Source organism: Eretmochelys imbricata, chromosome 3 (genome assembly GCF_965152235.1).
Source record: "Eretmochelys imbricata isolate rEreImb1 chromosome 3, rEreImb1.hap1, whole genome shotgun sequence".
Classification (NCBI taxonomy): Eukaryota; Metazoa; Chordata; order Testudines; family Cheloniidae; genus Eretmochelys; species Eretmochelys imbricata.
The window spans coordinates 201,303,376-201,375,464 of NC_135574.1; the positions used below are offsets into that span (position 1 = coordinate 201,303,376).

A 72,089-nucleotide genomic window follows, 5' to 3' on the forward strand; every position below is an offset into this window, starting at 1 on the left:
TCTCTGATCCCCCAGCCCCTCCTTTCTTCTTAAACTTTTGTCTCCACGATAATGTTTTTGGGAAGGACAGGGCAGAGGCGTCTCAGGTTCACATTTTGCCCCAGGTCCCAAAAACCTCTGTGCAGCCCCGTCCCTCGGCTAGGCCACTAATGTTTGTAGCTTGGAAAATGTGCGTGCTGTGAGGATTAGTTAATGTCTGTACAGCGCTCTGCGTGAGTTGAGTGCAAAGCGCTTCCAAACGTTAGTGGTGCTAGGTTTATCCTGTTATGTTTTCATTCCACTGTAAGTTATTCAAGCCCATTTGGTAACTAGGTATTTACTGATTTTTCCCCCTCTCTCTTTTCTTTCTTTACTTGAATTTCCCATTTTGCGGTGCTGCTCTGCTTTTGCTAGTCTTGAGTATTGCATTGCTTCTTGAACAGTGCTACTGAAATCAAAAGGTTTATTTGATGAGTAAGGTACTATTTGATCTGTATTAGCCAAGAATGTGGCCCATTATGAGTAAAGATGGTAGATGCTGGGTTATATCTGTACTGCAAAGAAATGTTGACTCCAATACGGATATTTTACCGTAGATATTTATGGCTGAAATCACTTTTGATATCTCCAGCTCTCTCATATCTATTTCTCGAGACTCGATCAGCTTTGTTTGTTTTTTAAAGCCCACTAATTTGGAACTCCTTCGGCATGATTGCCATTAAGACAATTTCCCTGTTAAAGGGTACTGGGGCAAAGGCACAAATATATATTAAAAGTGGGTACTTGCAAAACTCTGATTTCCTTTCATTCTTGTTATGCCAATGCAGGTTGCACTGCCCAAAACGTTGCCAAAGTCTTCAGCCCTACTGGTGGAAGAAACCAAAACCATTGCTCTAAATATGTGGGTATGCTTCTACTCAGTCACTTTTAAATATTAATTAACCTTTGCTTAAGACACATGACATGGAAGAGAAACTTTTAGCAGACACTAAGCGTTCTTTAGCCAAACAGAAAAAGGGAAGAGCCCTGTTATGACGGTAATTGTGTAAGTGGGATTATTGGACAATAGAGACCAGAGATGCCTCTTGTGTCATGCAATGTCTATAAACACCGTCTAACATTTTATTGGCAGGGCAGTTGTCCTCACTATTCCCCTTGATTTATTTGCTTTGGTGCTATGAAACCGAGAGTCCTCTAACCTAGATTAAAACTGTTAGTCACTGCATGTATCTTTTGCCATATCCATGTATTGCAAAATGGAAATTCACAGCTGCGATAGTTTGTGCAACTCAAAATAAATCACCATAACAATCCAGTCAACTGGCTGTCTTAATTCTTATGGCCTACCACAACTTTTGAATCTAAAGCAAAGGCCCCAGAGGCGTCTATATGATCTTTCCAAAGTAATTTAGTATCAGATATGACCCCTAAGAATTTGAACTTTTTAACTATATCTCTTTGTTCTCCACACAGATACTGTTCACACACCTTTGTAACTTTCCTTTCTGTAAAGATCAATCCTTTCATTTTAGTAACAGAGAACTTGAAACCCCAGGCACTTTCCTGTCAGAGGTCTCTCGTAACTCTTTGTTGGTTCTCTTTTTTCTGCCACCTCAATATTTCCTACTCCTAATCTACAGGGCACAACCATCTGCAAATAGTGACACCTTACTCACATAAACAATAACACAGAACCACGCAACATATGCAAAGTTCATTAAACAAAATAACCTACAAAAATAAAATTTAAAAAGTCCTAAGGGCTAAAGAGGCCAGAATGCCACCCCGCCCCCGACTCCTGTATTTTTGCTGAAGATCAGAGAATTCTGCAGAACTGTTCCTAAATGGAGAAGAATCTACCTCTTGATTTCTCCAGAGGGATGGTAAGCCGTTCCATCCCGGCCAGTCTCAATTTCTATGAAGGGACATAAGGCAAACAATCCCTTAGGCAGATAAGCCTTCTTATTTAGGGCTCAAACCATGAACTCTAACTGCTGAATAAAAGCCACCCAAGTGCAGATCATGGAGCACAGTTTAGAGGCAAACTTATCTCTTTTCTGTCATGTGATGCAGGTCATTTTCACAATTACATACAAGATTTTGATTTGTCTATACACTTGCAGACGGGTTTCTGTTCACTATCTTCAGAAAATCGTGGGTCATATCCTACGCTCCTCTATAGCATGGGTGGCAATGACTTTTGCCATTGAAAGCCCTGGAGGAATCAGGATGTTGCATTCTGCATTAGCTGTAAATTATTTTATTTAATAAATACTGATTTGCTATTAAACATATAAGTAACAAAAGTTTTTCCACACACATCCCTGGGCTTCCTGAACGAGAGCTTGAGCTTTTCAAACATATAACAAGTGGGTAATTTTAAGGCAGAACGTTCCCACATATTTCATAGTTTCATGTTTATATATAGTAAGTCATGTCAGACACAGCCAAAGGCAACATGACCCTGAAAAGCTCTCCTCACTTGAGTAATCTCTATTCACATGAGGAGATGCACTGAAATCATGCACAATCCTTACTCACATAAATAGTTTTGCTGAACAAAGCTCTAAATGATACTCCCTTTTCTCTGCCAAACTGAGAATATGTAACCTTGGCATATGAGTGGCCTTCAAGGATAGCTCCAGATAAATCATTTAATATAGTGCAGTAGCACTCAGTCAGGGATCAAGGCCCCAGCATGTTAGTCAGACTACAGAGTAAAACACAATCCCTGCCCTGAGTTTACAATCTAAGGCCCCAATCCTATAAACACTTATGTATGTGCTGACCGTTACTCACATGAGTAGTTTCATTAACCCCCAATGGACATGGACTGCATTCCACGTGACTCTGCACAATGAGGTCTGTTAGTCTGTGAGGTTATAAGACACCTGAGGTGTGCTTTGAGGTGTGAGGTAAACTCCTGAATGCCTTCAAGTCTGAGTGTAGTAATCCCAAGAAAGGCAGCACGTGGAGTGACTTACTGCAGCTGCTGCATCAAATGGAAAAGAAGTCTCCACGTTAAAAAAAACTATGTTGGTGGTTGTGCAGATTGTTGATTTGCTAAAAGTCCCTGGTACAGATGGAACAAAAAAAGGTAACAGGAGAAAACTGTGCCACCAAAGGACTTGATTCTGCAGGCTCACACTGTACCCATTACTCATGTGAGCGTGGATGTGTAGGGTCAGGTCCAAAATTAACCAAACCAGGTCTTTACAAACTAGTGTTGCCTCTGAATTGCCCTTCAGTACTGAAAATTATACTTATATAGGTTATAAATACACCCTCCACACACACACACACACACACACACAAAGGAGTTTTACTTTAGGGCTGTGGTTCTCAACCTATTTACCATTGTGAACCACTTATGCAGCCCACAACGTCTTACGTGGGCCACATCCAATACTACCTGTATGGTTCTGAGGATGTCACATGGGCCGCAGCTCTGTGCTGATTGGCTATACGCAGCACGTGGGCCACTGGTTGAGAAGCCCTGCTTTAGAGGGTGCTTTTTATCCTATCCCCACCTTAGAACACTATGGGCCAAATGGTGCCCTAAATACACTGGCACCTGTTGAGAGGTGGGGCAGAGCCTCCCTGAGCAGCCTGCCGTGCAGACGGACTTCCCAGGCTACCAGAACACAAACTGCCCCTCCCATTGCACCCAGCATGTTGTTCTGGGTTGAGCTGTGGCTTCACCTCCTTCTTAACCCCCTTCCCTTCCCTTCCCACTTTTGGGCAATGTGTAAGAAAAGGGTGGGACCCTACACGGTCCCTTCCCCCCTTTTTTTGCCAGTGGGCACAGAGGGGTCAGTCACAAGTGCCCAGGGGTTGCAACTATGCACTGGAGCAGCTTTCTGCATGCCTTTCAAAGGCCAGTCACAATCAAGCCTCACACTGCACAACACAAAACGATGGGAGAAACAGCACTGTACACTGGTTAGGTTAAATTCTTCTACTGCATCCAAACAAAATCCTTCTCCCGTCCAGTGGAGCCACTCATCTGTGTAAGCCAAACAGGACATTGCCCTTAGTTAATCATAGCAGTGATTACCTAAGGGTAGGCTATTTATTACGGTATTAATGAGTAGCTGACATTAATGTTGAGAAAACTCTCCCAGCTAATTCCCATGATACGCCCGTGTCGTGAACATTGTTATTTACCTTCTGAAATAATTGACTTATGAATTTCCCCGCTCCCCCCACCCTCATTTCTATCTGTGAAGTCTGCTTTATTTTAGGGTGTATGATTTATCAAACCGATCCTGAAGCTTTTCCCGTATGTACAGATCCAGCTTTATTTTTGATCATTTGTTGTCTGCTACCTCATCCTCCTTTGCATAGTTCTCTCTGAATAGTTTGAATACAATTATTTTATTATTTTGAACTATCTGGGCATAAACTGAGGATCAAAGATACCATGCCCATATACTGAGAATCCCCAAACAACTGATGTCAACCCAGACACCCTATTTCCCTTGAAAGGCCACCATTACTCTGAAATATACAAACTACAATACTAGTAGTATTGGGCCATTCTTCCACGCGAAGCAACTTGCCCTGAGAATTTTCATCAGGGCGAAGATGCCAATTCTATTCTAAATAATTACATGTTAAATAAAGTCATTTTAAATTGCACGTAATATTGCACTGGGTGTGTTCATCTTCAAAAGAAAGGAAGCACAAGGGTTCTGTTGATGTAAAGTCAATGGAGCTATGTGCATTTACACTAGCTGGGAACCTGGCCCCAAAATTTTCAGATGTCAAGCACATAGCTCATTAAGAATTATTTTCATAACAAAGGGTGTCTAAGTCATTTGCTTCAAGTTTCTGTCTCCGTACCAGTGAACAGTACGTCTATTGTTCTGCATGCAACTAGGGTAAAAAGCATCGGGCTCATTTGAGTAACTGGGCTAGTAAGAGGCATGGGTAGAGAAATGTACAGTACCACCACTATTAAGGTCTCAATCCTGCAGTCTTTACTCAGGCAAAGCTCCCACCGAAGTCCATGCTATCCTCAGCAGTGCCTGTGCACACCCATTAAGGGCAATGTGGCTGCACAGATGTCATTGAGGGCAGAATTTGGTCTGCAAAATCTTAATTACTGGAGATGATGCACATGGAGGAAAGAACCCAGCTAGACTCTCAGATTCCATGTAGAGTTGGCAGGACTGACAAAAAAAAACCCGAATATTTTTACCCTTGTAAACTGAAAAAACTGGATCTAGAGCTCATGGAGCCACAAATATAAATACAAACACTGTCACACCAGGTCAGACCAGTGGTTCTTCTAGTCCAGTATCGTGTCTCAGAAACATACTTCTGATGGAGATGCCAGCATCTCTGCAATGGAAAATTATAGAATAATCTAGCCACAAGGAATCTTTCTTCCTAACTCATTCAACTACTAATAGGCTTAGGCTCTGAAGCATGAGGGTTTGTATCCCTTATATTTATATAAAAAAGTCACCTCTGAAGTAACTATGGCTGTTGTCATAATCCATATAAATGTCTACATCTAGTACTAAGTTATTGTCCTCAGGTATATAGTAGTGGGGAGTTCCATATGCACTATGGAAAAAATTATGTACTATTTAAATGATACACATCACCACGTTGGGCGTTTTCATCTTCAAACAAACAAGGTGTCTTATAATTTCTCTTTTTAAGTATGTTTTCAACCAGTTTTCCTGGTGCTAAAGCAAGGCCCCCCAGTCTATAATTCCCAAGATCACTCCTAAAGCCTATTTCTAAGGTAGGGACATTATTCACTGGTCTTCATTCCTTGAGTATAGGACATCCACTGACTTCAAAAGGCCTTGTATCAAGCCCCACAAGAGCAAAACTACACTCCAGTACTGATTATTTTTGAAAGAACATAAGAACGGCCATAGTGGGTCAGACCAATGGTCCATGTAGCCCGGTATCCTGTCTTCCAAAAGTGGCCAGTGCCAGATGTTCCAGAGAGAATGAACAGAAAAGGGCAATTTCAAGGGATCCATCCCCCATCATCCAGTCCCAGCTTCTGGCAAGTTTGTTGAAAATACACCATGGGCCTGAGTCACGAGTGTGGTGCACTGGCTCAGAACTCGAGTAATGCAATACTGAGCGAATCCCTGCATGTGTCCATTTTGCAAGTGTGTGTAATGGGATACGAAAATATCAGTTCAGGAATTAATACCAGAACTACTCATTACTCGTCTATTTTCAAATTTTAACTAATAGGAGTGATGCCATCTATCTCTCTGAAGGATGATGCTTTCCTTCTGAGTGTCCCGTAGCACTGGCTAAGGACATCCCAATAGAGGACTTATCCTGCTTGCAATTTACCCTGTTCTTTTTTAAAAAAATCCTAATAAGATAAATAAAACGCTACTTTCCCTTAGATGAGTCTTGCCCTGTGTCCAAGAATATGGCAGCATAAAGCTGTAGCCAATGGTGCCTATGTTTATAAATTTTAAAGGATGCATTGTTTAATGGAACTAGAGTCTGTATACACTGCTAAATCAGAGCCTGATCCTTTCAGGAGTCTAGAATCTTGGTGTGGCTCAGCCTCTTAGAAGATTAAGCCCTTAACTACAGGGAAACTACACAGTTGTACAAAGGAAAAAATAAAGTTTTGCTCCAATTTTATCATAATTGAGGGGCATTAAATAAGGGTAACATGATTCTGCCTTCAAAAAGGAGCCTCTGCTTTTAAACCCTTTCTGAACTTCGATGCAAAGAAAGGCACGAATTAATTTAAGATGCCATTTCTAACGCACGGGCTTTTCCCATGAAATTCTTCTTAAATGGCATCATGAAGTCTTCAAAGTCCACCTCATAAGTAAAGCGCTCACGATGCAATTCCCGCTTTCTTATTAGACTAGCTGTTGTCGCTTCCGGGGTCCAAGTCTGGAAAACAAAGGTAAATACAATTGTAATAATTAAGCATCAGTATGTTCTAATTAATGAATAATGCTTATGCAATTGTCTCAACATTTTTGATATAGTTTTTTTTTTTAAATTAGAATCAATATCAGACAAACAAACTATTGGCTATCTAGTTGAATATTTGCTTTATCAGCTGGGAGATCTGTGATTTGAATCCTGAAACTCACCCTGATATTACATTACTTCCAGCCAATTGAGGGTGGAATTTTTACAAACACCTAAGGAAGTTAGACACCTAACTTTCATGGACTTCCAGTGGGAATTGGAATTCACTTATAAGCTCTGGAAAATCCTATCCTGTGTCCCTTAGACACTTTTAAAAATCCCACCCTAAAAATAGTCTGTATAGTTACAAAACCTCTTCCTCATTCAGTAAAATATTAGTGCCCATGGGACGGCACATCCAGCATTGCTTCCTGCTTCCATACCTGGCACAACCAAATAGCTTTCCCTGCTAAAAGACGTCATAGCGACAGAGAGTTCCCCAACGTAATTTCCAAACGTCTTTAATAGCTGCAGGGAAGCATATGCCACAGGCTCTTTACCATTGTCACTTGACAACGAATATCTGATATAGAAAAAAATGGATGTCCAGCACTCCTGCTGAATAGCCACTGATGGCATCAGAATCTGCAGCTCTGTGTGACAAAGGAGGCCACAGGCCTTTATTGCACATAGCACATTGTAAATGAGGACAAACGTTTACAAACATGCTTTGAAAAAGGACTGGGGCCTGACTGTTCTTTCAGTTTGCATGTGCAACGCCCACAGCTTTCACCTGCAACTGATGGATTAATAGGGGTCCTGGTGTGTATCTTACCTGTTAATTGTTACAGTAATACAGGGACTGTCATTCTGGATCTGAACAGTGACCCATCAAGTCCAGTATCCTGTCATCAACAGTGGCCAGCACCAGCTACTTCAGAGGAAGGTGCAGTCATGGGGTAACTTGCCCAAAGGGAAAGTTTCCTCCTAAGCCCCATCAGTTAGAAGTCAACTTATGCCTGAAGCATAAGAGTTTACACCTTTAAAGGTGTTATTTATTTTTAACATACATTTAATATAGTTACAGTTGTAACTATGGATCCACATTAAATGTCTAATCCCTTTTTGAATCCTGTTATGATTTTGACCTCAGTGGCATCATGTGGCAATGAGTTCCACAGGCTAATTGTAATTTCTTTAATTTCAACAGTACATATCTTGAAGGAGAGAATGACTCAGAAAAAAAAATCAGTTGTCTTCAGCAAGGTCTTTTCCGCAATGATTATTGTTTATAACAGGAAAGGCAAATAAATTAATAACATAACTGACAAGTAAGTAGAAAGACTCCTTAGAATGGATTTAAGCCAGACAAATGACAGCCCTGCTCTTCTAAAGGTACTCGCCCCTCTGTCTCCAAAGCAGCCGTTCTTATAGCTCTTCCCCTTAATAGCTGTAGAAGAGGTGAGGAAAGCTGATCTGGAGTTAACCCCTGGTACACTAGGATCATCCTTACACCCTGATACAACTTCATTGTCAACACTGTAAAGCATCTTTCTCAGAGAGAAACCACCTGAATTTTTACAAGGTTGTTGCTCTTTGATCAACTGATTTGTAATAAAAATACTGAAGGCTATTAATTTCTAGAGTCAGAACAAAATGATTTATCTTAAGCGGAGCAAGCAAAGTGAAACTAGTTATGAAAGCCACGTTTCCAAATCATGCAAACAAAAGTTGTATATTTTTGATATTTCTGAATATATTGGGTTAGATTCTCTGCTGGTGTTAATGGGTTCAGCTCTACTGAATTGACTTTGACTTCAATCAAGCTGTAGATATTTACACCAGCAGAGAATACAGGTCTATTGTCATATTCATTTCAGTGTCAAAATGCAGCAGTATCGAGGCTCTGCTAATATACTTACTTTTCTGGGTATGAATGTGATATCAACTTTCTTAGTAGCACCACTGGTTATTAAAGAATTCAGATGAATAACATTGTCCTTAAAGGATTCTTTCTTTTCTTCAAAAATAGATTTTTCTGCGATTGGTGGAGGTGGCTGCAAAAGTTTAAGCACAAGACAAATATGTCACCCTTTCAAACACCGTTCATACTAGTTGTTGTAGGATATTTCTTTTACCAGCCAGCCAGACAGATGTGTGTGTGTATCCATTCTAGAAAGATTCTATTATTGAATCATGTAAAAAAAAAAAAGGTTTAAGCATTTATATTGGAAATAAAAACGAGGGAAGCATTTTAAGAATCAGGCGAGTGGATGCAGTTCTTGGGAATTTACAGATGAAACATTCACATTTGCAAAAGAATTGGTTGACAAGTTTAGAAAGCTTGATGCTTTTTCCATGTATCACAAGTATTAACTAGCAAGCCTGTGAAGAAAAAGCCCGTAGGGCATCTACACCAAAGGGCTAAACCAGAGTTTGACTTCTAGTCTCAGTCACATTCTCCCTAGGTTGTCAAGGGCAGGATTATTGTAAGGAAAGCACTTTTAGTCCCGGAGGGAATAATTGCATTGCGTCTCTAAATAGCATCCCCTGGGGCTGATTAAGAAGCAGCACTGATAAACGCCGAAGAAAGTCACAACTGAAAATGCCATAACTATGATGAAGCTGCTAAGGCCGGTGTTAGAATGTGTATTAGGGGGAAAAGATCAAGTACTCAAGGCTCTGGCTGGGGTGCAGAGAACACACCAGGGAAAAGAACACTCAGAACAGAGGCAGGGTTTGAAAAATATAACTCAAATAGTTCAACATCTGAAGAGGCGGAATACGTGATAATTGCAGACTCACGACTGGGAGAAAAGTCAAGGGGCTTTATCCAAAGCCCACTTAACTCAATAGAAGTCTTCCATTGAGACTTTGAGGGCTTTGGGTCAGGCCTCATATGCCGGATGTAACAAGGTCTCCTTTTAACATATCACAATCATGATGACAGTAAAGATTATATGAGGGAAAAGGACATTTCTCTACCTTGTGTTTAGGTACCACAGAACACACAATCCCTGGAATATCACACACCAAGCAGGTCAGTGGGCAACCCTGCACTAAAATAATTACCCAATCCACAGTTTTAGCTGATGAATGAGTATGACACGAGTTCAAAGCAGCAGGAGAGTGTCATTCAGAAACCACATGTTGCAAAGTATCGACTTTAAACAAAGTAAATACTCTTGGTCAAGTGCTACAATCATACATTTAGATGCCCATGACTAGGATAGCGATTATGTTCCTTGCACGTTCTCAGTGGCCAGATCTGTGGATACAGCCAAGGCCACGAAAGCACCAGAGGGTTCTGGGTACTGACTGTGCAGCTTAGCAGAAAGGAAGGCTGAAGTTGTGGGTAAAGGTCTGACTCTGATGATCTGGGTTCTGTTCGTGGCTCTGACACAGACTTCCTGTGTGACCCTTGGAAAGACACCTAACATTTTAGATTGAAAGCTCTTTGGGACAGGGAACGTCTTTTTGTTCGGTGTCTGTGCAATACCTCACATAATGGGATCCTGCTCCATAACTGGTGCTACTAGGTATACAGTAATACAAATAATAAACTCTGTGTCTGAGTCCCGCTATCTACAATGCTCTCCACTCTCATGGTCCATGCTGCCAGGCTCCTGCTCCCTCCAGAATTCTTTACCCTGGCCCTGAAGCAAACTGTAACTATTCCTGTTCTAGTTTGAAGATCAGGCAGAATGCTTCCCACAGCTCCTGCTAGGCCAAAGGGGTTGAACTAAAGAGCTGCAGCTAAATACTGACAATTGATCTCTTCTTCTGTTACGTTCTCCAGATCTGTGAGGTCCAGACTGCCCCTCAGTCACTATGTCTGGTTGGTATAAACCTCCAGCACACCCTCTCATCATAGGTCAGCTCAGAAGCATGCTGACTTTACGAAGAACTAAATTCCAACCCAATCCAGCCCGCACCACCACCAAAATTGCATTTTGGAAAGTCTGATCTGTAATTCCCTTATCTTGTGCTGAATCTGCCAGGATAGTAAATAAGGGGGTATTGCAAAACTTTTTTTAAAAATGGAGTCACGTTGGCAAAAAGTGACTTTCATGATTCCAGTAGGTAGCGGATGTCACAGGAGTACCTGACGGGGCACTGGTAACCGTGAGAAAAGCGCTGCTAAGCAGGAGTTCAGGGACCAGAGAAACAAAATAGCAAGCTCAAGTTACCATGGAGATGAAATGGTCCTTATACCATTTGGCTGGGGGCATGCCACACGTGCTATTGTTAATATGAAAATAGCACCTAGAGGACTATGTGACGGGCACTGTCCCTGCCCCCAAAGAGTTTACAGCTAAATAGAGAAGGGGAGGGGGGAATGCCCAAGATCATACAAGGAAGCCTGAGTTAGGAGATGGGGGTTCAATCCCAGATACCCAATGCCTTAATCCTTTCTCACAGTCACCGGTTATAGGGCTAGCGTGGTTTGCGTAAGTATTTTGTAGAGCATCTTTATAGCTTTTGTCTGGAAAATAAATGAAGAAAACAAGCACCTTAGTAACTGTTGGCAAATCAAATCACCTCCTTGGCTGTATTTCATTACCCCCTGCTATCTATCATACCTCCTCCTTTGCAGCTTCAGCCTCCCCATGCTTGGGCTTAGCAGCTGATTTAGGCTTGCCAGGTTTCTTCCCTTTATCTGCTTTGGTTTCTGGTGGTTTTGGCAAACGGTCCAGTTTTTGTTGAAGCAGGTCAATTAGTCTAAAGTCAGCGTACGCCTTTGCAATGTCCAAAGTATTTTGGCCTTTTTGAAAAAGAAAAAGCAAAAGCAAAGTTCACAATAAGAATCACTGTCAGTAGCTGTATCAGCCATGAAAATAAACGGTGGCACTGATCACCATAATGACACTGCAATTCACTGAACTCAGTTACAGCTCAAGCCTCCTAACCATGAAACACATGAGTTGTGCTCACTCATGCTATCAGCCTTGCCGACATCAATGGGAATACTTGCAGGAGTAGACACTATTTTTGTGACTAAGGGTTTTCAGGATCAAGCCCCTAAACTGTGTTTCACATGTATTCTTTGGTTGGTCATTTTGCTTGTAATAGTTTTTGACATTTGTTGTTTATATTTGAACTCTTGTAGAAGCGAATTCAGCAAGATGATGACTTTACTTGGAGGCACTCAACACCTCCCAGGAAGCGGTCAGCATATTGCAGAGCCAGGGCTTTAAAACAGGCTAGAGTAGATCTCCACCTCTTTTAGGGCCCTCAGTGGAACACCATCATTTTAAAAGTTATTCCTCTGTGGCAAAACTCAGTGGAGCTGAGCACCTGCAATTCCCAGTGAACTCAGTGGGTATTACAAGGCTCTGGCCTAGAACTGGATGGGGAATGGTTTTGGGGCCACACAAAAATTTCTAGGATTTAAAAAAAAAATTTCCAGTTTAACACAGGGGAAAAAAAACCTGAAATCTTTAGAATTTGTTCCTTTTTTTTTGAAAAATCAGAGAGACACCCCTCCCCACATCCAAGAACAGCTTATAGTCTGGTAGGTAGGACTCTCCACCGGGATGTGAGAAAGACAGTGACTTGAACCCCCATCCCAAGTGAGCACCCTAACCACCAACCTATTTGCGGGAGCCAGAGAAAGAGGGGGAGCACACACACCTTGACCAGATAGTGCCCCATGGACCTGAGAAACCTTCCCATGCAAGCTTCATTGAAACTGACCCTTTCTTGCAAAAAGTTTCACTTTTGACAAAACTATGTTTTTGGATAAGCTATGTTTCCCAAATCAGCTCTACTGAGGGCCCTCTGGATCAAGCACTACATCCCCTCATAGATGCTCCATGTCTTTAAAAAAAGAAACCTACAAGATTAAAATGTTCAGCGACAGAAATAAAAGTTTTCATTTTAAATGATGCCAGCTACATGAATCATATATAATCATTGTTTTAGTTGAACAGCTGCTGTGCGTCTCAACCCCAGGAATAAAGCCACACTTGCCAACAATTTTGACATTTCACGTAATCATACCTTATAGAAAGTATTAAAACGTTTCACAATAGTTTAAAAACAAACAAACCCTAAATGTGCACTATAGCTGATGAAGGGAATGGTTTGTTTAACAATTAGAAAGGGCTAGTATGAGAAGTTTTCCCCCACTACTTACAACTGTTTGCCCACAGAGGTGTGATTAGAACAGAGCAGAAGATACATATAAAGAGTCAGATTTTCAAAAGAGCTCAGCTCCCAGTTGCAGACCTAAATAAGGGCCAGATTTCCAGATTGCTCAGCACCCGGCAATTCAAATGCTCTTTTGAAAATCCAACTACTTATTTAGGCATTGGATGCTGGGCTATTTTGAAAAACTGGCCCACAGTGAAGTTTACAGCTGAAGCAAGTTTTTCCTCTTTTATTCAGAACAAACGTGTCCCCTTACTATTACTTAAACAGCATGGATTAAAGAGGACTTTAAGCCCCCTTCGTGGTGTTGGGATTTTGGTCTGGTTGGCGGGTAATGCAGCCTCCAGCACAATGTAGAGTGGCCTCCAGGGCTGCTCTTAACTACAGCAGCCTGCAACCTGGAGTTGTCCAGAATCCCTTTAGAGGAATGAGCTATGAAGTCTCCCTTCTTGCCCCAGCATATCTTCTATGCCAAGGCTTCTAAGGGGACCTGTGTAGAGCTACTGACCTTCACCAGAAGAATTGTCCTGTATCCCTTTTCTGGCCACTGCATGGTGACATAACAGTACATAGGGGCTGGAGTACAGGTGCAGAATTCCTTCCCTGGAGTTTGCCAACTGAGGTCAATGGGGACAAGACTGCATCAATAAATACCAGCAGCTGGCCAAAACACCCAGCCAATATATTTTTAATTTAATAACATTTATTTTACTGGGAATAGTTTCTGATGCATGACATCTATTGGACACCTCTGCAGACTGAAGTTAATAAGACTCTCCCACTACATCATGTGAAAACCAAGGAAACTAACAGAGCTGCACGAGATCCCTGTCTCTACTGCTACTACAAGGTAATAACTTCTGTATAAATTCAGATAATTTTTGTTGTCATTTTTGCTAACACAGAATAATATTTATCCAACTGCTAAACAGGAAGAAGCACATCAAACAAGTGCCACATACAGAATTAAAAGTAAAAACACAATGGCTATTATAGATGGGTCACAATTAAAACCTTTACAATTTTGCTTTACATAACTAGCATTACCTCACTATAATACTCACTAATAACCATTTGCAAACCAAGGGAGCCATTACAGTCCTAGCAGAGTTGTTTTCAATGACACTATTTCACTGCAAAAAACTTTGTTAACCTAGAGTTAAGCTTGAATTTTTATATAAAGAATAAATCAAAACAAAAAAAACCCCAAAACTCTTGAGACCCACTTTTTTCAAAAGGCACAAAATGATAGAAATCCTGAACAGAATGTAACATAATGCCACTATATAAATCCATGGTATGGCCACACAGCATGCAGTTCTGGTTACCTCATCTCCCAAAAGGTACATTAGAATTAGAAATGGTGCAGAGAAGGACAACGAAAATAATGAGGGGCATGGAACATTTTCCATACAAGGAGAAATTAAAAAAACTGGGATTATTCAGTTTAGAAAAGAGATGACTAAGTGACATGACAGAGGTCTATAAAATCACAAGTAGTATGGAGAAAGTGAATGGGGAAGTGCTATTTACCCCTTCACGTAACGTAAGAATGAAATTCACTCAATGACATTAATAGGCAGCAGGTTTAAAACAAATGCACGCACAAGACACAGTCAACCTATGGTTCTCGTTGCCAGGAGTTGTGAAGGCCAAAAATATAGTGGGGTTCAAAAAGAATGAGAGAAGTTCATGGAGGATAGGTCCAGCAATGGCTGTTAGGCAAGATGGTCAGTGACAGAACCCCATGCTCCAGCATCTGGCATTGGCCATTATCAGAGACAGGATACAGGGCTAGATGGACAACTGGTCTGACCCCGTATGGCCGTTCTTAATGTTCTTAAAATGTGGGTTCCACGTAGTAAAAACTGAACCCCTAAACACTGGAAAATAGGAACACTCCCATTAAATTTACTAAGACAACTTTAACTCTCTCCCCAGAGCACCATGCTGACAACCACCAGAAATATAGTACAGCCAGATCCTCAAAGAACATACCACTTCATTTTACTTCTTTTACAATATGATCCACTGTCTCAACAAAGCTTATGTGTAACTGAGAAAGACTCCAAACCCTCTCCTGCCTTTTTAATCGAAAGTGACCACAAATAATTTGGATATTTACCTTTTCTGTTTTCCATCTGGACTTTCGCACCAGACTCAATTAAATATTGCACTGAGTCCAATCTACAGCTCTCAATAGCTCTCATCAGTGGGGTGGCACTGTTGATTGTAACTGCATCTATCGCTGCTCCATACTTCACAAGCAGTTCAGCAATGTCCTGTTGACCTGCATGGCAGGCATGGTGCAGAGGAGTCCACTTGAAATTGTCAGTTGCATTTACATCAGCCCTGTAAATAAATAAAACATAAGAACATATGAACAGCCATAATGAGTCAGACCAATGGTCCATCTAGCCCAGTGTCCTGCCTTCTGACAGTGGCTGGTACCAGATACTTCAGAGGGAATGAACAGAACAGGGCAATTATCGAGTGACATCCCCTGTCATCTAACCCCAGCTTCAAACTGTTTCACCTCTAGGGACACCCAGAGCATGGGGTTGCGTCCCTGACCACCTTGGCTAATAGCCATTGATGGATCTGTCCTCCATGAACTTCTCTAATAAAGAGGTACTGTGTACATATAAAGATGAATACAACTACTGTATCTAGATTGATTGTTTCATGGTTCCAGGTCCAGTAAACATTAAATGCGTGACGTTACTTTTTAAATGTAAGAAGCCTTTTCATGGGTTTTCATCTCTCTGTCATACAGCTTTGAAATATTTTAAAATACCTGACGTGGCTTATCATGGAACTAAATGAATTTTAGGAGTTCATATGGCTGATGACCACTTAGTTATCTAAGAGCAACAAAAATGATTAAAGGTCTAGAAAACATGACCTATGAGGGAAGATTGAAAGAAATTGGGTTTGTTTAGTCTGGAAAAGAGAAGAATGAGAGGGGACATGATAGCAGTTTTCAAGTACATAAGAGGTTATTACAAGGAGGAGGGAGAAAAATTGTTCTTCTTAACCTCTGAGGATAGAACAAGAAGCAATGGGCTTAAATTGCAGCAAGGGAGGTTTAGGTTGGACATTAGGAAAAACATCCTAACTATTGGGGTGCTTAAGCAGTGGGAATAAATTGCCTAGGGAGTTTGTGGACCCTCCATCACTGGAGATTTTTAAGAGATTAGACAAACACCTGTCACGAATGGTCCAGATAATACTTAGTCCTGCCATAACTGCAGGGGACTGGACTAGATGACCTCTTGAGCTCCCTTCCAATCCTATGAATCCCATCTTGGAACAGCTGTATGGTGCCTACTCACATTACTGCAAGAATGCTTCCGTAAGGAGGGGAACAATAGGGTTGTAAATGATTCATGTCACGAATCAAACATATCGTTTTTATACTGCTGCCACTACTGTGCTTTGGCTTCCACTTGGGCCCCCTGGTGTGATCTTCTAACCCTTATGGCTATGTTTTATGTTCTTTAACAAAAGATCAGCATCCTCAGATTCTTCTTACCAGAACAATTCAGGCTGACTGTCACTTTAAAATCCGCCCTGAGTTAAGGGGCTGCATGCCGCTCTGCTGCTTCAGAAGCAATGATCCAGGGGACAGGAATCTGCCACTGATCTAGACCAGGGATCGGCAACCTTTGGCACGCGACCTGTCAGGGAAATCCGCTGGCGGGCCGGGATGGTTTGTTCACCTGCAGCGTCTGCAGGTTTGGCCGATCGCGGCTCCCACTGGCTGCAGTTCGCCACTCCAGGCCAATGGGGGCTGCAGGAAGCGGCGTGGGCCGAGGGATGTCTAAGCAGCCCAGTTAGCTCAAGTGATAACTCAAATGTTACTCTTTCCTCAACTCCTATCCAACTCTTGATCTTGCGTAAGAAAGAGAAGTGCTCAATCATCTCCATACCATACATTATTTTATACATCACTATCATTTCCTATTCATCTCCTTTCTGGAGTAAAGAATCCTTCAAGTCTCTCTTCATATGCATTATTTTCCATGCCTGCCATTATTCTCTCCATCTGTTCACTGAATCCCCTCCGCTTCTATTTTATCCTTTTAGGGACAAGCTGATCAGATCTGAACAGAGTATTCCAGGGGAGGGCATAACATTGATTTACATAGGACTTGCATGTTAGCACTGTTTCTTGCTGTATTTTTTTTTTTATCAAACTGATTTATAATACTGCTCCAGCAAAACTGTGCAAATAAACCACAGCACACACTGCCGATTTACGGTCAAACTGCACCATTTTTTATAACCTTAGATGAACATATAGAACACTTTGTATTCTACTCGATATGGTTTGTTGAAAGACCATATTGTAAAAGGGAGCCCAGAAAGATTCCCATAGCAATATTTTCACCATGTACTGAAATTCTATCTTGCCAAAAGGTGCAAAGCTAACATTTACTATGGCACTTTACCTCTGAATTTCCTGTTTTTGTCTGTTTAAAATCCCAAAATTAACATTGCTTTACCATGTTACAAGGTCCAAATGTTAAACATAAGGGGCAAAATTTATCCTAGATGTAACTCCATTGAACTCAATGGAGGTTTGATAAAGTCAGTAAAGATTAATTGGCCCAATAAGCATAACCACTAGACTCCAAGAATGCACAGGCTTAAACATGTACGTAACTTTACAAATGTCCCATGAATGTTAGTGGGACTGCTGAAATGCACTAAGTTGCATGAGTTTAAGTCTCTTCAGGCTTGGGGCCTGTAGGCAGTGTAGGCCTTACTGGAGCCCTACACACAACTAACAGTAAGAACCAAAGGAAGCCTGGTCTTGGCAAAATTTCAATGCACCAGGTATTAGCTAACACCAAGTAAGCACATTCCAGGCCTGAGAGGATGATACAGGAACACCCAGAGTTCTCAAGTAATTGCATGAACACATTCCCAGGCGATGGCTGAGAGACAGACAGACCCCTCATAAGATATTGAGGGAATGACAGGATAATGGATGAGGATTTTTTGTTAGAACTAGCAGGTGCAAGGTAGAAGAAAAGAATGAAAAGCATATGGAATGCAACATTTAACGTCTTTATATCAATGTATAAAAGGAGAAGACATAGAAGGGGCATCTTTATGCTGGCCTACGGGACCAGATCCTAATGTCCTGGTTGAGCTGGTACCATTGTCACAGGCATACATATATTAACGTACCTGTAGCTCCTATGGGGCACTGGAACTGTGCTTTGTCGACATCTAACCTGGCTGAGCACCTTCAGCATTGAACCGAGCCCATGGTCTTTGTGAACAACATCGAGGTCTGCTGAATCAGCAAGCTGCTGGTGAAGCTGATGGATACAGGTGCACCTACCAGCTTCAACAAGGCTTCACTAACAACAGAGCCTAAGACTATAAGTAACTGCTCACCCTTGGAAATGGGAATTGCTATATGTAGAGAGTAATGCTAAGGTAAATATCATTGTCTTTCAAATTAAAAAAATAAAGGGTTTTTAAAAACCCATCGCACTTGTGGGTTTTTTGCATATAACACAACATTCTGCTCTTTTGTTCTCCTCGTTGAACAGACACCTTGTCGTGCCCTGGTAGAGCCCGACAGTCATTCAGATAAATGCCTAAGGGAACATCTTCCAAATTACTTGAATGAATCGTTAACTATCATTCAAAATAAAAATCCTACCTTTTATTATTTAGATTTCCCAAGTGTGTCTGCTGACTACAATCTGCCGCAGAACTTTTAAAGTGGTGAATATATTAGATAGCAGTGTCTGACTACAGCCTTAAGCCTAATCTACTCAGCACATGTGTCAGCCTGCTGTGGTTGTAGAAAGGAAGTACAGTAATGCTTTTATGCATCAGTCTCAAGTCACACCTTTGCCTCTAAAGGCAGTGGGAATCAGGAGATCTAGGATGTATTCCCAATTCTGCCACAGACTGCTCGTGTGACCTTGGGCAAGTCACTTAGGCCAACATTTTCAAAAAGCATCCTCTAATTTTGAGTGCCTCCGTTTTTGGAATGCCCAATTTGGGACACGCTGAGGTGGATTTTCAGAGGTGCACTGGCAGATCCCATTGACTTCAACTGGATATTTAGGTATCCGGCACTTCTGAAAGACCAAAAGCTCAGACCCCCACCAAATTAGCAAACACTTTGAAAACACTGGCTTTAACCAACTTTGAAGATCACCTTTAAGTGCTTCTGTTTCCCCATCTTCAAAAACAAGGATCATCATAACAATACCCTACCTCATGGGCGTTATGAAGCTAAATTCATTATTGCTTGCAATGCTTTGATTGTACAGTGATAAACACTAAGCAAATTCTTTAAAATAAAGTTAAATATCTCCAAGTTTTCTTCTTTTGTGTCTAAGTGACTATCAAATATATACACTGCAAAAACAACCCTCCTCACAGAAACTTACCCCTTCTCTAGAAGATATTTCACAGCATCCATGTTTCCACTTCCACATGCCGCCATCAGAGGAGTTTTATAATATACATCTCTAATGTCCACTGGTATCCCCTCTTCAAATGCTTTTTTCAGCGACACAATGTCTCCTTCTTTAGTAAGATAGTTAATCTTGGTGTAAGTCTTCTCTGGCTCATCAATGTACCACGCAGAATCATCCTGCAAAGGATGTTCAGGGGGGTGATCCCGATGAAAGCGGTTACCATCGGTCACATTCTGATAGGTCTCAATCATGTACATAGGGAGCCCGCCATCTGTTCGGCGTGGGCACAAGCTCTCTGGAATGATGCAGATGGGCATGGGGATGGAGAATTTGCCTTTCTTGCCTTTTCCTTTCTTCCCTTTCTTCTTTTTGGGTCCAAAAGACGAAATGAGATAGGCTTTCTGCAAGTATTTGGAACCTTTAAAGAACTCTTCAATGTTAATTCCCCCAGCACGAGACTTATCATGTGCCTGGGCAACGGTTTGTATCAGTTCAGCATCCACAAAATCACACTTCTCCTGAATAATTGATGCAAAATCATCTTTGTTTATTGTTCCGTCACCTCTGTCCACAACCTCAAATGCCTCACGAAGGGCTGTCTGATGTTCTAAGGACCAATCGTGCAACCTCATTGCAAAGCGTGGATTGGCTTCCTTCGCTCCAGGTTTAGTGATTTTAGCATGGAGTCGTTCAATTTTGCGCAGTTCCTTTGATGCTGCTTTAAAGCCACCTTCTTTGGCAGTCATTCTTGGGGTTTTTGTTAGTAGGTTCTTCCATTTAGGATCACAGCCTAAACATACAAACATTGTTTTACTGAAAAAACAAGATGGTGTATAAAACTAGCTGAGTCTTAATTCAGATTTGCAGCCAACTGCTGCAGATAATTATTAACACAGGTCTACAATTTTATACTGTCTGGGATCTAAACAGAACTATTAAATTGCACTTTTTAACTAGGGAATGGGATAGTTATTATACACAAATACACAAAAACTACACTGAAAGTATTAAAAGATTTTACTTAAACCAATAAAAGAAGTCATGAAGAGCAGAGCTAAGCTTGAAATATTATTTCTAACTCACCATTCTGTACCCAAGAACTGCAGTTTGGCTATGTGTGGTGCCATTCCTTAAAATGTTTGTACCTCATGAACACAGCATGAAGAGATTTTGCAGGTTCATGTGATGACAGTGAAATTCCAGGGGTGACACTGAATTTGATTTTAGTCAGCATGACCACAGCTTCTTTGAGGCCAAATCCAATGCCCACAGAGATTAAGGGGAGTCATTCCGTTCACTTCAGTAGGCTCTGGATCAGGCCCTTTAAGTGATACAATGATTATTTTCCTTTGAAATGTAAAGGGTCCAAAGCAGCTGTGGACACTCACTTCTGAAAGAATTAAATCCATCCCAATGCTAATGGAATATTGTTCCCACCTGTGTATGCCTAAATACTTAGCCCAGTGTTGTTTTAAATGACTCAAATCTATTGAGCATCCACTGCCTCCCTTGAGAATTATTCTACAGGCTCACAGCCACACGGTTAGGAAAATTTTCCTGACAATCTATATTTATCAGTGGATTAAATACTCATTACTAGTGCAACTGTGACAGTCCTGGAAAGTTAAATCCTCCATTTATAGAGAAGTGAAATCCTGTATTTAGCACAGAAGACAAGCAAAGATTTGTATGATCTATGTAAATACACATTTTTTGTTTACCTCTTTGCCCTATAAATTTGCAGCAATCCGCAAAGCCCCCAGCAGCAGCGTAATGAAGTGGCGTGTTTCCATTCATAGCAATGAGCCCCACATCTCCATTATAAGCTGAAATAATTCTTAGGATCTAGAAAAGCAAAGTCAATGCCATTAAAAACCCTGCACCAAAATGACTAGAGTTTGTGGGTTTAAAAAAAAAAAAAAATTGAAATTAGGGCTGTCAATTAATCACAGTTAACTCAAGCAATTAACTCAAAATGGATTAATTCGATGAAAAAATTAATTGTGATTAATTGTAGGTTTCATTGCACGGTTACACAATAATAGAATATCAATTTAAATTTATTAATTTTGTTTTTCTACATTTTCAAATATATTGATTTCAGTTACAATGCAGAATACAAAGTGTACAGTGCTCACTTTATATTATTTTTATTACAAATATTTGCACTGTAAAAAAGATAAAAAATAGTATTTTTCAATTCACCTCATTCAAGTACAGTAGTGCGATCTCTTAATCGTGAAAGTGCAACTGACAAATGTAGATTTTTTGTTACATAACTCCACTCAAAAACAAAACAATGTAAAACTTTAGAGCCTACAAGTCCAATCAGTCCTACTTCTTGTTTGTCTTAGTGACTGACTGAACAAGTTTGTTTACATTTACGGGAGATAATGCTGCCCGCTCCTTATTTACAACGTCACCTGAAAGTGAGAACAGGCGTTTGCATGGCACTGTTGTAGCCGGCATTGCAAGGTATTTACGTGCCAGATATGCTAAACATTTGTATGCTCCTTCATGCTTTGACTTGTACACTGCACTATCTTTTGTTTTATCTTTTTCACAGTGCAAATATTTGTAATCAAAAATAATAATATAAAGTGAACACTTCACACTTTGTATTCTGTGTTGTATCTGAAATCAATATATTTGAAAATGTAGGACATCCACAAATATTTATAATACATTTACATTAGTATTCTATTATTGTGTAACAGTGCGATTAAAATGGCGATTAATCACAATTAATTTTTGTAATCGTTTGACAGCCCTAATTGAAATATTGTGTAATCCATACCCACGCTGTGCAGCTCTCTGTCCCTCTCCACTGATTAGTCTACATACAAAAGTTTATGAGGTTGCTACAGTTATGTGGTTCCTTGGCCAGGCAGTAGGAACTTGTGTTTTTAAATCCAGAGTGCCCACTTTCAATCCCTATTACCATCAACCCATCCAAGGCTGTTGTGTTTTAAGAAGCACAGATAGATAGATAGAACAATACTGCTACAGTAAGTGACCTAGATCCAAACAACAGGGTACTAATGGGGTGGGCATTGCCTCCAGGCTTCTCTATAGCAGAAATGTAGGGATCTTTGGGGTAGGAATGGGGGCAGGAGGATAGTTGCTGCTGATCAGTTCCCCCACCTCTGTTGAAATTAGAGGGGGCAAATCCATAGCTGTCCTCATCGCGTCTTAGAGACAACAGGGAAGAAAAGAAGCCGCTCCCCCGTCACTGGGCATCTACAAGCAACACCTCCTTTGTGAGACACAGCCAGGACACACAGCCTTGTGAGACCCCTCCGCCCTGGTGCGCCCACCCACATAAGACATAAGTAGGAACGTGTATTTATAGGTACCTCACAGAAAACTGTTGCAGATTTATAAGAGAAATACCATAATTTCTAAATCCCCTTTGATGGTTTAATAGAAGCCATTCATGAATAATGATTTCTCTGATTAATCAGCAAAGCTGCTTGTCTTGGGGGGAAGGAAAACCGGCTGAGTAGCTTTGAAGTTAAGTTTCAGTACTATCAACAAAAATACCTCAAAAAAGCCTCCTTTGGCGGCAAAATGTGCAGCATTGTGTCTTTCGTTGTCAAATATGTTAACATCTCCGCCTCTTTCAAGTATGCCACGCACCATCTCTATTACTCCCTCTCTTGCCGCTTCCATTAAGGCCGTGCGACCAGTAGCCTGCAAATTAAACAGCTGTGTTTTATGTTCGTTTTCATGTTAGACAGTCAAAGTCAGCGTCACAAGGGAATAGAAGAACTGAAGGTCTGCTTTATGCATCATCAAGAAGCAAAGAAGGGTGGGTGCAAGCCCAATAATTTCAAAAGTCTTCTGCAGGTCACCTTTAAGAACCTAATTCTACAGTTTTTAAAACACATGAGCGAGTCCCACTGTCTTCTCTTGAGTAAAAGCTACAGGATCAAGCCGCATAAGCCCAAACCTAGAAGTAACTACGTGTGTAGTTTTACTCAAGTGAGTAGTCCCTGTGAAGTCAATGTGCCTTCTCACTTGAGTAAAATTATGCAGCAACATGTTTATGGGCTCAGCCCCTAGATATTCAGAAGACCTCAGCTCAGCCATTTGGGTACTTCAATGAAGTGCTCCTCAGCCAGCAACTGACATTCCCATACACTCAAAGGGCTTGTTGGATCTCGCTTAGGAGGACCATAACTGTGGACACAGACTTAAAACAGAGTACCATTGTTTTTCCATGTCACAGATGTCCTAGAGAGGGACACGGGACCATAGGCTCCTCTAGCCCAGTGGTTCTCAACCTGGGGGTATGCAAAAGTCTTCCGGGGGTACATCAACTCCCCTAGCCATTTGCCTAGTTTTACAACAGGCTACAGAAAAAGCACAAGCGAAGTCAGTACAAACTACAATTTCATACAGACAATGGCTTGTTTATACTGCTCTATAGACTAGACACTGAAATGGAAGTACAATATTTATATTCCAATTGATTTGTTTTATAATTATATGGTAAAAATGAGAAAGTCAGCAATTTTTCAGTAATAGTGAGCTATGACACATTTGTGTTTTTATGTCTGATTTTGTAAGCAAGCAGTTTTTAAGTGAGGTGGAACTTGGGGGTATGCAAGACAAATCAGACTCCTGGAAAGGGGACAGTAGTCTGGAAAGGTTGAGAGCAACTGTTCTAGCCAATACCAAGAACTTTTTGCAAAATGTGCCTGAAAACCACTGGTGCTAGATGTGTCCATGTGGTAAGATGGACGTGCAAGGGAAGACTGATTCAGTGCACCAGCTCTGTTAAGGAGGAGCAATCAGCACAACTGGGACAGTGGTTTATTAGAAGATGGCAGGGTTTTGGGAATTCCACCAGTAGTATTATATCCCCAAGCAAAACTAGCATATGCTAGTACAAACATCAAATTTATGCATGACATCTATATGCATTTAGTTACAACAGAATATACACTCTTAGGAATGTCTGGCTTTAGGAGACCCAGAGACCTTTCCTTATACAAAGCACAGGGGTGGCCAACCTGAGCCTGAGAAGGAGCCAGAATTTACCAATGTACATTGCCAAAGAGCCACAGTAAAATGTCAGCAGCCCGTCATCAGCTCCCACCCTCCAGCTCCCAGCCCCACCCCCTCTCTCCCTGCACCTCCCGGTCAGCTGTTTTGTGGCATGCAGGAGGCTCTGTGGGGGAGGGGGGAGGAGTGAGGCATGGCAGGCTCAGGGAAGGGGGCTGGAAGAGGTGGAGTGGGGGCAGGGCCTGTGGCAGAGCCAGGGGCTGAGCAGTGAGCACCCCCCGGCACACTGGAAAGTTGGCACCTGTAGCTCCAGCCCCGGAGTCGGTGCCTACACAAGGAGCCGCATCTTAACTTCTGAAGAGCCGCACGTGGCTCTGGAGCCGCAGGTTGGCCACCCCTGCCTGACATAGCATATCTTCTTAGATAGTCAGTGGCACATGCTCTGCCCCTTACTTGCTACAGCAGGCCCACATGTTGGAGTGTGGCTTTATGCTGGATTTCCAGTGAAATAACCACAGGATAGTGCGGTACATGAAGGATTTATTCATGCACGGGGCTATACACCAATCCCAGTGTATACTGCAGAATTACTTGGATCACGTCCTTTCTGCATAGCTGCCTCCACATTTTGTCTCTTTCAAATGTGTTTATGTGAATAGGAAACATAGTCTAGAATTATTAAGACATTGTGCTGTTGTTCTTTACACCCCAGAGGCAGACACATTTCAGTGGAGTCTCTCTCTCTCTCTATATATATATACAGTTTGTGAAGCACTCTAATATAAGAGATGCTCCAGCCATGTAAAGTATTATTAGCTGACCAGAGGTGGAGGAAATAGAATCTCCTTCCCCTTGGTATCACCCTGGACATGCAAGCCAGGCAGTGCAACTCTCTTCCTTTGAAAACTATTCGGTACAAGCTGAGGCCAAACAGTGCGTCACAGTGAATAGGAAACTATTTGTCCTAGGGAGTGGTGAAGATACTGACTGAGCAGAAAATAATTCCCTACGGCTAAGCTCTGATATTAAAATGTTCCTCATTGCCCATCACTGTTAGGAGGAGGTGCCAGGGATTCTTTTATCTTATTAAAAAAACATTCAGTTTTGCATTGCTTTTTGACCCAATAAAAACAAGCAGATTAACTCAATAGTTAACAAGTAAAGAAATGTGATTGTCCATACGTTATTCTGGTCTGTTTTGAAGGGTATATTTGGGGAAAGGGATGGAAGTAGATGCTGTATGGCTGGTAAGTGGCTGGAGTGATTATGCTTGTGCAAATTCCAGGCAGGCTGAATGTGTCTTGTGGGGCGCAGGGAGTTTACTGTGGAGAAATGCTGCTAAGAGTTTTTTTTGGGGGGGTACATAGCCTGCAAGTCCCTGTTCCAGCTTCAATCCACCAGAGGGTACTAAGGGAGAGCGGGGAAACAGCCCTAAGGCGTACCCTGTGGAGCGTCATCTGTTGCACTAACACCCTCCTTTCTTTGTACTCTGGAGCTCAAATCACACACAATCAGTAAACAACCAGGTGGAGGCCCCCACAGTTTAATAAAAGAGGTGCAGCTGGAAGGGCACTCTGTGAGTGGCTCTGGAACTCATTCCCCCTCTTGGGCTGAAATAGCCTGAGAGTCTCTTGACGTTTAATGCATCGTCATCTTGGAAGACAAAAATGCGGTAAGGGACAGTGTTTGTGGGCACATAAGGAATGTTTGGACTGATTAACTTTAACTAGAGGGATGAGGATAAGCTCCTGGATTTGTGGTTACCTGAAATATATGAAACATTGAATGTGCCTTGAGCACTGGTCTGGCTTTTTTAAAATGTCTCATTGTAATGAATAAACAAATAAATGACCTGGATTATGGCTGCCCCTTGCATAGCTGTGCAAACGGAAAGGAGGGTAAAGGACAAGGTTTCTTGTAACATCTCACTGCCTTGGTTCTCATGCAGGGCCGGCCACGCTATGCTTCTAATTGTATTGAATATAATTTCAACATTTAAAACAATAGGCCAGATCCCTCGGCCAGTGTAATGGACACAGCTTCGCTGAAGTCAACGGGCAATAGCACTTCACACCATTTGGGGAGGTGACCTGGTTGTTTTTATGCATATAAATAACTGGATCACAACCTACCAAAATCCAAAACAGGAGACAAATGATCCAGGTGTGGGACCTCGGTAAAATAAAACAAGAATGATGGAGAGGGGTTATCAGTGGCAGTAATATGTACATTGCCCAAAAGTTAACTACCTGATGTGTCGTCTTATTTCATTTTAAAGATGAATGCTCCTATATTGTAGTGGTCTTACAACTGCATTACAATAGTATGTATACATATTTAATTATAGGAACATTCCTACTAGGTTTATCGCATTGGGGTCTGCTCCTCTTTCCAAAAATTTCAGACATATTTCTTTAATCTCGTGTGCTTGTTCACAGGCTTGTAGGAATACTGGCTTCCCATTGATAGTACAGTTGTTAACATCTGCGCCACATTCTAAAGCGATCTGAACGCAGCGGCAGTGCCGTTTCGTAGGTAAAATACAGTAAAACAAAACACCTGCAACAAAAAACAAAATGGCTGTTAAGCAACAAATGTTAGGGGGCTGAATCAAATAGCAGGAAAGGCCCTGATTCAGGAATCTGATCTGCACAGACAAACCCCTTGAACCAGTATAGTGACCCATTCATTTCTCAGGCATAAGGGCCTGTCCATTTGAATCAGATTACAGGATGAAGACTTCAGAAATTAACACATGAAATGATATTTGGGATTTCAACAGGACCGCTTGTGGAGTAAAGCAATATTCAATGAGAGTGAGGGTATCAGAATCTGATCCTTAATAGTTAGGCACATATAAAACTAACTATTGGAGAGAGCTACCAAAATGCCTGATCCAGCAAAAATGTCCTCACTTTCAGCACCACAAAAACTCTGAAGAAAAATGGCTTTGTTGGGTTGTATGTGTAGTGAACACCCACCTGGGGCTGAACCTTAGGATGTTCTGTACCAAACCACAGACCTTTGCTACATGAGCCAAAGAACAGTCCTGCAGCAGAAGACTCTTACCCATTATGCTGACCAGCCTCTAGAGGGGGACATAATACACATAGCTAGCACGTGATATGTGGTGAGAAAGCAGGACTGCAATTTGTGTTGATTCTGGCTCCAAAGATACTTTTTCTGTCTAATATGATTAAGAGGGACTCTTTTTACCTTTTCCTTCATTATCAACTATGGTCATGTCTGCCTCGGCCTTCGCTAGTTTATCCAAGGCTAAGTCGTGGCCTAGCTCAGCTGCTTTCATTGCAGGAGTGCGTCCCATTCGGTCTTGAACATCTGGATGAGCTCCTTGCTCCAGCAGGAAGTTGCACATGTCTATGTCATTTGCGATGCATGCCAAATGAAGGGCACTATAACCATCAACAGGCTCTGTGAAATTAATGAGTTCTGGGAATCCAAGTTTGGTCAGCTTCTCTATCTGCCTCTTGTCCTTTTGGCGAACACATTGGAGAACTTTGTAAATCTGCAAATCTTCAAGTCTTTTGTCCGTCAAAGACATCCTTGATCAACTGAAGCTAGTCTTCTTCAAAGGGAAGGCTTTCTGGACAAAAAAAACACAAAACACACGTGTGAAGTTATTCTCCTTACAAGCCATAATGGGTTTTGATCCAAATCGCATTTATGTCAGTTAAAGTTTTTCATTTTGACTTCAGAGGTCACTGAGCAGCCTCATAATTCTTGATTTTATATGTGCATATATATAATTCGAACCGTGGCCACTGAGAGCTGCGGGGGGGCCGTGCTTGCAGATGTCAATGTAAACAAAATATCTTACATCCCGCCAGCGGATTACCCTGATGGGCCGCATGCCAAAGGTTGCCAAGCCCCTGTACCAGCCTATAATTTAACAAATTACCTTTCCAGAGAATGTGGAATCTAAATATCACAAGGAATTAGATTATTATTTATTTATATTTGTATTACCATAGCTCTCAGCAGCCCCAGTCACAGACCAGGTCCCCATTGTGCTAGGTGCTGTACAAACACGAACAATAAGATATTCCCTGACCCAGAGAGTTTACAATCTAAGTGACAACCTGTTTAGGCAAATACTTGGATTGAAATGTTAAATTCTATTCTGTGTCGGTTCTTATACCATCCTTGTTACCATCGCATCCACACACCACCCGGTAGCATCCTAAGCAAAAAGACTAACGTCAGTCATGTGTGGTTTGTCATTTCATCCTCAGACATTTGATGATTCTGTCAAAGGGAATAAGTGCAGTCGCTTGTAACAGACAATCATGAATGTCTTGTATACTGATGCGAGCTGCATCCCACGGTTCTCACCCCAGACGGAAGAGAACTCAGAGGTGCTCTCCATTCCAGATCACCAGGGAAGCTGTAACCCACAAGGGAGTTCAGCTTGGAATGTTAACAAGCCACTGGGAGCAGAGACTCTACACAGCAAGTCAGCACGGGGGCCTGGCCGCTACGGGCAAAGGGGCGTGAGCTCTGCAGGGCTGGGGTGTCTGAAGATGCTAAGGGGAACAGGAGGAAGCCCCTTGTAATTTGCAGTATGAATTCTTTGCCTGTAGTCATGTTCCGTTGCCTGCTGGCAGAGGATGCTAGGGAAGACTGGATTCACTTTTTAAAAATCTGACATGTTTTAGTGGAGCCTTCTTCTCCACCCACCTTGTTGTTGATTTGCATTGTGGTAGTGCTTCGAGACTCTGGTCACTCTTCCCCCCTCCCGCCGCAAAAAAACACGTACAACTATATTATTACAAGGCACAATTGTGCCTGGCCCTGTGCTGGTGGCCGGGTGGGGGGAGTGGGTGCGCAAAGAGTCCTTCAGCTGCTTTGTGTGTCCCTTACCTCCAAGCAACAGCCAGGCATACTCACAGTCCCTGCTCCTTCTTAGTGCTCCGGAGGTAGAAGACATCCCAACATGGACAAGGAAGAGTGGGAAGGTTCCACCCCAGCCAGCATAAATGGCTCCTCACCAAAAGGAGAGCATGCTGTAACACCCAAAGGGATGGGGCAGGTCGTGCATTCCCCATGTGCGCTGGTGAGCTTTGGAAGGCACAATCCCTCCAAGAGCTCCCCTCTGGGGCCATGAGACTCCCCAAGTGAGTGGTGCCAACTGGCTCTGTCATTAGCTGTACCCTCAGGCTATGAGATCTTCTATCCAAATGATGTTCAGGAAACCCAAAAGTTATCCCAGGAGAGAAGTGGAAAGAGGAAGGACGTACAAAGCTCCTTGCTCTCTGGAAGAAGTGCAAAAATCCTTCATTGTTCTATCTAAGACCTAGAGACAAGAGTACGGGCCAAGTTGCCACCCAGCTGGTGATAACTGGCATAGCGCCACAGAAGTCAAAAGAGCTACATTGACTGATTTACGCCAGCTGAAGATCGGATGATTTATACAGTCAAGGTTGTTGCTTTTATGTACAAATATGAATGCGATGCAGTACTTGTCAGTGATGCATTTAGGAGCAAGTCTTACTTTTTCTTCCCTTCCATATCCCACATAAAAGCCTAAAGACAAACTTTAGGTTCCTTCTCACTGGAATGGGGTCAGTTAGGCCATAGGTTTCCCACGTAGGGGCAGTGTCTCAATTTAGAAAAATAAGTATTTGCCAGCCACATGTAGTACCCATACATAACAGGGGCGATGTTCAGCGTGTCTGGCTTTGTTTTACGGGACATTCTTTGATTAAACACACTGAATGTAGCTTTTTTGTGTGTAATAAACAGAGAATGTTCAAGTTGCAAAGTCAAGCACTCAAAAAGTTAGGAAATGCCAAAATTGAAGTTGCCTGTGCAACCTTAATTCGGCTGCCTTGTGTGCACACATTATGACACTGTCTTTAATTACACGATCGCATACTATTTATTCCACAGGATCTCTGCCCCAGTAAGTACACAGGATGGATGGCGCTCACCGAATGAGCAGCTATTCACTATCTCGTTTAACCCTAGTGTTCAGTATGTGGGCTTAGGTCTTATTTACTGCTTACTATTCAAGCCCTGCTCTGAATCCAGGATTATTAATTTCCTCTTGGGCTCATCACTGTGAATGCTTCACAGACATTAATTTTCTCAACGCATCTATGAGGTGGGGTAGTATTATCCCCATTCTACAGATGGGGAACTGAGTCATAGACATTACGGTCACAAGAGTCTACTAGTTTTGGGTGCCCACTCTGAGATGCTTAAGGTCTTAAAATTCAAACAGCTTATTTTACAGCACTTTGTTTGTCCAAAACACAGCTCTCAGTGACTTGAGTTGCAGTTTTAAGTGCTTACAACATGTGCACATCCAAACCCAGATGTTTCAAGTTTGGCGCCTGGAAAATGAGGCTCTCACAATTAGCAGCCACCTGAGAAAAGTTTGTTTTAAGTGACTTGCCCAGCATCACATAGGAACTGTGTAGCAAAGGCAGAGATAGAATCCAATTTTCCATGGCAGCAATCAACTTTTTTAACCACAAGACCCTCCTTTTCTCTTATAGCAGCTCCCAGTTTCATTCACTAAATATCTCCCAACTTCTGCAACAAATGAAGCAGGAGTCCTCTAGACAACAGCCTCCTTCACTACAAGCCTGATTCCAACCCAGAACACTGCCCATCCAGTGCTCTGAATAAGGCAAGAGTCCTGTGGAATAAGAGTATATGATCATGTAATTACAGACAATAGCATAATGCATATACACAAAGGGACCAAAATAAAGATGCATAGACAATCTTAATTCTGGCATTTCCTAACTTTAGAGCATTTGACCTTGCTACCTTATAACTAATTTTAACTAACCTAATAACTAATTTTGTGCATATTTTTTAACCCTGAAAAAAACAGGTTCCATCACGTGGAACCATACTGATCTCCACAAGGGTCTTCAGCAGGGTCGGAACTGTGATAGCCACAGCAGAGACCTCTGCTACTTGAGCTAACGGAGTAACTGAAAGCAATAGTAGGCTGCCATACTGGACGTGGACCAACCACTAGGAAGGGATGAGTCACATTTTGCCAGTGGTTTCACAGATATTTGTTGACAGATCTGGGAAATAGTGGGTGCCATTCCAGGCTCTAGAAGGGAGCATGCGCCAATGGCCACAGACCCTTCTGCTCCTCTCTCCTCCACAAAGGCTGATCCCTTCTGGGCCCTGTCCCTTTCAGCCTGTCTCTGTCCCAGTCCTGTATTTCCCTCCCAGCGCCTCATCCCAGTCTTCCCCCAGCAGCTCCTTATTCCTGTCTCCCTCTCCCCAGGCTACTCATCTGAATCCCCTCAAACCTAAGCTCCTCCTAGCAGTCCCACTCTCCCACACCAGGCTCTTCAGCCAATTCCCAGTCTTCCCTCTGCCCCAGCTTCCAATTCCATTCTCCCCCCCAGGTTTCCTCTTCCTTGTCCAATCAGTCTCAGTATCCTACTTCTCCATGCGGTTCCCCCTCTCCCGCCAGACTTCTCATTTGATCTCAGTCTCCAGCAACTTCTTCCTTCTCCGTGCTCCCTGGGCACCAGCAGCGGGAGTATGAACAGCAAAGGAAAAAGACTCCCTGCTTTCAGTTCTAGTGCCCAACCTCCTGCAAATGCAAGGAAAGTCTTGCTTGGCCTCTGCATCCCTAGGGTGGAGCATGTCCAGTGCAGATTGAACTTTCAGAGAACTTAACTGCCAAACTAGCATCCCTACTGACCAGGTGCAAACTGATTTTTCAGAGGCTTATAATTTGGCCAATTTTCGCAGGTTTTCACAACAGCCGCAGAAGGCACTCCCCTAACACTAGCACGACGTCCCTGCCAACTTTCAAATCCCTGCTCCAAAGCATGGTGGAGTTGGAGTTTCTTGTGAAAATGGTTGTACAATCTTTTTTAAAAACATGGGGGAAAAAAACAATATTTTTCCCTAAACTCATTCTTGGAAATAGCTGAACCATTTTTGCCGAAACTTTTCTAAATAATTCGTTTCAGACAAACACTCAGCATGGAAAATTCCAGCCTAAGCAGTTACAGTCTGTCAAAGTTATAAACAACTGAAAACAGGCCTGGGAAGTGTCAGGGAATGTTAAAATACGGGCGATGTTACCAACGCCAACTCTAATTCTGTGCAATTTGCAACTACACTGGTATTGATTTTTAAAAAATATTATTCAGCATCTTGCTAGTCTGCATTGTTAAGCAAATATTTGGAACGGAACTCATTACATAGTTTTACCTGTGACGTATTATTCTTTGATAGCATAGCTTTGAGCCAGGTATACTCTGGTGAACATCTCACACAGCTATGCCAATAAACCTAAATCAAAACCTGTAACACTTCTGTCTCTCTTGATAAACACTGAGGGAAACTCTAGCTAATCGTGCCAGATTTCATCGTGGTTTTGTGATGGACTAGGCTGAGAATCAAAAAACTCATTTCAATTTAATTATTTTTCCAGTGCACCAATTAGCAGGAAGATCCTTTCAAGCAGATTCCTGTTTCTTTGTGGAACTTGCCAAACCAGCGAGATGCACAAGGGGAAAGTTTTTCAAGGGCACACAAGTGTGAGTTAGATGTCCAACTCCCATTCACTGACTTTCCATGAAAGCTGGGGGCCTAATTGCCCCTTATGTCTTTGAAAATCCCCCCCACTGTGGCCTTCTCAAAGGCCATTATCAACTATAAAAAAAATATCACACTGCTGCCAGATTTTTTCCCCTGTTATTGTTACCAGCAACACCTACTGCACAATCCTGCAAACACCTACATATGCACTGTGCTTTACTCACAAGCGTAGTCTCAAGGATTACAATGAGTCTTTGCAAGAGCAAGGCCTTAAGAGTCGAAAACAGAGAAATGCTTTTTCCTCTTTTTGTTTAGTGTGTGCATGTGACAGCACTTTGTGTATATTGTTGGCTCCTTGCCCACTGTTTGTGTGGGAGACACACCCAGCAACAACAACAAAAAGAAACACTTAAAAAAACAACAACCCTGGAAAATGGAAAACCACAAAAATTGGCAGAGAAATACAGGGACAGGTGCAGTCACTGAAACTACTTTTATTTATTTTCTAAAAGCTAAATTTCAAGTTGACAATGTCCCTTTTAACAATGACTGTTCACAAATCAGTAAACAAAGTTATCAGACTTTTTATTTTAAAAAAATAAGCATTTAAAAATTTATAATTAGTTTACACATTGACTGTATCTAAGCATGAACCTTATAGTGTGACATAAAAGAACGTAACATGGTAACAGTACTCCCATGCATTTATTGCTTTATACAAATAAAGACTCCATTTGACTCATGTTTAATGGGACCTGAGCAACGACATCTGATGAAAATTTATCCCAGGACAGCAAATAACTACAAGGCTCCAGTTAAGGCTCAGATGGATATCCCCTTCCCTTCTACACCTTTTAGTTTTAAACTGTATGTCACTTCTCAAAAAATGTTCTGTTCGGACAGAGATACACTGTATAGCGTAGAGCGAATGGACACTGCAGGGACTTCACACCGGACTCACGCACCCACCTAGAAAATTAAAAATCAGCGCCACGGTCCGTTTCTAAATTTGTAATTGCTAAATCTCCAATTCCTGTTCTGAGCTCCTCCTGGGTGGACCTCCATGGAAGGTAGAGGGGTTCCACCCTGGTGCAAGGATCTGCCTGGGCAGATCCACTGCACAACGGAGGTGTAAGGGCCAATCCCGAGGGCCACGTGGAGAGGCCTGCGGCTAAGCAGGCCTTGAAGCCAAAGAGCGGGGGCTTAATGTATCCATTCTTCTGCCCTGGCACGCCACATCTAGGACGATTAATGAGAAATACATTCACACCGCAATGGGATCACATCCCTCTCCAACTGACATGCTCCTCCCTAACTCTAACGAAGGGTTCGGAGAAGGCAGCAGAGCCGGCAAAGCATGGGCCAGCCCCGGGGCCTCCCTCCTGCACAGGCCAGGGCCCAGTGGAGCGTCCGTACGTCCAGGCTTTGGGGACAGCCACCGCGGCACCTCTGCCGCACCTCTCCTCTAGGGTGACCAGATGTCCCCATTTGGGGGGGTCTTTTTCTTCTATAGGCTCCTAGTACCCCCCCACCCCCGGTCCCGATTTTTTTCACACTTACTGTCTGGTCACCCCAGTCTCCCCCTCGAAGGACTTGGCCAGAGTTCCCAACAGCGATGCACAAGGATCCCCTCCCCCGCCCCCTTCACCCAGTGCTAAAATGCAGCCACCTCTGGGGGCGGGCCACCGCACTGGAGCTGCACCCCCACTCCTGCACGAGGGCTCGGGAGAGAGGCGGGGGGGGGGGATTCCTGCCCCACGTGCACTGGGGGAGGTCCCTGCGCGTGCTCCCTTGTGACGTGCCGGAGCGAGGGGCGGGGCGGACCCAGCACGAGCCCAGGACTCACCTCCCGGCGGGGAGCAGCCGGCCGGGCGGCACGGCTCAGGCGCGCGTGCGCGCTGGAGGGGCTGCGGCGCGCCCCGAGACAGGCCGCGCGAGGGACGCTGCTACCCCGCAGCTCCCATAGCAACCGGCAGCCCCGCCCGCACATGCGTCATAATGCCAGGCTTGCCCCGCCCCCGCGCTGGGCGGCCCCGCCTGGCGCGCGCTGCAGCTGCGGGGTGGGGTGACTCCAGCCTCTGTGGGCAGCTGCTCCCCCGTCCCCGCTTCCCTGCGCTCCGCCGGGCCCTGCGCCTCATTCCCCCCTTCTGGGCCCCATTTCCCTGCACCCCCTCTCCTAGTCTGCAGCCCGGCTCCTTGCCCCCCTCATCCGCACCCCCCCCCCCCGTTCCCTGCACGTCTTCCCCGCAATGTGCATGATCCCCCCCCCATTCCCTGCTCGAGTTCCCTGTGCCCCCCTCGTCCGCCTGCCTAACTCCTCCTGAAACCACAGGGAAGATTTGCACTCACCATGGTTTGGGATGTTGCTCCTCTCTGCCGAGGGCCAAGGTGGGGCCCAGGTTGCTGCAAAGCTTTACAAAGTGGAGGTGCAAAGGGAGGGGGGAAAGACCAGTAGAGCCACCTTTCCCCCGTGCAGTCCCCTGGAAAGGAGAGCCCCTTAAGGTACGCGTACACGAAATGTGGTACGCTGTGGTTCTCCGAGTCCTGCAATTCACCATGCAAAATGCACTGCAAGTCACCGCTCCTCTGAGCAACAGGCTTCCCCTAACCCCCACCCCATTTCCGCTGTTGATTTGTGCAGGCGAGTTGGGTCTTAATATCCCTGTGTAGCAACACTAGGGGTAGCAATGCTCCGAATGTGAGAGCGCATTCGGATCTCCTCGCATTTCTGTCTTTAGAGCGCATGGTCAGAAGAAGAAGTGAATGAAATGTGTGTCTAACCCATGCCCAAAATTCCACAGCTGCTCCCGGAGGATTTCATGTGGCTGTGATGTTTTGGGGATCACCCAGACCAATAACCTTGGTTTTCTTAATGCATGCTGCTGTGGCTCAGTACTCTGACACCAGTAGCCAGCCTAAAAGCATAAGAGTCACCCTGGCTGCTCCAGCCTAATTACTCCTTGCAGGGTAAAACCTTTATACTTTTAGGTTGTCTGCTGATGTCCGGGCTCTGCAGTATAGTATAGTATAAAGATGCCCAAGGTTACAGGGCAGGTGGTGACAGAACCCCTTAGTGGCCTGGGTAATCTCCAAAATGTGACAGCCATATAAAATCCTCAAGGGGCAGCATCGCTGAAAATCCCACTTGGTGTGCATTCGAACGAGATATTTTGGGGAAAGATTTTGAAAAAAAGTGTAAGAGACTTGAAGCACAAAGCCCTTTTAAAAATCTTGTGCTCTTAAGTCACTTAGAAGGTTTTGAAAATTCCACCCTTTTTGATGAGTGAGCTATTTCTTTTATGTCCATTTTGATCAGTGTCTGATTTCAACGTCTGGGCCCAGACTCTGCCTGCTAATCTACACTCAACTCCCACTGAGTTCAACAGGAGCTTCATGGACACCGGTTGTTGGCAGGATCAGACCCTTGCATTTAACATCAGTTTGGTTATCATAATCAGGCAAGTTATCCACTTCTTATTCAAGACAACTGTCAAAACATCCCCTCTAAAACACTTTCAGAACCAACTGAAGCATAAGGCCAAACCCTTGCTATGTATTAGAGCTGTCAATTAATCGCAGTTTTAATTGCACTGTTGAACAATAGAATACCAATTGCAATTTATTAAATATTTTGGATGTTTTTCTACATTTTCAAATACACTTATTTCATTTACAACACAGAATACAAAGTGTACAGAGCTCACTTTATATTTTTTTAATTACAAATATCTGCACTGTAAAAATGATAAAATAAATGGTATATTTCAATTCACCTCATACAAGTACTGTTGTGCAATCTCTTTATCATGAAAGTGCAACTTACAAATGTAAATTTTTTTGTTACATAACTGCACTCAAAAACAAAACAATGTAAAACTTTAGAGCCTACAAGTCCACTCAGTCCTACTTCTTGTTCAGCCAATCCTTAAGACAAACAAGCTTGTTTACATTTAGGGGAGATAATGCTGCCCACTTCTTATTTACAACGTCACCTGAAAGTGAGAACAGGCATTTGCATGGCACTGTTGTAGCCGGCATTGCAAGGTATTTACATTCCAGATATGCTAAACATTTGTATACCCCTTCATGCTTTGGCCACCATTCCAGAGGATATGTTTCCATGCTGATGATACTCATTAAAAAAAAATGAGTTAATTAAATTTGTGACTGAACTTCTTGGGGGAGAATTGTATGTCTCCTGCTCTGTTTTACCCACATTCTGCCATATATTTCATGTTATGGCAGTCTCAGATGTTGACCCAGCACATATTGTTCGATTTAAGAACACTTTTACCGCAGATTTGACAAAACGCAAACAAGGTACCAATGTGAGATTTCTAAAGATAGCTACAGCACTCAATCCAAGGTTTAAGAATCTGAAGTGCCTTCCAAAATCTGAGAGGGACGGGGTGTGGAGCATGCTTTCAGAAGTCTTAAGAGAGCAAAACTCCAATGCAGAAACTACAGAACCCAAACCATGGGTTGAGTGCAGTTATATTTTGTACATAATTCTACATTTCTAAGTTCAACTTTCATGATAAAGAAATTGCACTTACTTGTATTACTTGTATTAATTGCAGTACTTGTATTAGGTGAACTGAAAAATACTACTTCTTTTGTTCCTTTTTTTACAGTGCAAATATTTGTAATAAAAAATAAATATAAAGTGAGGGCTGTGCACTTTGTATTCTGTGTTGTAATTGAAATCAATATATTTGAAAATGTAGAAAACATCCAAAATATTTAAATAAATGGTATTCTATTATTGTTTAACAGCGTGATTAATCGTGATTAATTTTTTTAGTCTCTTGACAGTCCTACTATGTATCAAATATCTTCATCAAAATGGGCAGCGGTGCATAGGCAGATCCAGGTCCAAAAGAAGAGACATCCTGCTGCCACAAAACAGGATGGCTCCTATTGCTTCATCTCAGTATGTGAGCTCTTTACTGCTTCTCCTAACAGGAGTGCCATGTGCATGGTAGCTGCTTCCAGCTAGCACTTGCTTATGGTGGGAACCTGAGTTAGCCAGACTGTGGGCCAGTTATTACTTTAGATCAGCTGATCATTCCTGCTTTGGCAGAGGTACAAGCCCCATTGCATTAGGCTGGTGTCACAGTCATTGTGCTTTTGTATGGCAGGACAAAATGTTGTCTGCTCACCCATATTGTTGCAGCGATTGCTGTATTTTTGGGCCTTCCGAAAGCAAGACTTACACTAATATGGGTGGCAAAATTCTATGCTGAGGAACTTTTGCAAATATTTCTTTTTCATTTTTGGTTTTTAAAATAGACAATTCAAGATGGGAAATGCCAACCTGATTAATTTGAAATGTAGTTTAATGCCAAAATACAGGAGATCCAATTAAGCACACACACACACACGCACAAATAAGAATGATACCTTCAAATTAATACATTATGGGAACTTCTGAGATTTGTATTCTATTCTAAGTGGGGCATAACCTCCTTCTATAGTGACTGCCTCATTCCCTCAGACCATGCAGTCTGATTGCCCTATATCCTGTCATGCTCTTGAGAATGATGCTGGGGACTCTTGATTCTAAGGGGAAAATATCCCTTTTCAGCAGCGGTGGAATAGAAAAATTAGGTATTTCACAGCATCTTTACCCCAAGAGTGAAGTCTGTCTCTGCCTAGACAATTGCCACTATGACATAAGGGAACTGCCCTGACCACACTCCAAGACAGGACTAGATCAAAATCCTGCATGACAAATTCTCAGCAACATAAGCCGTCAGAATCGAGATCCCTGAATAGAAAAAAGTCATCAGAAAGAATTATACAGAAATTGGAGCCTGACACCGCTGGGTTTGTTGGCGTACCATTAAAAACAACTAAATATCAAGGCTCTAAAACTGAGATACCCATCAAAATGCATTCACAGGAAAATGTCTAAGGAAGTTTCTTTTTAATGAAGCTGGATTTGAATGAAAAGCCCATGTTTACAGATGAAAGCAAATGTTGACATTAAAGAATCATCATGTTTTCCATAACTGCCCCTCCCATTTCTAATAAGGTAGCACAGAATGACATATACTGACTCATAACAGTGAAATAGAAAATGGAGAATTATTAATGGTAAGATTAAAAGCTTTGATAGTGATGTTTTTAATGATTTGTAATTATGTATAGTGAGGGAGTACAGATGAGATAAAACTTAGGCCAAGTCTTTGCTGGTATAAATGTGGCTTTGCCAATTCTTCTTTTACATAGATTTGCAACTCTGCTTAAAATGTTATTGCTGAGAGAACAAAGGTAACATGTCGAGTTGGAAGATGTAAGTAAAAGATACACAAATGTGTAATGATAAATTAAAAAAAAACCCTTTTGCTGGGAAGGCCCTGGGCAGGGTGACACAAAAACAACATGAGCTAGAAACTGCAAACTCAGCACAAAGTATCTAGAAGTTGGGTAACTGAAGCTTGTGCATGCATAATATATGGGTTACCTAAAATCCAAACAGTTGACATGCTAAAACCACTTGGATAAAGATTAAGTAATCTGTAATGTGGAAATATATAAATGACCTAACTGAACATGGGCCCAAACTTAAGAGACACTGGACCAGAAAACTGAAGAATGGGGCTGCCGGACCAGGCCAAGAGATCATAGAGGGTGAAACTGTCATGGCAAAATGTGGCAACTTGGACCCATTTACCAGTTCTGTCTTGTCTGTTATTATATGTCTGGCATAAATGTATCTCCAGACACTATAAGTGACAATAATTCTGTTGGCAATTGTATAAATAAAGGTGAAAAGTGATTAAGACTAAATTAAATAGACCTGTGACTCAGTTTCCCAACTTTTTAGCTCTTCTTGGTTGACAACTCAGTTTTGGAGATGAGCCACGTATGATGCCATGTCAGAGGTAGAGAGACTGAATTCACTAAGGAAACATAAATGGTGCAGAGCCTTGACTATGCCACAAAGATTTGTGACTGGAAAAAAACAGCTTCCATAGATGGAGGGATCAATCAGCCAGAGAAGGTGAAGAAGCTGGGATCAAGACACAGGAAAAATCAGATCCTGATCTACTTCAATCTGGCCGAACTGCAGGCAAAGCTGCTGTATGCCACCTTTGTGCTCATCTGATCTGCAGAGCTGGGCAGAGCCATTTTAACCCATGTCATAAATTAGAGCAGCCTCAGAGCTCCTCTAACCGGCACTAGTTTGTAACAGCTCCCAAAGGTCTGTTAAGCTGTCAGAACTTAGTAGAGTTCTGCATGCTTTGTCCATACGCCCTTATTCCCCACACACCTCTTTACACTACGAGGGGCCAAGAGAGATTTGTATAAAGCTGACTATGCCAGCTGGGGAGTCCCCCACTCCAGGTGAATTTTCAGCTGCCCCATTTAGGGGAGTTTACAGCCCTGTGGGTACTGCTGGAGGACACAAAGGGACGAAACAAAGGCTAGGATCTGCCCTTGACAGTGGTAAACAAAAGGAAACCTGCAACTGATGGAGCAAACTCAAGTGTTCTCCAAAGAATGACACCAGGAATGAATTTAATCCAACGACAGAACAGGATGCAGGAGGTATCATTTTGTTCAGCATATAACAGCAGATTCTGATAGTTAGATGATCAGAAATAAATGAAGTATTAGTTTCTAAACAGCGCTATGTCAATAAAATATTAATTTGTAAGAAGGGAATTTGTTTCGTACTGTTTTATACATGCTAAGTGTTAATCTACTCAGACTCAGACAGCATGCGTGCCTCATATGATGGCGGGCAAAGCTCCCATTACCAATATGCTCACTTTGCAGCAGCAGGATGAGATAATTACACATGAAAAGATTTTGATGCAGAACAGCTGCTTCAGAGTGCTTGGAATTAAAATATAAGAGCTTCTGAGTGCTTTGTTCAGTGCTGGTATAAGGCACCAGGCTGACAGCAGCTGGAGAAATTCTCTCTACAAGACAGGAGCAGCACGCTGCTGGCAGTCTCAATGTGCCTTTCATCCATGGATCCCAAAGCCTAGAACATTAACTAAGCCTCAGAGCCCACCTGTGAAGGTGGCATTGTATATTGTCAGAAATATTATGCAGATAGGGGAAACTGAGGCACGAATAGTAGTATTCTGGCCCTATTGACCTCAGTGGGAGCTGGGTTGGAGCCTAGTATGATTTTCGTTGGTTTACATGCTGTTCTGTATTACGGTGAGCATGTTTGTGACTTAAACCTGTTGCTTCTCCAATCATTATCTTCCCAAGGTTAATTACTACTATACCCTTTCATCTAGTCCCGTGTTACTGCAAGACTTGTCCTTTTGTTGTATGCTCTTCTCCGTACGAGCTTGCAAGCCTGATGCATAGTGCAATGACACAAGCCTAGCATGTGGCTAATTGTAATGTCTGTCTTGATCATAAATGATGTTAAAATCAGCCACATGTTACCTTGCAGGAGTGTGAGATCACTTTAGCCTGGCTAATGAATGTATTTGTCTTGGTAGAATTGAATAACACATTGTTCCTAACCAAGGGCTAGGTTGTGCCTAGCCCTCACCTGGCACTGTAGGGAAGGAGGAGCTCCTGCATAGCTGTCTGAGTGCTGCCCACATCTCTCCTCCAGACTCTCAAGGGAGCACAGAATCTCACAGGAGCAAATGAGTGGGATTGGGTAGGGAAGGGCGGGTCTGGACCGAGCCCTATATCCTCCCCTTCACAACCTGGCCACTGGAGCTGGATGGGTGTATAGGGTTGGGGAGACATCATGAAGGGGTGTCTCAAATTACTACCTCTCCTCTAGTCAACCCCAAATTAATTTTGTTTTTATTGTTTCACCTAGAGAGGGGAAAAAATTAATTTGGAGTCAATCTAAAACAATGTTTTGTTTCAATGTCTCGCTCCAGCCAGGGAACTGAAAAGTCAATTATTCACACATCTCTACTTGCCTCCTAACTTCCTAAGTACAAATGTCGGGCCCTGCCTTGCTTTCTTTGTCCACCCAAAGCTCCCACTCGCTTCAGCAGGAGCTCTGGATGCACAAAAAAGGACCAGAATTTTAAAGTGCTGTGGGAGACTCTGCACTTTAACCCTTTAAGGCAGTGGTTCTCAAACTTTTGTACTGGTGACCCCTTTCACATAGCAAGCCTCTGAGTGCAACCCCACCCCTTATAAATTAAAAAAATGTTTTTATATATTTTAAAACATTATAAATGCTGGATGCAAAGCGGGGTTTGAGGTGGAGGCTGACAGCTCGCGACCCCCATGTAATAACCTCACGACCCCCTGAGAGGTCCTAACGCACAGTTTGAGAACCCCTACTTTAAGGTTACTTTAGTGTATCCAATCCCCATTGGAAAGGTGCTTCATGCGTCTTAAGCTCTGGAATTGAGGGGATATAAGTTACTGTCCCCTACTCATTCCTCAGGTCATCTTTGTCCACCTGTCTAAGGGCCTAGGCCAAAGCCCAATGAATACAGTAGTATGGATCCACTTCACTCCTTTCATTAGTTCTTTGTAGGCAACTATCATTAGGACAAAAAAAAGTAAGAAGAGAGTTCTTTTTGTAGTTCTTTTGCATTAATGTTAGTGTAGTTAGGGCAGGTTAGTAATGGTGAGACGTAGGGTTGCCAATTTTGGTTGGACATATTCCTGGAGGTTTCATCAGATGTCATAATCTTTAATTCCTGGAGACTCCAGGACAACCGTAGGGTATCTTAGACTCCATTTGATTCTGCATACACTAATGTCTAACCCTTGTGAGCCCTGCTGTTACATTATCACTATTGTCCGCTAATAAGCATTGTAGGTGCTTACTTAAGTTTGCCAGACTGATGAGAAACAATGGCCTCAAGTGCGTCATTCACCTAGCATTTCTTATAAACAAAGCAAATGAAATATTGATCACCCCCATTGCATATGCAGCAAACAAAGTAGCAATTTTCAGCTGATAATAATGCATGTCAGACAGAAGTGAGTTGGGAAAGCAGCTCTTCTGAAATGGCTGCTGTCTTCCTGCAAACCCCGAAGTATTGCTGAACCTCTTGGAAATGTAACCTGTAAACGGAAAGTAAAGCAGCATGTAATGGAAAAGCAACATCATCCTTGAGACAGAAGGAGCAGAACGGCCATGTGTACCATGTGCTGGATTGTGAAACCCTTACTGACGTTGTGTTGTCCCTTTCTCCTCAAGCAGTCCCATTGATTTAAAAGGATCTACTTTGGAAGTAAAGTGCTCCCTCACTGTGAGTGTACCAAACGCTAACCCCACGTGAGCCAGGCACACAGTTTACCTACCCTATGTGAAGAATGTACAGATGAACCAGATTTTCTAATGTCAGGAAAGATGGCTGCAATTCCCAATTAAAGCGACTTGGCTTTGTGGGGAAGGAGGGATGCTAAATCTACCGGAAGCCCCAACCCTGTTCATCTGCTCAGCCTTTCTCTGGTGGGGCTAGATGAGGAGAACAAGGGCTACATATCCGATAATCCCACCTCAGGCGGGTGGCGGAAGGGAAGGGGTGGAGAGAGCCACAGGGTGAGAAGAGCTCTGGTTTGACCTTCCCTACTTGGTAGCCAGTGTGGCTAGTCAAGCATGAGGGGGAGTAAACTGCTTCACTACAAGGGATGAAGTAACTTGCTGTTCCCCTGCAAAGCAAGGGGTCCTCAGGAGAGGAAATATAACACTGAGAATTCCAGTGCATTCCTGGATTTTCTCCTGGGCTATGCACTGCCCCTGGTTCAGATGGTAAAGTTACCAACCATGTGCTCAGTGACTTACTTGGTACTGGTATAACTCCTTCTAAAGGAATACTGCTGTTCCCTTGTGTAATGATTATTTCAGAGAACATACCTGCAGTAGGAAGGCAGGATTACAGCAACATGTTTGAAGCAGAGCTTGAAATGTGCATCCGTTTTCTCAGATGAAATACTCTTCTTCTTACATGGTTATTTCTCTTTGTATTCATTTGTTAATAACTCTTACAAAAACATACCCCTGTGCTATGCAGTCCCTCCCCAAACAGTTCTCTGTTAATAACGAAATTAGCCAATGGCCACTGATTCAAATCAGTCTCAGGTCTGCTGTGAAAAAAATTCATGACCATCTAGGATCCTCAGTGACAGACCTGGAATGAGCTGATGAACTCTCAGTCCAGTTCAAAAAGGGGAAGAATCCATGTCACAGAGATCACCAACACAACTGAAACAAATCAGTTCCCCTGGAACCAGGGATTTCCCTACACCACCACCCCTGAACTCTCCCATCTACCCCTCCATTGGTCAACTAGTTACATGTGGTATTACCAATGTAATCATTTTCCAATTAGATCTAGTTGTTTTAAAAAATTTCTAGTTGGAAAAAATTCCATGTAGTTGGTTGAAAATTTGAATTGAAATTGAAACGTTAATACACACTTTAAAAGCATATATATGGTAAAACACTTGTACCTGAAAAAGCATAATAGGTTTGAAAAGTATGAACAAAGACATGTGTACATGGCTCATGAATGCACCGATGCAAATGGGAATCAAGTATTAAATCATTGCATACGTTATTCTTGATGTCAGTGGAAGGCTAGTAGATGCATTTTTAGATGTTCAGGTTATAGAAGACACATCAGCTGAATCGTTGATAACCCACATTTTAGAAGAGTTAAATGCTTTTAAATTGGACCCCAAACAGATGGCTGCTTGTGCATTTGATGGAGCTGCAAACTTCTCTAGAAGACATGATGAAGTGCAAGCTTTGCTCAGAGAAAAGTGTAACCCTAATCTCTCCTATACACACTGCAGAGGCCATCCACTCCAACTAGCTCTAGTACAAGCTGCGGAATCTTCAAAAGACATTAAAAAAGCCATATATTTAATGTCTTCATTATACTCTTTTTTTTCAACAAGAGTCCAAAAAGACTGAACATCTTGGAAAAAAATAGAAGATGCTCTGGAACTGAAGTTCAGATTAGTCCAACCTGGGAAAACCCACTGGCTTTTTCCTGAGCGATTCTTGGCTATTGTCTTAAAATTACTGCAGCCGTTATTACTGGCTTTGGAAAGTATCTACCAAGAGGGGATGGATCTAAGTGGTGAGGCTGGTGGACTACTTTTGCTAAGACATTCAGAGAAGACAATTGCCATTCTCTCTTTTGTAAGTCTACTGTTGAAACCGCTTGGGTCATTAAACAATGCCATCCAGGCATCTGCTACAAGAGTAGTAGATCTTTGTCCAGCAATAGAAGCTACACTTGGATCAATCAGAGGGATAACCATTGAAAACATACTGGAAGAAGCAAAGACTTCAATCCAGAAGTTGACTAATGAAGGCACTTATATTGAATCCTTAAGTGAAGAGGACAAGAAGTGTTTGTTGAGCCAACTGAACAAACTTGATCCTTACAAATCTACAACAGCAACTTCTGGATTCTACTCAATCTCTACATAGCTTTTAAAGATGCCCATCTTATAAAACCCTGACAGGTGAATGGAGTGAAGCGCTATCATTAATGGGGCTGCCATGTGGTCAGGACAGAATGGAGAATTTGAACATGGAGTGGAATGTCATAGAACAAATTAATGAAGATTTGACTTCAACTTCTTTTTTATCATCATTAGTGGCTTGACCTGATCTTTGTGCTCTGTTTCCGGAGATGAAAGAAGTAGGAATTCATCTCTTGCTACTCTCAGTCACAGCAGCTACAGCTGAGTGTTTGTTTTCATCACGGATAGAATTTTGCATTCTGAAAAAAGTCACCTTCTGTCTGATCATGTGAATGAACGTATCAGTTGAAGGACTGGAAATACTGGACACACGAGCCATCAAAGATGAACACACTGCATTTGAGAAGTTCATTAACAGAGTTGTGCAAAATTACAAAAAGAGACCAAGAAGGATGTAGATGTAGTGTTTCATAGAAGGCTTGAGTAGCCAACTTTAATTTGTGTGATGATTTTTAAAACATGAGTTAAATCTAATAAAATGGTCGTGAAACATTTTTCAGTTTTTACTATGGTGCCATGCAGCCCACCTTCACCTTTATGGTCTCACTCCTTGGCCTTCACCCGCTGGTAAATTCAAACACCTCCTCTAATTTCAATTCCTGGGGAAAACACTGATTGGAGTAGTCCCCAGTATGGATGGAGGCTGATTGATGGGGCAGCAGCTTCACATGTGTTAATTTAGCATGTTTCATGAGCACTAAATTCGTATACATCCAAAAGCATTTAGGCTCTGATCCAACTCCCATTGAAATCAGTGCGACTTTTTCCACTGATTTCAATAGACTTTACATCAGACCCTTAATTAATTCCTATATTGACAGAAAGAAATGGCACCTCTGAAACATCAAACTGAGCCACAAGCTATATGTGCAGACTTTCCTCAACTACTAGCTGCTGATTGTGCAGTGCTAACTGCTTGCCGTCTTTTGTGTTTAGTTCTCTGACCGCACTTTGGCTTAATGTGTTGGTTAATCTGGACATTAGAGACAGGCAATAAATCGTTTTAGGAATGAACATTCATTTTGTAAGCGGAATGTGTTACTTATTTATTTTACAAAGCATATGACATATTTGCTTTGATGTTACAGATTTAAGCAAAATATCAGTGAGCTTAAAATACTTCACAGTGGTAGCTATTGTTTCCAGTGGTAAGGACCTATACTTTCATAATTCATTTAAGGCTCCCTAGCTCTCTGCACCCTCCTGACTCCATTCAAACCTACTTCAATGCCCATTTCTCACTCCCAGCCTAACACTCCTAGCTCTGCCTCTAACAAACCAATAAAATACTTTTTCAGGCTCTCAAAACTATTGCATTCTTCATCCCTGCCTGATTGTATCTATCAATGTCACTGTGGGGTATACTCTACTTGTAACTGATGTGGAAGCATTCTGTGGTACTTTCATCTGAAAGATTCTACAGAAAAATAAAATGCATTAGATTCGAGAGGCAAGGAACACAGCCGCATGTGAGCTAATCCTTACAGCAAGTGGAGCAGTGCTGTGTCCCAGAGTACAGCAACTGAATTCTTTTACATTCAACTCCAGATGCATTTCAGTATGCAAAAGTTACAGTCCTAGCATAAGAGTCTGATCCAAAGCTCGTATCAGTCAATGGGAGTCTGTCCACTGATTTCAACAGGCTTTGGACCAAGCTGTAAATCCTTTGCTTACAAAAGTTGTCCAACGTGAATAATAGAGCAGAACGAGGAGTCGGTATTCTCTCCACAGGGCTATGTCAGTTTCACTTTACTCAGTGCAAAGGACAGAATTGAATCCATCACAGCTGTTGGGAAACCTGTGCATATAAAGACCAACAGTTTTTCCTTTAGCTTCGCAACCATATAACGTGCCTTGGGCGCAGGTGATATTAGAGCATCCACCATGGCATCTACAACCTCGTGGCCTGTGGTGCACCCTTCTTTAAGCATGCTGTTGAAAAAGTCTGAACGTTCTTGCACGTATTCTTTATTGTAGACTGCCTTTTCCTCCTCACTAAGTTCGTTCCAGATCTGCTGTGCATTGACTGGTGGCTGAATATTAGTTGAACATGCGTAATTTCCCGGCTGAATAACACAAACCTAAAAGGAAAAGCAAATTAGGAAATAACTATTAGAACTATGAGAACTGTTCTTTTTGCGAATACAAACACGGCTGCTACTCTGAAACCTATTAGAATATAATCAGCTGCTCTGAATTCAGTGAAATAATAGGAGCAGTAATGCTGGTCGAAATTGGGTTGTTTTTTTTAACAGAATAGTTCTGCTGGAAAATGTGGCTTCTGCAAAATCAAATGTTTCGTGGGAATGTTGATTACAATCAAAATGGAGTATATCATTTTGACTTTGTTTCATTTCAACTGTCTTGTTTTCCTTCACTTTGACTTAATTTTTTTTAACTTCCTTAAATTTTAATTCCTGTTTATATATTTTATGTATTGTACAGTGGATTTCATATTTATATGTATATAACTTTTTTTTATTTTTTACATCAGTGAAACGTTATCAGGACACAATGTTTTGACATTATTTAAATGAAACATTTTGATAAGGCCATTTCGATGTATCCAAAATGAAATGGTTTTGAATTTCAGTTACATGGTAAATTCAGAAATTTCAACTTTTTGTCCCATTGCAAGATAAATGAAAATTAGGAAATGCTGGAATTTTTCATGGGATGGAAATTCTGTTTTCCTAACAGTTCTAAGGAACTTTGATTTCCAAGTAGATAGGGACAAAGATTATGTTCCTGATCCCACTGGAAATCCCTCTGATTTCTGTATGTTTAGGTTTACACCCAAAGTTTCCAAATCCTTTGCTGCTGAGTCTCCATTGTCCTTGCTTGCATTGGTGCTGCTGTTCTGTTAGCGTCCCAGAGATTGCAGTGGGCATGTTTGACACGATAGCGGGCACATCTGACTTGGAATATCTCACTACTGTTAAGTGGTTAGCAGCGTATTTGTTAAAACTACCTATGTCACGTAACAGTGACACTACGGGTTTGTCTACACGGTAATTAAAAACCTGCAGCTGGCCTGTGCCAGCAGGCTTGGGCTAAGGGGCTGTGAATGCTGAGGCTCGGGATGGACCAGGGGCTCGAGGACTCTGCAGAGGTGGGAGGCAGCCTGAACATCTACACTGCATTTAAACAGCCCCTTAGTCCTAGCCCCACAGGTCCAACTCAGCTGGCACAGGCCAGCCATGAGTTTTTAATTACAAGGTAGACATACCCTGTAGGGCTAGACTGTGGCATTTAGCCACAGCCTTTTGTAAGTGGCAACACAGACCCAATGCAAGGCGAGGAGCACTGGACTTCACACACATGATGTATATGAGGTAACGCTGGCAGGGGCAGGGCAGCGCACTCTTCAAAATGGCATCCCCCAGACAAAACCATGTCTGTTTTTGTCTCAGTACTGGACAGGGGACAAACCGTAGAAAAGTACGACCATTTACTGGACGATTGGCCTGCCTAGCTACAGAGAGCACAAACTGCTGTATCCCTTTAATGGGTGCAACATATTGTGCACTGGGTGGGCAGTCAGTTTGGCTGGCCAATGTATAGAGGGGGTAGGCAGCAGGTTTAAAACAAATAAAAGGAAGCATTTCTTCACACAACACACAGTCAACCTGTGGAACTCCTTGCCAAAGGATGTTGTGAAGGCCAAGACTATAAGAGGGTTCAAAAAAGAACTAGATAAATTCATGGAGGCTATTAGCTGGGATGGGTAGGAATGGTGTCCCTAGTCTCTGTTTGTCAGAAACTGGGAATGGGTGACAGGGGATGGATCATTTGATGGTTACCTGTTCTGTTCATTCCCTCTGGGGCACCTGGCATTGGCCACTGTTGGAAGTCAGGATACTAGGCTAGATGGACCTTTGATCTGACCCAGTATGGCTGTTCTTACGTAGAGCCATGGCTCCATCTGCTCCCTGCCCCCTTTTGGGAGAGTGGCTCCAGAAAAGAGGGAGAGACTCTCAAGGCGATGTATCCTGCCAGTCTTTAGGCGGGCTGAGCAGTGATGAAGGAGACAAAGGGGATTAGCTAAGGGCTAGCCACAGCTTAGCCCATAGTGAGTGGATATAAAAGTAATCCTCATAAATACCACCACCATATTTATTCACAAAGGTAATTAGTAGAGAAATATATTTTTGAACATTAAAGTCCAAGCAAACTGGAACAGCTAACCTCTTAAACTAAGCACTTCCGTGCACTCAAGATTATCCTTAGCTAAGCAGTTCAAATCCTCATCGTGCCATAGGTATTTCAACGTGTACGATGCAAGGGATTGTATATTGTTTTCCAAAAGGGGGCGGCTGTTGAAACACAGCTACAGCTTTTCCACAACCGAACTGCTGTGAGCGGTGCATACAATTAGTCTATGCTGCAGTAATTTCTTCGGGGACCATTTAGGGAGCACTGAATGAGGATTTAAATGGAGGAACGATTCAAAGGAAAAGCTAGATGAGCTGTTCAGTGATCGAAGCTTTAGGTTCGGTCATTAGGGTTCCATCGGCAAAGGAGCCCTGGTTCAGGGGGTGTATATTTCACCAGTCACCATCAGCGCAGCCCCTGGCAATCTAGTGGGGAGGGATGTCTCCAGCACTCAGGTTTTCTACAAGAGGAGTGAACCTTTACCTCCCTCTGGAAACTCCAGAGGAGCTCTGTGAGTGAGAGACACCAGGTCAATGTACTCCCTGGGCAACCTGGTCCCGCTTCCTTCTTATCCCACACCGCTCACTTTTGAAGTCCTCATCGCCCCCAGTAACTGCCCCACTGAAGGGCAGTTTTAGTTACAGTATGTTGTTACAACTTCTTCTTCTTGACAGGCACTGTATAAACTCATGGAGAGAGACAGTTCCTGCCCCAGAGAAGTTACAATGTAAACAGATGAGGCAGACAAAGGATGGGAGGGGAAACACAGTGTCTTCCCAAAGTCCCACATTGCTGGAAATAGCAGCCAGAGCACCCAACTCCCAAGCCAGTACCCTATCCACTAGGCCACACTGCCTGCTGGGGATCACATACCTAGAAACCAACATAGATCTTAGAAGGATCTGCATCTTAGACATCCTGGAACCAGAGGCTGGAATCCCAGGGTTGACTCAGCTCTTCATCTTTCCAGTGTTAATATATGCCGTTTACCGAGAGAGGCTTTTAAATATGACTTTTCACAAGACTAAGAGTCTGCTTGGCTAAAATTTCCCTTTCCCCTCATCAATATGCAATATCCTCTGCGTAAGCTGCTTGCTCCTCTCCACCCCAGAAATAATGACAGGTCAGTGATGTGTGTAGAGTTTCAGGAGGAAAGATGCTATAAAAATATAGAATACATCTTTTCTTCATGTAAAATTAATAGTTACTCCTGAAATATATAAACAGCTTTTGTGAGTGAAAAAAAGCTGAATAAGTATCTTACCAGCACTCCAAACTTCTTCATTTCCAGTCTTAAGGCATCACAAAATTTTTCTATGGCTGCCTTGGTCATAGAGTAAATGCCATTCCCCAAAGTAAAATATGCAGTAACACTAGACATAAAGACCATACGTCCTGGAGGGGAAAAAAACACTGTTCAAATGACAAATAACTTAGTATTTAAATTCCTTGTTTTCCCTCATAATCTTTCCCTCATAACTGCCTTACTGTGCAGTGAGGCTAAGATGTGCACTCCCATCATAACCTTACTATAGTATGTTCAGCTCTGTAGCTCAAAAAACCAAGCTTCCTCCAAAAGTCTCGTTTCTTGGTTATTTGCAGGTGCTGATCCAGACTAAGTGTAATATAGTCACAACTTGCATCCTGCCGGTTCTGAGCCAGTAAGTTCAAACATAAAGAGTGTAGCGTAAGGACATAAACGCAAAGAGCCATACTTTAACCAACAACTAGAGAATTCCCTGATCACGAAATTCCTACATTTATTAAGCTCCCTGGTGAAATATATCCTGGTCCCCTCTGGAAACTGTGGAAGACCAGGAATTGTATAACCACTCCACAGAGAGGAGGAAAGAGATTGCAGCAAAGCAACCCCTAAAATCAGTGGGTAAATAAAAGAAATAAAAATGAAGGGATTGTGCATCTAAAAGGAGGATTGTAGTAGGGGAGAGAGACAGTGTCTAATTATTCATCATGATGGGGCTGATTTCACTGTAACACCAGTTTTATACCAGTGCAACTCCATTGACTTCAAAGAAGGTTAGCCCTGGAAAGGTAGTGTGATTTCCACAAATGTGTGTCTTCTCATTCCATTTGGTGGTGATTTCCATGGCTTGTGCCATTGTTATAATCATTTTATGATTTTTGTCCAATGTACCAGTCTACTAAAGTTCAAAGGTGTCCAGAACAAGGAATTTTGCTCCAGCCCAGCTGAACAATTTACTCCTACAGCTCCAACAAATAATTATACCATAGAACTAGAAATGTTTACATGTATGATGATACCTCAGGTACTGAGAGGCAGGATGGTCTTGTGGTTAAGGACTCGAGATTTGGGTTCAACTCCTGTGTCGGAGTCACCGTGTGACCTTGGCAAGCCACTTAATGTCTCTGCTTCAGAGCTCCCCTGTCATATGGGGATCACAGTACTTCCTTTTCCCTGCCTTGCCTATTTAGAATTTAGAATGCAAGCTCAGGGCTTGCATCTTAAGGCATGTCTATACTATCGGCCGGATCGATGGGCAGCGATCGATCCAGCAGGGGTCGATTTATCGTGTCTAGTATAGATGCGATAAATCGACCGCTGATCACTCTAGTGTTGACTCCGGTACTCCACCTCAATGAGAAGCGGAAGGGGAATCGACGGAAGAACGTCTCCCGTTGACACACAGCAGTGAAGACATCGTGGTAAGTAGATCTAAGTACGTCGACTTCAGCTATGTTATTCACGTAGCTGAAGACGCATAACTTAGATCAATGTCCCCCCTTAGTGTAGACCAGCCCAGAGTATGTGTATGTAAGTACAGCACCCAAAACAATGGGGCTCTGATCTTGGTTGTGGCATCTAGGTGCTATTGTAATAAGTACTGTGCCAGGAAGACACAATGGCCCAGGAACCTCAAGGCAGCCTGGCCACTCTGGGATCACTCTGCTCTTCCCTTGCACAGGACCTATCTCCATTGGCCAGAATGAGAGGGTGCTGGGGTCAGACAAAATATAAATTGTTACAGTCGTGGCAGTGTTTCAGGAATAACGTCAATGGATCACCATACAGTGCCTAAAGTTAAGCACATGCATAAAAGTCTTTGCAGGTCTGGGTGATAGAGTGTTAGCAGCGACATATCATAGAAGGAGAGTGACTGCATCCCACAAGTTAGCAGTGTAGCACTTCCATAGCTTCTAAACAGGCAGAAGCAGTGCTGTGTTCTTGTGATATTAACATAACTTGGCCATTCGTTTTACAGTGTGCTAAGGTTTCATTACATTTTTTCCCATGTATTGAAAAAGCAGTGTTACTAGGAGGCTGAAGAGCTGCGTATTTGTGACTAAGGGATAAATAGTAAGATAAAAGCATCCATTTCTGGATCACAGGGTCCTTTCTATTATTTGTGTTACAGTAGCATCTCCAGACCGCAATCGAGACCTCATTATGTGAGGCCTTGTACACACACGTAGTAGGAGACAATCCCTGCCTCGAAGAGCTTAATGCAAGACAGACAAAAGGTGGAAGAAAAGAAATATTATTATCCCCAATCTGTTCAATGGGGACAACAGAGACACAGAAAGATTAAGTGACCAGCCCTAGAACTCAGAGAACCTATGGCAAAGCCAAAATTGAATTCAGATCTCCTGAGTCCTTCTCCACAAGACTATCTTTCCTCCCAGAAGCAATGAACAATAAAATAGCATGATCTAAATACCGGAACAAGTCCTTGCCCATGCTGCGTGTATCCCAGTGACAGTGCTGACAGTCTCTTGTACTCGAAGGACGGCTCTAACAACTAGCTTTAAGCATTTCCCTCTGTTTCCAACCACAGATATTGATGTAATTAATTCCTCATAAATTAAAACGAACTACTTTTTTCACCCTATACGTCCTTGCCCTCTTGTCAGGATAGTGTTGTCCTCTCAGGTAACACTTCAGGAAATTGGACAACAGACGGGTTTTGTTTCAGTTAATTATAGTAAACTAATTATTCTACAACTGTAGATGACATTGGATTAGAATTACCCTTGTATTTCCTTAGAAGGGGAAGAAATGCCAACGTTGTCCTTATACACCCAAGGAGATTCACATCCACAAATTTTTCATATTTCTCCATAGGCAGCCACCCTGTCTCGCCGAATGTCGATATTCCAGCATTGTTCACCAGTCCCCAAAAACCTGAAGGGGGAAAAATTGTCTTCTGTCTGTAACATATTTAACCACCAGACAAACTGGACACAACACCCTCAGAGCCTTCAACAATGTTCATAAGATGGGTGTGGTATTGGTCTGTGCCTTTGAGGACTGAGCTTCTCAGACAGAGGCTGGTCAGGGCACTCTGAAGCCCACCCAGCTGGAACTGACATAGAATAAAGCAGAGCTCTTGCAAGCAGTTTATATATCACTGAACACCACAATGAGAGCAATCTGAAATAAGTCCTTGGCTACATTATATTTTAGGTTTGTATTCATAAGCATGTGCACATTTTGCTTAATGAAGGAACATAATTGTGGCCATTATCTGGGCCATATCAGCCTGTTGAGTGCTATTTAATAATCATTCACTATATTGTCTCCTTAGGTTATTTATGAATAACGTGATCTGGGAGGCCATTTTCTGCTGCCAAAACAGTGCACCAAGGTATTTTAACTACATTAATCCTGCTGTGTAACTTGGAGCATCTTTGTGAAAACAGTATTAAGCAGACTAAAGACCAAATGGTAACATTTTCAAAAGTGTCTAAGTAACTTAGGAGTGTAAATCCTATTTTAAAAAGCGATTTGGTATTTAGGAGCCCACACCCATTGCAAGTCAATGGACTTAGACTCCTAAATCACTTTAAAAGATGGGACTGAGCCAAAGTTACTTAGTCATTTTTGAAAACTTTACTCCAGATCCTGTCCTCAAATACTTGTTGCAGGTATTTCCAGGCTGACCAGCCCTGTAATATCTGTGCAGTGGCTAATAATCACATAGGGAGGTCTGTACTGGATTCAACAGCTGATTTAGGTTAACGTAATGTTGATCTAACTACAAGTGTCTACACAAAAATGTGGCTCCAACCAATGTAACTTACCCACTACACCAACTTAACAATGCCACCTCTGCAAGAGGCGTAGCACTTAGGTCGATGTAGTCAGGTCAGTGTAGACCCTGCGTTGCTTATATCAACTGTTGCTGCCTTTCAGATGCCATCCCACAATGCCCCAGACTGACAGAACAGTCTGTACCAGTATTCCTGGTGAGAACGTGCACTGCCAGCACAAGGAGCGCAGTGTGGATATGCAAAAGTGATTTAATTACTGCAGTGGCTGTACGTCAACATAACTTAGCCCTGGTCTACACTGGAGGGGGGATCGATCTAAGTTACGCAACTTCAGCTACGTGCATAACCTACAGCATACTTAGATCAACTTACCATGGTGTCTTCACCGCGGTGAGTCGACTGCAGCCGCTCCCCCGTTGACTCCACCACCGCAAGAGGTGCAAGCGGAGTACAGGAGCCAATGGGAGAGCGCTCGGGGGTCGATTTAGCGCGTCTAGACTAGATGCGATAAATCGATCCCCGCTGGATCGATCGCTGCCTGCCAATCCGGCGGGTAGTGTAGACATACCCATAGGTCGACTTAATTTTGCAGTGTAGACTTGTCCTAAGTCTCTCCCAGGTTCGTCAGCTTTGCTTACTGTTAGCTCCGCCAGGGGCCTTGCACATCGTTATCTGAAGGCAGCATTTGATACAAATGGTCAGTTTCACATGCCCTGCACAGAATCAGTGAAAATGGGGTATTTGTAGGGACTGGAGTGGGTAATGGAATCTTTCCTCTTAATCCTGACACAGGGTGCTGGGCATCTGCCCAGTCATCTATGGCTACAAGACTGCAGCAGGGACCAGAGCTTGCTGCAACCACACCAGCAAGGTTCCTGGTGAGGGGAGCTGAATCATTCATAGACCTAATGGATATTATCACGCCTCTCCCCAGACCACCCCTGTGGAGCAGGCTCCAGGGTCTCCTTGCTCAGACTCTCCTCTTTTGGAGCTGCTTGTGCAAAGCCACAAGGGTGATTTCACTAGATTTTGTCTTTCCAGATCTCAAGGCAGTGCTTGGTCAGGGTCTCATCCAATGTCTATCCAGCTCTCAGAACTGTCCCTCCTCTCCCCCCCCCCACATTCACTTGAGCTCATGGCAGTTTCTGAGAGCAGGGTAGACATTGGGCAATGCACAGATTCTATCAGAAACAGAAGGACTGAAGCTGCAAACAGAATTAGAGGATGGGGGGAGATTCTCACTAACACCATGGTCGTTAAAACGGATTCTGAGGACAAAGATTAACAGATAAAGTAGAGGATCTGGAGGTTCACTTTAGGAGACCTCATTTAAGATTAGTGGGGCTTCCAGAAGGGGGAGTAGGCTCTCACAAGGACAAAGAAAAACTCCTATCCCTGCCACGTGGAATGATGTCTCTTTCATTTAAAGAAGATACCCTGATGTTCTTTCTGATGTGAGGGTAGAAACAGAGAAAAAAGATAATACAATTCACTCTGGTTTAAAAATATATAAAATCTTATGGAGCTGGGTACACACTCGGCAGTGTGGTACCTTGCAAAGCTGCTTATTCTTTACAACAAACCCAAATCTCTCGGCACATCTGTAAGATGCTAATAAATTCCTTGACTCCTTGGAAAAAGCTACGGGGCAGTGAAGCCCCCAGTCTGTCAATCTCAACAGCTCCCTGGACAAGAGACTGCACTCAAAATCCGCAAATGAGAATGCAAGATGAAAAGAGGGTGAAAAATGTGAAAAGCAAAATAAAGAACGTGCTCTCTCTAGCTTTATTTCTCTTTTGCAATTTCAGATTTGATTATTTTTGAGATTCTCCAGGTTATGCATGAGCCGGCAGGCAGGAAGGGACATTGTATTTGTGGAAGGGAATATTTGACCATGGGTTTTATGGAATATAAAATCAAAGAACGTGTTACAAGATAGATGCCAATTGGGTTACTGGTTCTGTGAAATATATTGTTCGTAAATATTCCTGCTTCCTTATATGTATTGCAGTGTGTTGACAATTCAGAATCCACTGAAAAAAGCACAGTTATTAGAACTGGTTGAAAAATTTCATTTGAACCTTTTTCTGATGAAAAAGGGTCTTTTTATTTTAAAACAAAATTTCACTGATTTTTTTTTTAAATTTTCCAATGGAAATTTTTCATTTTTTCCCCACTTCCCTGTTTTTTCCCTTCCCCCTCCCTTTCAGTGACAAAATGAAAAAAGGAGAAAAAGAAAAAAAAAGGGAGAGAAAGGAAGACAGGAAGAAAAGAAAACCCGATTTATTTATTTCTGTGTGTGTGTTTGTGTGGTTTCAGAAATTGAAAAACTTAAAAAATCATTTTTTATTTTTATTGTTTTCATTTGAAACATGCTTCCTACTTTTCGTTCAGCGCTGCTCATTATGTTATAAATGGTTAAAGAGGGTGTTTCAGTAATGAAGGCCCTGTGTTATACCATCTTCCATGTCAGATGTCTAGAGAAAGCAACATACCCATGGAAAATGAGTTTCAGAAGCACCTGGTTGTATAGTCTAGAATAGACCATAGCTCTACAGAGAGAAACAATCTATGAAGAGAGAGAGAATCCAATCAGGTATTACCGGTACTTTGGTATCTGATTTGGTACTGATTTTGCTGAAGTATGACTTCCCATGGGTCCAGTAGCACTAGGCCCCCTATAACACTATGTTACATAAGGAGAACAACCTTAAAAACTTGAGAAATGATATGTCAGAGAACACAGCAAACAAGGAACACAGTGCTGTAGTGTTGATGTGTTATGGAAAGCTGCCAAAGCAATCCTGATGAGTGAACTGATGTTCAAAGGACCTGCAGCCTACAGAGGGACCCTAGAAAAGATGGAAAACATAGGTTAGAACTTGGGAAGAAGGAAACATTTGAGGTTAAGGCAAAAGAGTGGGATCCAGGAGATCTGGATGCCATTCCTGGTCTCTCACAGATTCCCTGTGTGACCTTGGGCTAATCACTTAATCTCTGCACCTCAATTCCCTATCTTCTGCTTGCATATGATACTCTTTGTCTTATCTATGTAGACCATAGGGCCTTCAGAGCAGAGGCTGTCTCTTACTACATGTATATATATTCCTAGCACAATGCAGCCCTGGGGTCTCTAGGTGATACTGGAAATATTATTTAGGGATGTAATAAACACTAGAGGAAAACTGAATCAGCTCCTTAGAGAAAAAGAGTGAATAAATACTCCTTTTATGATAAAGGGAACAAAGATGACAGAATATTGGCCTATCAGTTATGAAAGAGGGCTCAGAAGACAGCTATTCACCAGATCACGTCTGAAGGACAAATGTTTAGTGACTCAAAAAGATCCAACACCTCTTTCATGCATACAACTGTATTCTTCACAGTATTAAGAGGGTCAGGGAATTCTTCAGCAATACTTAAAACTAGAAACTAGCTATCCTCATCAGTTAGAATGGGAAACCTTAGGTGAACTTATTCTAATGCAAGATGTTTTCATAAATTTTAAGGTCAGAAGGGACCATTATGATAATCTAGTCTGACCTCCGGCATAATACTGTCCAAAGAATTTCACCAAGGATTTCTGCATCAAGCCGAGTAACTTGTGATTGAACAAGAGTATATCTTTCAGAAGGATATCTGATCTTGATTTAAAGATTGGGTATAATATAGAATCCACATCCCTTCGTAAACTGCTCCAATAGTTAATTACCTTCACTGTTAAAAATTTGCTCCTTTTTTTAGCTCGCATTTGTCTAGTTTCAACTCCCAGCCATTGGATCTTGTTACCCTTATCTGCTAGATAAAGAGCTCTCCGCTATCAGATATGTTCTTCCCGTGTAGGTACTTATAGGTCATGATTACACAGGTCAGATTTTTTTCTGAATGAAAAAGGTTTTTGTAAAAAAACAAAAAGATGGACTTCTTTTTCAAAAATAGAAAAATCTGTGAAAAAATTGACTTTTTAAAAAAAACTGCTTTTCCCAAAAAATACATTTGCAACATTTGTATCAAAATGTGAATCAGAACCATTATCCAAATGGTTCACTAATTTAATTTTTTTTTTTTTTTTGTTACTGAAAAACGAGTCACCTTAGGCCCAATTTTCCACGGTGCAGAGCACCCACAACTCCCATTGAAGTCTTTGTACTGAGGCACCTAAAATCTGTGGCCCCTTTGGAAGATTTGGCTGTAAAGTCATTATTATGCCTGGAATAATACTGCCTAGTCTGTGTCATAGCATATGGAATTCCGGGATCACAGTCCTTCTTAAGCAGGAGGAATTTATTATAAAAAGCTATTGTATCTCCAGGCACAAGCAAACAGGCTTCCAGACAGCTTGAGTTCCTGCTTGATCTGGATTTATTTAACAGGCACTATATTTTGTCTGGAACTCTATGCAACACTCAAAGTTCAGTACTTATCTAGTGGCTAAAGAATATTTAGCCTAATGAGATGTAGAATTTTATCTATAATATTGTATATATTTTTGGGAGGCAAGGAGGATCTCATTTTAATGTTTCATTCATTTAGGCTCTGATTCTACAACCCTTACTCACACCGAGTAGTGCTTACTCAGACAAGGAGGCCAACTGAAATCAACTAAGGTACATAGCTCTCACCAAGAGTCCCAAGGAGGTGAATGGTGTGAGTGAGTAAGGGCTGCAGAGTTAGGCCCTTCTGAAATATTGGGCTAACCTGGAAGGTTTTGTCCCATGGAGAGCATACAAGCTCTGAGCTCCAGGCTGCATTGCAGAGAAAGTAATTGGTTACACCACTTTAAGGAGCACCTCGTACTATCACCCCCCAAATCTGGCCCACCCTCTTACGGTGAGTTGCTCTAGGGAAATAGGAAGGAGGCGAGCAACTCAGAAACAGTCTCTAAACCACTGCCTCCTCCCACACGCACCGTGTAAGAAATTCTAGGAGATCCTTATCCAGGCCTCACAAAAGAGGTAGAGTCCTTACTCTCTCCACCCACACAGGCACAGGTGCTGGAACTAGGGGTACTGGGGGTGCTGCAGCACCCCCTCGTTTGAAGTGGTTTTCATTATATACAAGGTTTACAGTTTGGTTCAATAGCTCTCAGCACCCCCACTACACACATTGTTCCAGCCCCCTGCACACAGGACACTCATGAAAGGGGGGAGGGCACAATCTAGCCCATTATAATTAAAGAGATGGATCACTACATCCTGGCTGGTTGAAGAAGCCCATGCAGGAAGGTTGCTAATGTCAACCCCACATACATCAGTTTCTTGGCTTTTGTTCCACTTGAAATGAAATGTTTTATGCCCCTATATTTTGCAAACCACTAATAAGGCCTTTGGAATTCACTGTATTAAATCAGATATTAAATTAAGCCAGTGGCTCCATTGTACTTAATGTTAATATACTCATAGAAGAAAGACTGTCTAGTAATTTAGAAGTAAAGTACATGCTGGTAGGATTCGTAAAACCACTTTACCTTGACCTTTACCTGGTTTTCTCCATGGCACACTCAATAGCTGCTCAAGCAGAGAGGTTGAGCAAAAAAGTGAAGGGCCATCATCAGATGTATAATACATACAAGATCCTGATTATGTATAATGTAATATAACACAATAGGTATAAGTGTCTTATTAAGGGCCTAGTCCAAAGCCCATTTAAGGCAAGGAGAGTCTTTTCACTGACTTCACTTAGTCTCTGGATCAAGTCTTAAAGGTCTAGATCAGTGTAACAGAATGTATATATTATGATCTGGACATTCCATGTAAATGAGCTGAATCAAACAAGCATAATCCCTGGAAAATTCCCTTCCCTGCTGCCCCCATGAATCAGGCCTTGCAGTAAGAGTCTTTCATAATACCCCCAATTTGGCAAGCTAACCTTGTTAATCAAGATTTCGCTGAATAGATGCCAGCTACTGCTTTGGTATAAGGTACAACTAATTGCCCCTGCACAGGAGTTTCAGGGTGATGCTCCTTTAAGTCCCTGGGCTCTGTCTAGCCTATAAACACTGGCCTTGGGATTCAGCTGTTGTTTCTAAAGCTGGGGAAAGAACCTAAAAGGGAAAGACTTAATCAGTTGAGGTCAGGATAACCCATAAATACACATACTTAATGAGAGGCTTCTGTGCTTTTGTTTACTTTCTATATTTTTGTTCCTTTCCAGGACATATCCTAACAAGCTAGTCAAGAATGTGTCCTGCATTTCCATTGTTGTGCCATGTGCTTTATTCTTCATTATAACTTTTGTGTTAATGAAAATCATTTGCTCAGAATTACAGATGCACTTAACTTCTTTTGCAAAGTACTGAGTAAATGTATTGGGCTAAATCCATCCCTGATGCAACTCCATTGGCTTCAATGGCTAATAGAAGTGTTTACGCCCTGCAGAATTAAGTCTATAAAGAGTTTTGCCTTGCATGGCACATGCATGGTTCAGGTCCAATAAGTTCAGTCGTAGCAGTCTAACACTGTTCTGATAAGGTAAACAGGGATTTGTGCTGCTTGTGATTATTTTGGACCATATAATATACCCTAAGTTCATATATTATGTGGAGGCTAATGGGCGCTGTCATCCCCTCACCAACTTTGTGCCCAGCCATCCAGTTCTGCAGAGAAATCATTGTGGGTGCACTTGTGTTAGTACACAGCCCTGCTGAAATTAATGCAGCTCTATGCAGGCAGAGGTGTCCTCCCACACGGATCTCATTGCCCATGCTAGAGGGAAATTCAACCCTACTGCTGTGCAGGTGGGACAGGGAGATGACCAAAGGAGGCTTCCCATGCGCTCTTCCATCTCTGCATGCCCTCCTGACAAAGCAATTCTGGTTACAGGCTGTCCCTAATTTCAGGGAAATTGCCTCATTTCTGCTACCATGTGTAACATGTCCAATGAAGAGTGCAAATGAGCACATCTCCCCTCCACTCCCTTTGGTGTCAGGTCAGCCATTCACACTGAATAAGGTTTAGACTTTACATTTGGTTTGAAATATCCATCCCAAATCTGACCAAGTGCTATGCACTAGCTTTATAAAACAAAACGTTAGACTGATAAATAATTGGTCGTTCTTGGTACAAGAGCCTTCTACTCTGCAGCTTTCCTGCATTTATGCACCTCTTTTCAAATCACTCCGGAAACTACTTGTTTTCCTCTTGCTTGTACTTCTTCATTTGCTCTCCTCCCCATTATTACCTATAATTAGATCTCTGCAAAATACTCACAAAGAAACCCCCAGACAAGCAACACTTGGTGGGTTTCCTTTTTCACTACAAACTTGGAAGTTTAGTCAAGATTCATTAACGGGTTCATGACTGTAAACTCTTTGGGGGAAGGGATTGTCTTTTTATTCTGTGTTTGCACAACACCTCGCACAAGGGGTCCCAGGTCCATGAAGGGTGCTGCCACCGGACAAATTAACAACGGTTTGGGTTGATTTATGGCTAAAAGTCTAAAAAAAAAAAAAGGTGATCGTCAGTAGTCCCCGCTGAATTTTTGGTTCTGATATTTGGGTTCATCCCAACCCAGATCTCAGAGCTCAAGCCCCAAGCAGTCAAACCTCAGAAGAAAGATTTCATGAACTTTGATCCCCAGCACCTAACCCAGCACATGGCGTATTCAGCTCCGCCAAATGGTTGGACACAGCAGGGGTCTGAACTACCCCAGACAAAAGGGGTATGAACTAGCAGAGCAGGGTGGAACCTCAGGGGAACTCTGTTTACCATTTTGTTTCCATTGATATTTGATGGCCAGATCAATACCTTTTATTGAGGAAGCCTCCCAGCAAACCTGGGGCTGGACAAGAGACAAAGGCAGCAGGCCCCCTGCCCCAAGGAGTTTACAACACCGGAAGGTTTATTGATGATCCTCTCGTTTTGCTACCAGGCGCCCCTATATTGAACTCCCAGCCCTGAGTCTAGGGCCAGACCCTGCTCCGACGCGGGAGCAAACGCTGCTCCGGATTTACTCCAGTGTCCGGAGCCCGGCCCCGGTGCGGAGGATGAGTGGCTGCCCTGGGTGGCTGCTGTCCCTGGGAAGGGTCTTTGGCAGGTGGCGGCCGGCGGCAGAGGCCAGGAGCCGGAGCAGGGCAGTGCCGTGTGAACGCGCTGCCTCCGGAGTAAGGGCCGGGCGCAGGACGCTCTCACCTGTCTCCGGCAGGTTGCTCAGCACAAACTCCTTGGCCGCGGCCACGTCCCGCTCCCGGGTGACATCCAACGGCAGCACCCGCAGGCGGCCGGAGCCGGAGGCGGCTTCCCGCCGCAGCCGCTGCGCCCCTTCGCCGCCCGGGCAGAGGCAGCCGGCGAAGACGGTGAAGCCCAGGCGGTGCAGGCGCAGGGCCAGCCCGTGCCCGAAGCCGCTGTCGCAGCCGGTGATGAGCACCGCCCGGCCGGCCGGCTGCAGCGCTGCCTGCCGCGGGAGCCCGGCCCGCAGCGCCAGGGGCAGCAGCAGGAGCAGGAGCAGCAGCGCGGTCGCTTCCCACATGGCGGCTGCTCCGCCCCCGGCTCTGCTCCGTCTGGCCGGCGTCCCCGCACCGGGCAGTTCGCTGGAGAGAAACCCGCCCCCTTCCCCCCTTTGCGGGGAGCATTGCCCTGCCCGGCGAGAGGAGAAAGAGGCTCTCACACACAGCACGGGGAGGGGTCAGGGCACACCCACGTCTGGGTTCAGGGCACCTCTCTCCCGGCTGGCCCACAGCTGGGGCTGAAATTTAGGGGCGCCCTGGAATCATGAAGCAGATTTGCCACAAAACTTTTTGAGGAAAGTTGTCATTATCGCTGAGCCATTTATTTCCCACAAGGTATTGATAGTTATCACGTGCAAAGGAATCGTCGTAAGAGAAGGGATGGGAAAGATGAAGCCAGAGGTGTCGGGATCCCTGTCTGATGGCTGGGTTTGTTCCAAACAGGGACTGGATTGGAATAGAGAGCGATGGCCTTCTACCTACAATCCATCCACAATCCCAGGGGAGCTGGATACCTCTGCTAAAATGATTAGCATTGAAATAGTTCACAATGTTGCCAACTGAGGGGCCATACTTAGGGTTCAGAGCGAACATATTAAGAATAAGAGAGGCAGTTCTTGCCCCCCTACCCCCTTGTTTCAATCTCTCTTCAGACAACCTGGCATTGGTCCACATTTGGAAAACCAGTTTCATACTCATAAGAACTAGAAACTCTTTTCTTTAATAATTAAAAGTTGAAGTGCTGCTCTACTCCAAAAGGTGATTGTAAAAATGGCATATTTATTGCGCCCCAATGACGTCTGTATCAAACATGCTCCATTTACAAGCAGCAAGATGGTTTCTCTAACCTTCCCTCTACCCTTATTGTAATGAAAGCAGATGCTCAAGGCAGATTTATTACCAAAAGAAATCCAATATTTCAAAGGACAGTGGCATTTGTAAATGACTATGTCCTTGATTGTTCTCAGTGTGATTTACTGAAATGATTTTAAAACAACTCTTGCCGCTTACTTGTACAATGTATGAATTATGGTCTGTGGTTTTAGTAAAGTCGCCGTGCCAACAGTCCCTAGAGATGGGCTGAGAAACTGGTGTTGGGATCCAGATTAGCAAAAAGAAAAGGAGTACTTGTGGCACCTTAGAGACTAACCAATTTATTTGAGCATGAGCTTTCGTGAGCTACAGCTCACTTCATCGGATGCATACCGTGGAAACTGCAGCAGACTTTATATATACACAGAGAATCATCGGATGCATACCGTGGAAACTGCAGCAGACTTTATATATACACAGAGAATCATCGGATGCATACCGTGGAAACTGCAGCAGACTTTATATATACACAGAGAATATTCTCTGTGTATATATAAAGTCTGCTGCAGTTTCCACGGTATGCATCCGATGAAGTGAGCTGTAGCTCACGAAAGCTCATGCTCAAATAAATTGGTTAGTCTCTAAGGTGCCACAAGTACTCCTTTTCTTTTTGCGAATACAGACTAACACGGCTGTTACTCTGGATCCAGATTAGGTTTATTATAGGGATGGTCCCAGGCATTATGTGATTCTTCTGCTCTAGAATTTTGTGTAGGGTCCTCCCTTTACCAGTGCCTTGTTGGCAAATTGTACTTTGAAATCTACTCTTTCATTTAAAAATATATACGATTCTAGTCCTCATGGTTGTAACGGCAACCTAGAAAACAAGAACTAAGTCTTGTCCTTCTGAGTCTGTAGATAGACGGAAACAATAGTTCTAAGAAGGCTGAAGTGCCACCATTCAGCTTAATATTATGGTGACTCTGAAACCTACCAATTACAATTTAAAAGTTGTTATTGTTAACTGTTGAATTGCTGGTTATTTTAGCAGAAATATCCAGCAAATATGCTTTTCCCACAAACCTAAGCTGCCCCCCTCAGGTGACAAAAGCTCCTTCTGTACCCTATTCACCATCCAAAACCTATACCTCGCCCCTTGATATTTTCTATACAGTAATTATACATTGCCAGTACAAAAATATGTGGCATATCAAAAACTGAAAAGGTCAGGACAGCATAAAATAAATTGAATTTAGTATTAGAATTAACAACTCAGCCACTGCTGTGCTGACTGTTTTATTCATTTTCCTATTTAATTAATTAAAAACCTCAATTGGTAGTTTAAAATGATGCTACCACAGAATTTCCAGTCTGCCATGCCAGAGGATACAGGGAATTTAAAGCCATTTCATTCCAGTTTGTTTCAGAGCACACAGGGCCTTGATGAATGTGGTTCAGATACCAAGAGTAAGCAGCTGGAAGCCAGGTCTTGCATGGAAGGAGGATCTTGTGGTGATGGCACTGGGCTGGAACTCAGGAGATCTGGGACCAATGCTTATCTTAGTCAAGTTGCTTAATACGTTTGTGCCTAACTTATCCATCTTTAAAATGGGGATAATGCTCCTTTCTTTATCCCACACTTTGTCTGTCTTGTATTTCAACTGTAAGCTCTTGAGGGTAGGGCCTCTCCTTTACTATGTGTATATACAGTGCCTAGCACAATAGGACCCTAATCTCAGTTGGGGCCTGTCATAAAAATAAAGGGAAGGGTAACCACCTTTCTGTATACAGTGGTATAAAATCTCTCCTTGCCAGAGGCAAAACCCTTTCACCTGTAAAGGGTTAAGAAACTAAGACAACCTCGCTGGCACCTGACTGAAAATGACCAATGGGGGGACAAGATACTTTCAAATCTGGAGGGGGGAACAAAGGGTTCGTCTGTCCGTGTGATGCTTTTGCCGAGAACAGATCAGGAATGCAGCCTTACAACTCCCGTTAAGCTAGTAAGTAATCTAGCCAGAACATGTGTTAGATTTTCTTTTGTTTAATGGCTGGTAAAATAAGCTATGCTGGATGGAATGTATATTCCTGTTTTTATGTCTTTTTGTAACTTAAGGTTTTGCCTCGAGGGATTCTCTATGTTTTGAATCTGATTACCCTGTAAGGTATTTACCATCCTGATTTTACAGAGGTGATTCTTTTACCTTTTCTTTAATTAAAATTCTTCTTTTAAGAACCTGATTGCTTTTTCATTGTTCTTAAGATCCAAGGGTTTGGGTCTGTGCTTAGCTGTACAAATTGGTGAGGATTCTTATCAAGCCTTCCCCAGGAAAGGGGGTGAAGGGCTTGGGGGGATATTTTGGGGGAAGACGTCTCCAAGTGGGCTCTTTCCCTGTTCTTTGTTTAAAACGCTTGGTGGTGGCAGCATACAGTTCAAGGACAAGGCAAATTTGTACCTTGGGGAAGTTTTTAACCTAAGCTGGTAAGAATAAGCTTAGGGGGTCTTTCATGCAGGCCCCTACATCTGTACCCTAGAGTTCAGAGTGGGGAAGGAACCTTGACAGGGCCTCTGCATGCTACCAATGCAAACAATAATTATAAAGACATTTTAATACCAAAACAGATAAACTATTTCAGAGGAGGGTAACACTTGTGAAGGAATATGCCCTTGATAATTCTCAGTGTGTATTCAGTTCAAGGTAGAGTACCAAAATCTTGTGAGGTTTGGGTCCAACACAGCAGCTGTCTTGCAATATCAGTTGATTTCTACTAGTCTCCTTCCGCAGGTTTTTGGATGTGTCCCAGAACAAAAACCAAAGGTCAGGCCCAGATGTAGGGATACAAATACAAGCCCTTCACCAAAAACTGTGCTTGATTTTACAGTACCACCCCATTGCTAGGAAAGACTTGAGAAGCGGGCCTGATAGACGGCAGCAATATGGAAACTCCGGCATCCACGAGAACGAGATTTTAACTGTCTTCAATATTATACTATTAGCCAGAATTTCTTTATGTGCTTTACTAAGGCCAGCTCAAGGTCTATGGCCTGGGCCATTTCCCCAGTGATGCGTTCTCCCAATTCTACCCTCCTTGGGAAGGTAAAATATCTCAGCTCTTCCTAGGAGACGGTGATGGACTCATCCATTGTTGAACAGAGATTCTTTCGTGGCAATAAGAAAGCAGGAACTGGGTCCGGCTGTATTTCCCCCTCTTTCTTCTAGCTGGGTAGCTCCCCAAGGTGTTTCTGGAGGGGAACGTATTTGAGATCTATCCTACCTAACTAAACTTAAATGGCAAGATCAACATGATGCTAGGGTGAGGAAACTGTGAACTAAGACTGACCCATGGAAAAGGCAAAGGGGCAGATTCATCCCTCCATTGGTGCAGACTCAGGGACAGAGATTGCAATCGGTACCTGGACTATTTAGAGGCAACGAGGGACCTCAGGCGCCTGCCTAACTTGTGCCCCTATTGCAGTGGCTTTCCGGAAGCTTTGCAGGGGTGCAGTAATTAACCTCAAATCTGCCTTTTCCCCTGTTTTGTGGCCTGCCTCAGAATGCCTCTGTACCCAGAGCTGCTGCAGAAGCAGTTCAGAGCCCATGGAGCCTGCATCTGGTGTAGGGACACTCTGTGCTGGAATATCCCCTAGGGATGGTGTGAGGTTGTCTTCTGCCCACATTGGAGCTGGGCCCCTGTGTAACAGTCTCGCTAGTGCAATGAGGCCATAGGATAAGGATGAACTGAGCCCAAAGCAGGGACAGAATAATAATATTTAAAAGCTGTGTCCACGGCCCTGTGAATTCCCATGTCTGCCTGTTGCCAGTCTGCCTAGATGTACTGTGCTTTAGATGTTATCAGTGTTGTCTCTGTGCATTGTTCCGTACTAATGTTGTATTTATATCTGTAAAGAAATATATATACTTCAAGTCAAGCAGCTCAAGGGAGCTGGTTATGCTTCTGTGAGAGGCACATTTAGACGCAGAAATGTCTTCCCTTCTATGCAAGAGAAGGTCTTCAGGTGTCTTCCTTCAACGCACAGATCACTGTGAGAGAAAGCTGAGATTCTCATGTTGTCATATGATTGCAGGAGCAACAGCTTTCAAAAGAAAAAAAAAACATTGCGAAAGCCTTGATAAAATCACAAGAGCTTGCAACACTACATCCCTTATCTACTTTCTCCCGATGTGGAAGTTGGGACAGGGCGGTGCCATGGGTCCACCTCCTCCAGGCCTCCGCCCATCTCCTTGTGGGTGATCTGCTTCTATGGGGGAAAGGGGGGTATAGTCTCTGCTCTCTCCCAAGTTCAGGGACAGGACAGCAAGTGTCCTGGACCCTTGTTTAATGAAATGACAAGCGCAGGAGGGGACAAAAAGCCACTTCCCTCAAGAATAAAGTGTGACCTAAACATGGAAACGTTGCACTAGCTCTGCTATAAACAAACTTCTAAAGATATTAAAACACGGTGAGTTATGCGATCAAAAATCCCATCAGAGAACAAAAGCATTATGTTGTTATAGCAACAGAAACATTTAGGCTGAAAGGTATGGATTCAGAATGTAAGAGATTATCCTGTGCAAGCAGAGATAGCTTCATGCTCCCTAACTCAATAAATAATACCATTGAGATATATGATAAGCAAAACTAATATTTGCTGGAGAGCTTCTTTTTTTTGCTCCAATGGTTTTTTCTCTCCTCTGGTACTGTATTATTTTATTCCAATTTACATACGTTTCTTTTTTTAATATAAATTCAGACTGTGACTTTCCGGCTCTGTGCTTTGTGCAATGTCTGAATTTGCACTGTAGTTTTCATAACACATTTTATTCTTCATTTCCCCTTCTATCTCATAATTTCTACATTCTGTGCAGCTCAAATCAGTTGTGATTTTCCTGCAGCAAGCTTGATGGAAAATCTAGATTTGGAGGAAAACACTAAACACATTCAGGCTGGATAAAAGCCAATTACTAATGATGGCCCAAGTGGGTTTAATTCCTGCACCCCTGCAAAGCTCCTGGAAAGCCACTGCAATAGGGGCAAGTGGGTTTTGTTAGGAGGGATAGCTCAGTGGTTGGGGGGAGGGATAGCTCAGTGGTTTGAGCATTGGCGTGCTAAACCCAGGGTTGTGAGTTCAATCCTTGAGGGGGGCATTTAGGGATCTGGGCCAAAAATTGGAGATTGGCCCTGCTTTGAGCAGGGGATTGGACTAGATGACCTCCTGAGGTCCCTTCCAACCCTGATATTCTATGATTCTATCATCTACTAACATGAGGAGCTATCTCCCATTCCTTATAGTTCTGCCAAAAAAAGAAAAGACAAATTCTAGGGACACAAATCTGTGAAACAGTAAATAAAATGTTTCAAAAGTGAATATTCACCAGATCCCAACATATGTTGATTAGGCATGTGTGACATAACAGGTGACCATAATTAAAGCTCAAGGCCAATATTTTCAAATATGCGAGCCTAAAATTAAGACCTTAAATCTACGTTTCCTCGAATATGCGGCTAGATGATCAAAAGCACTGATCACTGAGAAGGTCCCATTGGCTTGGTCTACACTTAAAACTCAGGTCAACATAACTACAGCACTCAGGAGTGTGAAAAATCCACACCTCAGAGTGTCATTGCTATGTCAACCTAACCCCTGGGGTAGACGCAGCTAGGTTGACATCTCCATCAACATCCGTCCTTCTCTGGATGCGGCTAATTATTTCCTGTTGGAGATGCGAGGTCAATAAAAGACTATTGAAGAAGGAAGCATTTGGCCTCTGAAATGGATCAGATTGTGCCAAATGGCCGGCGTTTTCCAAAAATGTCACAAGAATATCCCTGGATTTTGCTAAAAAAAAAATTGTAAGACACCTCACATTTCATATCACACTGTGTGATGCCTGTTGTATATTTGATGGAACAAGTCCAACACGTTTAAAAAAGTGGCGTGAGGTTTTAATGAAGTGCATTACCTTAGACAGGACTTTGCATCCTGCTTAGTTTTCAAGGACCTGATATTCCTCATACCATGTCCCCAGGTGCAACCTTTTCTTACTTCCTAGGTGCACTGACAATTTTGAATTAGCTTTTTCCCTTTGGCCCTACAGCAGGCCAATGTTTGCTGTGAACAGGTTTCGTGGGGGTGGAGCCCAGACATGCAGCTTGCCAGCCCTGAAAGCCATAAGCTTTGTTGTGAGATCAGGCTCAGAATACCTTGTCTGTATACCGTAACCTCCACATACATCACCCCCTTTCAACTGTCTCAATGGGAAGCTAGTTCATCTGATACTAAAATACTTGCATATAAAGATGGATTAAATTTAAGCTGTTTGGCAGTCAGAACAAGTAAGTAATTTGTCTTTAAACATTAGCAAAATATATTCCTAGCTCTGAAACTACTGGCTATAATTAACATGGCCAGTATGGACTGGTAGGGTGCGTTCAATATGTCTTTTCTTTACATAACCATTATTATTTATACTATGGCAGAGCCTGCAGGTCCCAAACCAGATCAGGGCTTCATTGAGCTAGGAGTTGTATTAACGTGCAATAAGACATAGCTCCTACTCCAAAGAGGGTAAAATCTAACCAGATGAGACAAAGTGGGGGAGAAAGGAATATTGCCTATGAAGTGAATGGACAGTAGTATTGCCAACCCCTAATTTTCAAAAATTCACATTTCATATCACACTGTGTGATGCCTGTTGTATATTTGATGGAACAAGTCCAACACGTTTAAAAAAGTGGCGTGAGGTTTTAATGAAGTGCATTACCTTAGACAGGACTTTGCATCCTGCTTAGTTTTCAAGGACCTGATGTTCCTCATACCATGTCCCCAGGTGCAACCTAGGAAGGAAGAAAAGGAAAAGATCTCCCCCAAATCATGAGATCGCCTTAAAAATCTTTAAAAAATAATACATTTGGGGTGTTTTTTTATTTGTCTTCTGGTTCTGAGCCTTTAGAGGGTCCTGTTTTCAAGCACTCCTCTGCAACCATGAAATATGGAGGCTTATTTTTTACGAAAACTGAGATTGTCACATAATCACATGACTCTGGGAGCTGGGGCTGTGAGAAAAAACACCAAATAAGTCTGGACTTGCAATAAAATCTCAAGAGTTCATAATGTGGGATATCATGTGACTTGTATGCAATGAGGTCGATATAAAAGGTTCAGTGTACATTAACATAAGTTTTAAAGGTTAGCATACATGATTGTTTGCTGCATTACACTGAACAGCATAAAAGAGATTCAGAGGCACACCTTCACGGAACATGCAGAATGAGACAGACCAACCCAAGGACCCATCCTATGTCATCTGATACTGACTAAGGAAGATAATGCAAAATGTTTTCTCTGCCATGGGAGCCCTCATTGGAGAATCGTCCGGTTCCACTGATTGGTCCAACCATGCTATTTAAGCCAAAAGGAGACACAGGAAGTTTGTCTAAGCAAGGTGATTTCCTGTTGTGACTGCACTGGACCCTGCTTGTGCCTGCCTCCTGCATCCAACCCTGTTCCGGTTTCCTGCTCTGCCCCTCGCTCCTACCTCACCCCTGCCTTGTCTCCTGTCCTTACCTCCTGCTCTGTGTTTGTGTTTGATCCTTGCCTCTCCTCCAGTTCCTGCCCTTACACCTCACCTCCAATTGTCGGTTACCAGTCCTGGCTCTTACCCCGGCCTCTGACTTCTGACCCTGATTCTTGCTTGACTCTGGGCTCTAGCACTTCGTATCTGACCTTGGCTCTGGCCCTCAGCTTCGACTCCTGGTTCTGACTCTGGTTTGACCCCTGGCTCTGGTAACTGGCAGTTGACCCAGGTGCTGACTCTTTGCTTTGGTCCCCAATCTGGATGCCTGCTCCACCCACTAGACCTGACTCCTGCTCTGACTACTAGGCAACGCTGCCTACATCCCAGTCCATAACGCACAGCTGCAGTGCTCCAGCTGTAGCAATGTCAGTGTAGACATATCCTGAGTTCCTTTCCCAGACTGAAGTGCGAAAGCTTGTCTCTTTCACCAACAGCAGCGGGTCCAATAACAGACACTGCTTCACCCACCTTGTCCCTGTATTCTGTCCTAACAGATTTTCTTGCCAGTTTAAACAGGTATTTTTAAGGGACATTGTTTCC

The 72,089-nt window shown here is 42.8% G+C and overlaps 2 protein-coding genes across 2 annotated transcripts; both read right to left on the minus strand.

Annotated features, from left to right (window-relative positions):
* Positions 1 to 4,304: 4,304 nt before the first annotated feature.
* ANKEF1 (ankyrin repeat and EF-hand domain containing 1) lies at positions 4,305 to 35,634 on the minus strand. Its single transcript, XM_077812050.1, has 10 exons — positions 35,418 to 35,634; positions 27,735 to 28,122; positions 26,878 to 27,077; positions 23,052 to 23,201; positions 21,230 to 21,353; positions 19,479 to 20,298; positions 15,179 to 15,405; positions 11,484 to 11,665; positions 8,823 to 8,957; positions 4,305 to 6,876 (listed from the first exon to the last, which is right to left on the minus strand). Exons 2-10 carry the CDS (start codon positions 28,078 to 28,080, stop codon positions 6,724 to 6,726), a joined length of 2,337 nt encoding a protein of 778 aa, XP_077668176.1. The 5' UTR covers positions 28,081 to 28,122; positions 35,418 to 35,634; the 3' UTR covers positions 4,305 to 6,723.
* Positions 35,635 to 47,263: 11,629 nt separating this feature from the next.
* LOC144262320 (D-beta-hydroxybutyrate dehydrogenase, mitochondrial-like) lies at positions 47,264 to 63,182 on the minus strand. Its single transcript, XM_077812051.1, has 4 exons — positions 62,846 to 63,182; positions 53,695 to 53,847; positions 50,950 to 51,080; positions 47,264 to 47,611 (listed from the first exon to the last, which is right to left on the minus strand). Exons 1-4 carry the CDS (start codon positions 63,180 to 63,182, stop codon positions 47,264 to 47,266), a joined length of 969 nt encoding a protein of 322 aa, XP_077668177.1.
* Positions 63,183 to 72,089: the final 8,907 nt, after the last annotated feature.

What these genes read in the sequence shown, in the direction of transcription:
- ANKEF1 (XM_077812050.1), bottom strand. Translation starts at nt 28,080, where the DNA reads ATGTCTTTGACGGACAAAAGACTTGAAGATTTGCAGATTTACAAAGTT. An exon ending in CCAAAGGAGGCTTTTTTGAG is followed by an intron (nt 21,354 to 23,051) that starts GTATTTTTGTTG and finishes TTGCTTTTCTAG; the next exon opens with ATCCTAAGAATTATTTCAGC. An exon ending in AAATATCTTCTAGAGAAGGG is followed by an intron (nt 15,406 to 19,478) that starts GTAAGTTTCTGT and finishes ATTTATTTACAG; the next exon opens with GGCTGATGTAAATGCAACTG.
- LOC144262320 (XM_077812051.1), bottom strand. Translation starts at nt 63,182, where the DNA reads ATGTGGGAAGCGACCGCGCTGCTGCTCCTGCTCCTGCTGCTGCCCCTG. An exon ending in GAGCAACCTGCCGGAGACAG is followed by an intron (nt 53,848 to 62,845) that starts GTGAGAGCGTCC and finishes TTCCCCCTTCAG; the next exon opens with GTTTTTGGGGACTGGTGAAC. An exon ending in TGAAGAAGTTTGGAGTGCTG is followed by an intron (nt 47,612 to 50,949) that starts GTAAGATACTTA and finishes TTTTCCTTTTAG; the next exon opens with GTTTGTGTTATTCAGCCGGG.